The following is a 70,652-nucleotide window of genomic DNA, read 5'->3' as shown; positions in this document are numbered from 1 at the left end:
TCCCCCCCTAAAATTTGCATATCCTACTTGGCCTTTGGTTTGCATTCCTATAACTTATTTCTACATTTCAACATGTTTTTTTTTTTTAGATGTGGAGGATGCACTGAAGCGGTTGTCGATGTAAAACAGAATAAAAACAAGTTTACTTAAATTTGAAAAGAGCTTTTGAATGTTATTTAAGTACTTTTTGAAATCCGGGCAGTGTCGGCCGGCTGAGTATCGAGAGAAATCCACTTGGTTTCTGTACTGTCAAGATGAAATTGAGTTCTGTGGAAAGTTAAACAACGGGTGAAACAGCTTTCGTAGTTGTCACATAGCGTCATATCGAAGACCCTTCGGTTTAGCTGTGTGACTTGTGGCTGTGAAGTATGGATATTGCTATTTTTTGATACAGAAGTTTCAATTAAACTCCCATTTTTATGTACAGAATAAAGTCTGATGTCTCCATCATTTCCTTCCTAAAGTCCTTCATTTATTGCACCACAGTAAAAAAAGATATATGGTTATTTGTAAATGAAATCCCAACACATTGCCCTCATTAACGAAACCCCCTGCCAGCATCCGTCTCCTGTGTGACAGCAGTCCCTCGGGAGGCCTGGAGAGGCTAATGTACATCCATTGTGGCACGTGGTTCATTTACACAGCCTATAGTACTGATAACATTGTTACACGTGGCGGGGGTGTCGGCGAGGCTGAAGGGAAACATCACAGGAGCCATTAACTGGATGACAACCTGCAGTTACAAGGGGCCTGATAAGAGACAGATGTGTCTTTAGAGCGCAGGAGGAGGTGGAGGAGCGGCGGAGCAGTGATGCTGGCATGACAGAGGAAAAAGAGAGTGGGGATGTTATGCATCATCACACACTCACACACACATGCAGACTATAAAATATAATTGCTTTTCCATTTTATGCCCCCTGCTCTCCTGCCTACCTTTCAAAAACATAAGTCATTCCATTGTTAGTATGCGGGAAGGCCAAGAGTAACTGAGGCTGATGACTGTGTGTGTGTGTGTTTGAGTGGTTTCCATGAGGCAAGGGTGAGTGAGTGTTTGGGAGTGGTGTGTCTTTTCCTTGACAGGTGCTGCCCCCTGTGGTGAATCAGTGCCATCAGCTCTCACCTCTATACTGATTATTAGAGAATGGCTTAAGATTCCCTGTAAAGCTTCTATCACTAGCCCACTATAAATGACATGTTACACTGTATGTATATATATATATATATATATATATATATTAGGTATAGACAAGACAACACAACTGTTCACGAGACACACACACACACTTCTCAGACTTCCTGACTTAAACTTCGTATCCCTCCATAAAAAATAAAGTCATCTCGATGGCTCATCCAGACGCCTACAAATGTCCAATTATGCTCGACTGCCTGCTTCCATCCGGCCCGAGTGGAGACATATGGCCACTTGAAGACTTCATCAGACAGCTGCTCCTTAAATCTCCTCAGGAATCTAATCCACAATGAAGGGCTTGATTTATTTTCTTGGGGAAAGTAGTTGACTTTTTTTTGTGGGGGGGGGGGTTACTCCTTGGATGTTCATCTTGGTGTAAGGAGCAGGCAGATTCAGGAATTTAGAGCAATAATCCAATACTATTCCAATTACATTCACTGAATACAACTGGGTTTTTGAAGAGCTGGGAAATGTTTCTTTTTTGCAGAATTAGGGCTCAGTCACAAATGTATCAGTGGTGAATCTCCGTCTCCCAGTTCACTTCTAATCAGCCAATGGAAATATTTGTTCCCAGTGAATGCAAAGTGCAAAGTGCATTTCAAGTGGAGTTCAACTTTAATGACATTTCAAACGTGATATTCGCTTTGCATTCGCATATCTGTGACCTAAGACATGAGATACAACTTATCTGTACTGTTAATATTAAGTTAGCTTAGCTTAGTTTTAAACAAATTCTATAGCCGTGTCCCAATTCAAGAGTCGATGGCTGAACCCCAATGTGACGGCCTGGTCTACGGAGTATTTCATTGACTTAAAGCCTGACACTTATATTCTAATTTGCAGGATTACGTATAAACTACTGGATGGGTTATGGTGAGGGTGAGCGAGCCTGTGGCAAATAGCGCTGCACAGAGCTATACAATACAGCAGTGGAGCAAAACACCAGGTTAGAAATCTCTTATGTTATAATGAGAAGTGTAAAAAAAAAAGGTTTATTATGAAACGGTAGCAAAACAAATGAGATGGCAGGCCACCACAGTCTTGATAACACTTAATGGGTGACATTGGTTTGACATGGCGAGATAAGACATTAGCCTTGGAGGAGGTATGTGCTCTCAGAGAGCGGCCTGCTAGTTTTTTTCATGGATAAGACAAACGAGATATATTGTGTTAACTGGTGAACTTTAAAATGGCAACATAAAACTTTAACCAGAATAACACAGCCCCCTAAGGGAGCTAATGCAGCTGGAGATGCCTCTTTCAATCAATCTAAACCTTACTTACACATTCCTAACAAGCAGCCTGGTGCCACCCTCTAATAAACCACAGGGCTATAAATGGCCGCCGCTGTCACACTCAATATGTTGACATCTGCGTTTCTATACACATGCATCCCCGCTAATCCTCCATTGTCTTTGGGTCTCCAGGCTTTTGACATGCAAATGGCCGGCAACCTGTCTTCATCAGAATCCCTGCTGCTCAGACCGACGGCGATACAGCGGGGCCTCAGCCACTCTCACCGTGAAATCCTCATTAAAAGTAGCGGGGGCATATGCCACGCTCTCGTGTCCTCAAGTCTCATCCTGCAGGCTGGTTAATATCATCCGTCACTGACACTTAGTCTGGAGATCACACTGCTTATTTGGGATGTATTAACTCATCAAGTTACCTCTTCAGACAATAACTGTATAGAAATAACTAATGGCATTCAATATATCAATATATAAATTGTTCTATATGAAATAAATTATTATTATTATACTTATTATTATTGTTGTTGTTGTTGTTGTTGTTGTACATCTAGACCTACCAGAGATCAGTTCAGTAACCCATACGTCTCCTCAGTACTTTTTGTGAATGCATTTCCGTTGAGTACATTTGAGTTGGTCCCCCTCCAGTTGAAGCTGAGCTCACTCCATTCAGAGCAGTTTGTTCTGTGAACCAAAGTGCCGACACCTTGAGGCCGCCGCGTAGGTGACAACGTGACAGACACAGAGGAAGATGCCAGACAGACTCTGGGCTGCGAGGGGCCACAGATGGACGGGTGGGTGGCACCCACACACGCAGCAGGGGCCGCCGGGCCGGCACCGAGACGAGGAGGAAGAGAACGATCAGTGCAGTCCTCAGTGATACTACAGTTGACACTTCTTCTCTATGTGTGTGTCCATGCAGATGACCCTTTGAATAAGGACATGATCATTTAATGTGCATGAACCTGTTCAATACAGCTGTGTGTATGGTGGCGCCTTGCTGTTCTGGAGGCTCGTCTGGGAAAGACACACACACACTTCTCCCACTGAGTAGAGGTAACAAATATAAACCTCTGATTCATCGTCCGTGTGAAAAACTGAAGATATTTGAGGTCTTGATGCCTTTTTCAGCTCCTGTACATCAGTTTACTTCTCTAATTCCAGCCTTATTTGCTTGTTAAGTGTGATGTCGTGGGTGAAGAAATATCCATATCTGGGTCCAAATGTTCTTTTTTAATGAGCGGGAAAAACTAAATTCATTTAAGTTTCTTTTTTCCAGCCAAGCAGGACTGAAATAACCCTCATTTCTGACAATTATTGCTTCTGTGCCGCCCAGTGAACTTTGTTTCACGTCCTATTTAATCGATTTCACCATCTCAGATCCACAATTACAGCAAGGGACACAGCACAGCGGCAGCTTGAAGAATACCAGAACTTGACACATATCCCATTTCACGACTTAACACCTGAATAGATGTAATGAGACAGATCAGAACACCCACATTACAAAAAACACATTTACCACTTAAATGGTGGTTGTTTCTTGTTTTTCAACTTGACCTGGCTTCATTGATGGAAACGTCTGTTTGTCAGCGCATCACTTCGGTCCCGACTGAAATATCTCAATGGATCGCTGTGACTATGTTTACATGGACATCAATATTACGATTATTGACCTTATTCTGAGTAAGACGTTATTTTGATCATGGTGTTTACATGAGTTGCTGATAGAACATTCCATTCATAATCCTGTTTACATGTTACAGAGCAGAGTCTGATAAGGACTCAAGTCATTACATCCACTGCGCCATTACATCTGATGTTATTCCACGAGTTTTAATGCCCCAACGTGAAATAGTTTAATGTTACAATATACCATTTTGGCTTATTTCTGTCTAATTTTGTCAAAGCTGACAGATTTGTTTCCATCTTGTTTACACCTAGGACATGTGTTGTTGAGCAGTCGGGAACTGCTGCAAGTCAATGTCGCAAAATGCTGCGACATTGTTATCATGAAATTAAGACATATACGTGTTTATATAATGAGACCAGAAAACACCACTTCATATCTTATTTGATTATCGCTTTAACCGAGTATGATCTTATTTGGGTTAGAAAATGCTGTCTACAGTGTCTTGTTCAGACTTGTGGCTTTATCTGGTTCATTTTGGAACATTGGTGCCATGTAAACAGTCATTCACGGTCCCCAGAGGATGAATCCATATAACATAATCCTCTGACTTTTCCTCTTTCCACTACCATCAGGTCAAAATTTTTCAAATATTTTATTCCTTTTTGACCAAATATATAAAAATAAACCCCATCGGCCTCAGCTGTACTTTGTGTTTGGTGCTGATAACCAAGTGTTGACATGCTAAACACAACGATAACATCATACAGTAGTTGGGCGTGAGCATTGTCTCTGTTGGCATGTTAGCTGAATGCACCGTTACACAGCCTCACAGAGCTGTTGTGCACTGGGTGAACTCGTGCTGGAAGGAATGTTGTGTTACAAAGCATCATAGCTGCGATTTAACTGCATTAATAACAGTGATTTTAATCTATTGTGGTAGATTAGAAAATGACATAAAAAATGTGGTTCAAATAAATGTCATTTTCTTTTAGTGTGCAGTAAATATGAAGTAAAAGACATCAATGTTTTCTTTCAGTGTGGCGACCCTCTTATATTATAACTTTGTACTGTATGAGTGCTTTTACTTGAGCCGTGTTTATGAACTTGTTCATCTCTGTTGTGAGCCCTCAGGGTTGCCTGACTGTCTCCTCTGGAGGCCTCCTGTTTTCTGTTTCCCCGAGCAGAGCCTCCGCAGGGACTTTCCACTGGTCTGGCTCAACGTTCTTTAAAAGCGGTGCCACTGCCAGCGAGGAGTATACCTGGCTGCCCAGCTGGTGAGAACCTGCTGCCTCCGCCAACGCACACCGTGAAGGGAACTCATTGTTCTGGGTCGACAGGACACGCCGTAAACATGAGGGCAAGAGCGTGTTGTGGGAGAAGAAGCAGGGAGGCCCATGTAGAGGAGTCACTCACAGACAAACACACAAACAGGCCTCTGAGACTGAATAGAAACAGGGCTACAAAGCCTCAAGTAGGCCGATGCAATCATCCCCTAAGAATCAACAACAGCAGATCTCAGCAGGTGAATCAAGGCAACTGCAGGAGCTTGATATTCTCGGGTCAGAACAATTTGTTGTTTGTGAAAGAATAAAAGACTTTTTCAGATAAGAACTCTGGAGGAAATGGAATAGACGTCATCACTTGTTAGTCTTGGTTTAAATGCTAAACTGTTGAGGAGCTGTCGACGAACCAGCGCTTATGTTGGCAAGGTTTTCTGACTTGTTGGCATTTTCAGGACCTTTTCCCCTTACCTTGCCTTTCACATACGAAGACTGAGCAGAATTTCCGGGTCAGACACATTCACACCAATAGAAAATCACATGTTTTTGTTTACAGCACATCGACTCTGGCGTCAGCCCTTATCGCCAAAAACCCTTAAATCTCAGTCTTTCCACAATAACATCTTAATCTTCCACCTCTATGGTAACTTTTATTAATCCTGAGAAATGGCAGGAGAAGTTCTGGAAAATGTCCAGAGCAGCTGGAGTAGCCGGACATTTGCGTATTGCATCTGTAACATTTCGGGAAAATGTCCGGAGTTCAGTGCACGTTTGAAAGCTGCTTAAGAGGGAAAGCAAAAAGTGAGAGGAAGGTGAAGAGAAAGGTGTGGAGAAAGAGACAATGTGTGAATGTGTGTGTGTGTGTGTGTGTGTGTGTGTGTGTGTGTGTGTGCAGAAAAAGAGACAGGGATCTTAATCATTACAGTCTCTTCACAAGCTTGTAACATGATCAAAGCAGTCATTGACCCGGTGTTCATTTAGCCCTGTGGCTGTTATCTGTTTCTTCAGCGGGAGGAGAAAGGTCTTTTCAGCTGATGAAACACGACACTATCTGGGGAAGTTTTGGTCCAACGACAACAAAACATTGTTGTACAGGAGTGTGTTGTTGTAACAGTGACAAAAACAGTTTCAGGCCATTCTGCAGCGAAACTAGCTGATGTGTTGTGAAAATGACAAACACACAGAACATTGTGAAAGGAAAACAAGTACAAAGAATGATATGGTATCATCGTGTTATATTTAGTTTGTTTTTTTGGGTCAATTTGACATTCATGAAGAGTAACAAGAAGAATAACATAATGATAAACTGTTGCATAATTTGCCTCATATAAACTCTGTTTAATGGAAACATGGCCGGAGTAACCTTCTCGCAGGCACTGGGGCACAGATTAGCGGCTGGGGCCCTAATAACCCTCCTCTTCTACACACCTTTATGCAGTGTGTACATTGTACTACACTGTATTACAGTATTTATTTTATATTGTATTATGGCTTGTACACAAGGACTGAACTTTGTATTGTCACTGGTCTTTGTGATTTGCGCTATGCTGGAAGCTTACACATTTTCCCCATATACCTGATGGTTAAAAAAAAACACCTGACGTTACTTTACTTGAAATATGTTATAAAAATGTGTTTTCCATTGATGATAGACAACGTGTAGATGAGCACACGGCTGCAGAGTCGGATGATATTTCTGTGTGTTTGTCCAGTTACAGACATCATTTGATTTACAGCTGATGGAACAATCCATTGTTTATGGCTGGAACTTTCCATGAACAGTGACCAATGGATTAGAGAGACGACACATGGCGTCATGGACAGTTCATGAGGACGCACATTTCAAGAAGTATCTTTGTTATGACTCAGGACTCTTGTTTGAACTGATCAAGCTAAATTTATCATATCGCAGGTTCACTAACTTTCAATCTTTCTCCCCTCTGCACTACACACTCTTCTGTGACCCACTTCTGGGCCCAGACTCTGTTTAAAGAAAGACAACAAGAGAGAGATCAAGGAAAAAGAGGGTAACATAGTAGCAGTGAAAACAAATCTACTTCCCTATTATTTAGGTTGGGTAAATATCATTTCATGGTGGATGGGAACAGTTTACACAAGCCGGGATCCGATTACAAGCTGTGAGAATGGCAGGTCATGCAGCCTCCCATCCAGGACGGGTCATGAAAGCTGGCGCGTCTTCTAGATGACAATGATTAAAGGGCGCATGTTTGGCCGACGTCTCTAACAACCACTTCAGGCTGGGCTCTGCTCCCCTCAGGCTTCAAGGAATGTATGGGAGCTTCTCAGAGAGGGGAGAAAACTACCACTGTGTGGGGAAACTACTCCCTCCCTTCTGCCACTGCTCCAGGCTCCTCCACCACATGCACTAGGTGCACCATGGAGCTGCACTTTCACCGTCCGCTCGGCATGAAGAGTTATGGAATTGGAGGGACCCTGGGAAAAAGAGAGAGCGAAATTATGGGCGTTTTAGAACTAAAACGTGCTGGGAAATGAAACTGAGAGCTTGTGGTGATTCCTGTAATCACGGATTGCCGGTCTCGAGCATCATTACAGCTGGAAACGTGCTAAACTGGACAAGTTTGTAACATCAGGGAACCTTTCTCAGGATCTGTTTCCTGTATTGTGGTGCAAATGTCTGTTTACCCTGCCCGGATGTGAAAGTCACTGTTGCAGAGCTGTTAGAACCAGACCAATATGTTTTTTCCCGGTTTTCACCTTGATTTGAGGAATAATCGCAGAGCAGATTATAGATATGGCACAAGATAGTGAGGAAACACTGAAGGACACTGCAGGAAGCGCCCAGGTTGTACCTACTTTGAGGGAGGAATCGCTGCGGCAACACTCAATATGTGAAATATCCAAAATACATTTAGACGCAGGAAATATTTGTCCATCCATTATCCATATGCAGCTGGAGGCGGGGACACAGATCACCAGCATGCAGAGACACACAACCGTTCACTCTCACAATGAACCTAACCCCAATTGCAGAGAGGACGTGGACCGTGGGAGGAGAACGTGCAATCTTCACGCGGAAAGGCCCCGGCTGACCTGGGAACCTATTTGCTGCGAGGCAACAGTGCTGACCGCTGGACCACTGTGCCGCCCGGAAAATTGGTGTTTGCTTCAATATGAATGCATGACCAACCAAGCTCAGTGTGCATATCTTGTACATTGACCAGTGTATTCAGCTTGAGATGTATCAATACTCATTCTATGTATGTATTTCTCATCTCTGATACAATCGTACTGGCAACTCGATCCTCAGCACCTCCAGTGTGCATTCCGAGGCGTCCTTGGATAAGATACTGACCCTGAAATTCCCCGTAAATGGTGATTTCAAACAGTGTATGAGTAGTGCTGTGTATAGAAGTACTGTGTGAATGTGTGTGTAGATGGGTGAATGTGTACTTGTACTCTAAAGTGTTGATAAGTCTGCAGAAGCATTATAGGAATACAGTCCTTTGACCCTCCTTCTCTGTTCAAGGTGACTCAGCATCTCAAGGCATGACTCTATTGTGCTTCTGCCCTCTTATATAAAAAACAAAAAAACAAAGGTCCTTCGCGGAACATCTCTGGAACACTGTGATCCCGGTGCAGTGCCAGTGTGTTATGAATAAAACCCCCGAGGAGCTGGATCAGTGATGAGCCCTGCTGCTGCCTCTGTCTTATCCATTTACTCGCTGGCCCTCTTTCTTTAAATGTCTCCCTCAGTTATCTAAACATCGTCCAACTTAAGGTAAAAACTGTCCCTGACGTGAAAAAACAAAAACAGAGAGAAATGTTTTCTGTTGTGCTGCCCCTGTCCTGAACGTATCCCGAAGCGCTTCAAAGGAATATGAGTACGTTCTCATCCCGAGGTCATTCTATCAATACAATCACTTGTTGTTTTTGTCCTCACTGATGCCGGCAATGGTTTACATGAAAACACCCAGAACAACACATGGTTTAGGAGCCAACAGGTTGTAAGAGGAGTCATTCTTTAAGTTGTTTTTCTTGTTTGCCACAAAATGTGTTTCTGGGAATCTTTCAGCTTTTAACATTAAAACATTGGCTTAATTGTTTTCGCCATTAGGAGGCTTATTTCCTGTTCTCCTTTCTCTACCTCTCTGGTTCTTGCTCTTTACCTCTGTCTCTCCATTCCAGCTCCTTCTCCTCATCTCCTGTGACAATTCGTGGATCCATCGTCCTCTTCCTCACCTGTCCTCACGTTGCCTCATCATCCTCCTCCTCCGCCCCACCCCCTTGTTTACCTGTGGCTCCGTAGCCAAGGCGATGGCCATGTTTGTCACAGTGATCATGTTACAACTAGGACAGCAGGTTCCGAGAAAGGGGAAACAAGGGATTCCCAATAGTAAGGTGCTATTGTTCCCAAAGGGCTCGATCTCTCTCTCTCTCTCTCTCTCTCTCTCTCTCTCTCTCTCTCTCTCTCTCTCTCTCTCTCTCTCTCTCTCTCACAGTGCCACTCCACACCCACAACAAACACATACACACACACATATCCAGATACACTCCGAAAAGGACACCACATACACCCTGAAACATGAGTGCACAAATGTGAACACACAAGCAAATTGACAAACACATTACTAAGAGTAATTTCATACAATTTTACACAATCATTTGGATGCTACATGAAAATGGAAGTAATTTTTGGATAAATTTATACACATATGTTAGATAAAATTAAAATTAAAAAACTTGATTGATCCCACTCTGGGGGGAATTCACTTGTTACAGCAGCAGACAGGCAAAATGAGGTAAACAAGAGAATAGAAAAAGGTAATAAAATAATATACACCTTTCACTTCATATTATTTGTTGAAAAATGTACTTGAGTAAAGTGCAATGTCGCAGGACGTTTGCACGAGGATGTAAACTGTATTTTTGCATTAGTATAAGGAGATATTGAAATAGATGTATACATATAAATACATATATAGACTGTTATAAGTATAAGGGCAGGTATGGTACACAAAATATGTGCTATAATAACTATATAGAAATGTGGAATAATATATATATACATACAGTCGTACACATAATTTTCGTCAAAACAGCTTCTAGAGTCAAACTCTGAACACTGAGGGTCAAACATCCAAGTGAAGGGTCAGATTTTTGAGGAACACACGTTCTGAGTTGTAGATTTCCGGAACATCTAATGGTTACAACGTCTCCCACTTGGTGAAAACAATGGCTGCAATGTTCTCCAATGTTAGCTGCATAAAAACTATTCAGCCAGTTAAAAATCATTACTCTCTATAGTGATTTTACTGCACTTCCATAAAGTTGGAGGACTTTGCAGTCAGGTAACAAAAACAATGGTCAACTGTGAAACAACACAGGGAAGGAAACAAGTAGAGCTCAGGCTCCAAAACGGGGGGAAAATGCTAAATATTACAATTCCCATAATGCAACTCAATATCATCTTTCTTTGGACCCTTTTTACCTAGAAGATTCAATCTTGTGTCCAATAAGATGGTTTTAAATGTGAAGTCTCAAGTCTGAGTGGATATGACCCTGGTGACATCATCAGGTTTCTTTTCTCCTTCTGAGGCAAAGCAGCCATTAAACAGCAGTTTTACAACCTGAGTCATACTTTAACAGTGAACTGTTCTTGTGTGAAATTAATGGACTGACCCTTTAGTTTGACTTTATCTGGTGTGACCACTCGGCTGCTAATGGGGGAAACTGATTGTTCTTTTTAATCAAAACAAAGCTGCTTTCAGAAACAAGTTGACGTTTGGACATTTAACTGAAATTCAAATTGTTCCTGAAATTGGAAGGGGCTGTTTGTGAGTCAGCCGCTCTGGAACTTTTCCTTTCCTGATAAATGATCGGACATTTATCTGAGTTCATGTCGGGAAAAGGGCTACTACACAAGATGAGAAACACACTGTTGATGCATGAAGATTAGGACATTAAATGCAAATGTTTGACTCCACTGTCAGCATCAATGTCTGTGACAGGTAGGGGAGGATTTCAGTGTGTCATGTGGAGCAAAAGGGAAGAAAACAGCAGAGCTGAAGTCGGTGCTGAGCCGTGGATTTTCACTCACGCTGCTGCGTACGAAGCCACCGCTGCTCCTCTGGCTCCGCTGCAGCCGAGCACGAATTCCCACAGGCTTCTTCTTCTTCTTCTTCTTTTTTTTTTTTTTCTCTCTCTGCAACCGAGCGTGTACGTCAGGAAGCCGGGGCTGAGTAACAAACAGCTCAAGTTTTATGGGAAGCGAGCGAGTGCAATGCAGTATAACCTGCAGCGGGGAGCTCAGATGCCGGCCAAACAGAACTAGGTCACATCCAGCGTCATAACACACAACAGCAAATATGGTCAAGCAGCGAGGGCCAATGATTACGGCCTAGTTTCTGCCTCTTTTCTGCAACTTTGCTGTTTATTGAAAGTTATAAAACACACAAAAGAGGTTTGACACAGAAAATAAATGGGGTGTTACATGTCAGCTTTTGCCAAAAACCTTCTGTTTCACAAACCTTTTAACACCAGAGGCTTATATTTGAGTGTGATAGCGTGCATATCTTCGTGAAGTTGGAATTTTTAAAAGGATTATTCACTTAAATCCACTTGGTTTTTTTCAATGCACACCATGGAAACCCGCAGGGGGTCAGTGGATCAATATCGCCTACTCCAACACAGGACGCCTTCCTTCCTTCGTGTGATCTTTGTGTTCCGTTTGGATGCAGAGCGAGAGCAAATCAACTGAAAATAACTTCTCTGTGAAGCACCTTGCTCCGTCGTGCTCTGCCAAAAAACACACGCAGAGGATCGGAGCAGGCCAGAGAACCAAAAATCCCTGGAAGTCGACCAGCGAGAGACACTGACGTGGGTGTTTCCACGTTCAGGTGGACGGCAGAGGTCCCGGGAGACTTTGTTACTCATCGAACCATTGATGCTGCCAGGGCTACATGCACACTTCCAGAGCGTTTCTTTTTCATTATTATTGTTATTTCAGGTAGAAGAGGAAGCAAACTGCTTACTATCTGAGAGAGAGCGCTTTAAGCAAATGGTGTGAAGCTCACAGCCGAGGATCGTTTCCGCTTCACTGACCCTGCCACATTTCACATCTGAGGGACCAGCATCACTGATAAAAACCAACCTACTGTTAATCTACCACTGGGTTTAAAAGATTCTCCACAAATCTGCACCATGTGTGTATGTTGCTTCGTCAGTTCAGTCGTGCACATGTTTGCATTCTCTGTTTTCGCTCATAGCGTTGACACCGACACGCCTACTGTGTCAATACGAAAGGCTGTGAGCGTCAGGTATCTAATCTGCTTGTGTGTGTGGAGTCGTCTGCTTTGCATATACAGTGTAATCCGTGCGGACAGATTTACAGCTAAACTTCACATAAAGTAGAAGCAAATTTATGGTTTTATTTATGTGAAATTCAAGCCGACGCCAGGAGAGCCAGAGCTCTCTCCATGATGTCACCACCACACAGAGGCGGGAGTGACGTGCAACAACAACTATCAGTCACGGCAATAAACCCAGTAACTGGTTTTAATGATGTGAAAAATACACAGATCTACCACAGCATTAAAAGCAGTTAACTGTTATATTGTTGTGGCTGATCTGTGTAGCTACTTTATGGCTGCGACTACCACTGTAAAACTCTCCAATTCAACGTAAATGAAGAACCTCTGTATGTCATGGGCAATATTTAAAACACTGGTTTGGATTTACAAACTATTTTTGACTGTGTACAAAAAGTAATGAAATAAAATGTAATATATTGAAATAAAATAAATAATAGGACCAGGTGTCAAGATGCCATCTCAAAACAACTTTTGATCCACATGCTCCCTTTGTTTTCCTGCTCTGAGCGTGTGAGTGAGTGAATGACTGAGTGATATCATTGCTGGTCAACCGTTGGTGACTTTGCTATGCAAAGAGCCAGGTGTCAGAGCCGGAGTCACGCAATAGAACAATGATGTCATGGAGAGGCAAATTTTAAGTGTGTGTGTTTCTAAGATGTCGGCGTGTGTCAACATTTCCTATTGCATTTTCCTACATTCCCTTGTCACCCTCAAGCCAAACACACACACGCGCCTGCACTTTACAGCACCCACGCAACTTGAACATGTAGTGTAAGAGCACACACACACACACACACACACACACACACACACACACACACACACACACACACACACACACACACACACACACACACACACACACACGTACACACACTCTCTTTATCCTTCATGCATCCTTGATGTGATATTCTACATGAACTCTTAAAAGAAACCTTTCCAGCAGGATTATAAGACATGATATGACAGCGTGGATCACGTTAAAGCGAGGTATGGTCGAATGAAACAAAAGGAAAAAAAGCTGGTCAGCAACTTTATTAGACTGAGCTGGGACTTGCTCAGAAACCTATAAGCTATATATACATCTATGGGCACTGAGAGGTCCGCCAATCACAGCCGGAGAAGGATTCTTACCCAGCAGGCTTTTGGGGTTCAATGGTGGGCCAGGGTACAAATGCAGGTCACGAGGAGCTTGAGGGAAAAGTGTATCCACTCTGACCAGTCCCACATATGCATATGCATGTTCTATTTATGATGCAGACATTTTCAGCCTGTTAAGGTTTAATGTATTTCTTCACTTTAACATTGGGCACCTGAGCAGAAATTAAGCCCAGTGTTATGGTGCAGTGGTTTTTAGAGAGGATTTAAAATGTATAAAGGTTTGGGTGTGTGGGGATTTTCACTCTATACATAGAAAGTGTTAGATTTCTGGCTGATGTTGTGTTTTCACCCTGTGGTGAATTCATCTGGAAAACAACGTGCACTATTCCACACAGAGGGACAAAAATAGTGTCTGAGTTATATGTTGTTAAGGTAGACTTTTATTGTATTGTACGACGGAGTATTAGAACCATTTTCAGGGCAAGAAAATCTGAGAATAAATTCACAATATTAAAAGAATAAAGTTGCAATATTATGAGGATAAAGTTGTCATTTTTATATTTCAGAATGTAATTCTATGATGGAATCATCATTTTACAAGAATCAAGTCATAATATGCTCCTTGCTGCTTATTCCCAATAAAGGTTTTGTCTTTATTCTTGTATTAACCCTTTTTTTTGTCATTACATTACTATATTCTCAAAATCTAAGAATATCTTCTTCTTCTTTAATATGCCCCTAATACTCACTAAAGAATAAACTTCCTTAATTTCTAAATCCCAAAAAGAAGGTCTTCATTATAACTAATAGGTAATTCACATGTGTGAGTTTAAGCCTATTTTTATTATATCGTAGAAAAACCGAGGTGTGAATGAAATGAAAGTAACAGTTCAACTCTCTGGGAAATTTACTGACATTTGCTTTCTTGCCAAGACTGAGATTAGACAATCAACACCTCTGTCATCAGATATACAGCTTCACTTTACTCAAGTGTCATAAAAGACAATTTGTCGTTTCATGTGCCAAACTATTTCTTGGATGGGACTATCGTAGTTTCATGGCGTTCCATTGCCTTGGAACCAGTCCTAATAAATAGTCTTTATTGGAAGATTAAACTAACAAGATGTAGTATAGTTAATTTGGGGGCAGTGACAATAGTTCAAGTGAGACGACCAGAGAGACGAGGAAGAAATTTCCACATTGTCCCCTTTTAGAAGAGACTTGGGGACTTCGCATTTTTGTGATTTTACTTTGTCCGCAAAAAAGGGACAAACAATCGCTGTTATGTACATGATCACAATCTTCTCTACCGCCCCCATGTTTGCTAACGTCAGAAATGCTTGACTCTGCGCTGCCCTCCAGTGGATGTATTGCTTAACAACCATGCCAACATAAAGTACACAAGGTAGTACGTGGCGGTACCATCGTTTGAAACTGACGAATCTCTTTTCGTACACATAAGGCAGCATGAATGAGCCTTTGCTGGGACACTTGAAATGAACAGAGCCATCAGGAACAACATTAATAACATTATTAGTCACATTTGTTTCCTACTGTCTCAAAATAACTGTGGCGTTGAGGCTTCAATCGATGCTCCTTTATCTTTTTGGTCAGTCTGTGTCATTCACTGCGTCGCTGTTATTTAATTGTGGAATGTTTTTGTTCTAAAAAAAGTCGCCCGGGAAGATTCATGGCGTTGCCCTTGTTATGTTTGATGTCAGGCTCATTATTTGGGCCGGGAGGCACAGAGCTGCCATCATGTGACTGTATGTTTGTGGGACTGTGTGCGTAAACATGATGCAGGGCAGAGACCAAGAGTGTGTGTGGAATGAAAACAAGATCATCTTTCAATGCGCTGTTTATGCTTGAGCGCAAGCATCCATACATATTGGTTTGTCTACGTGTCTCTGCCTCTTACGTCTTTTACGAGTCATGCCTCCTAAAAATAGAGTTTCAGTTATCTGCTCAGTGAACTGCTCAGCACTGCTTAATTATTCAGGACTGGAAAAGGCTAGGGACTGCTTTTTCTCCCTCTCGCTCCCCTCTCTCTCCCTCTCCGCCTCCCTTTCTGTGTTTTGTTTCCAGGACGTGGAGTGGAAGACGGATGAGAGCCCCTGCGTCACCGAGTGCGTGTCACTGTGTCATCCACTCGCCGCTGGACGGTAACAATATCTTCTAGGCTTTTCCCCTTATCGCGGCCCCGCGCGTGCATCCGTGTTCACGCAGTTCGTGATTAACGTCTGACGTCAGAGGAGTGGGAGATGCACAGTCACATGCTCACTCCCAGACACAGCTAGTCCCTAATTTTTCCCCCCTGGTGCCAAAAATTGATTGTAACGTAGACGACTAAACACTGCTCACAAAACATTGATTTAATCATCATCATTATTTAATCATATTTTTGATCCTATCTAAAAGCCTCCAGTGGTAAAATAGACATCAAACAGATTTGCTGATATTGGTTATATAATTGGGAGGAATTTTTTCTCTCTAGAAGATGGTGGTCAGGTTTCTTGGTAGATTATTTTTCTTCTGTCGATGATATATAATTTTATATATTTATTTTATAACAATGACACCAACTTAACCATAAACCACACCTTAAGCCTGGTGGCTGGCTGTGGTGGTTTATAATCCCTGCCTCCTCCATGTTAGTGAACGGGACATGGACCCCAAAAAACATCCAGGCACATGTTAAATCGATTTTAGTGGTTCTCCTCACACTGACTAAGTTTGGTTTTAATACATTTTGTGATGCTGTAAAAACAGGATTAACGATTTGTCGAGTTTGTGTATCGACAGGACCTTACCACCACGACTCCACACCATGATCTAAACTGTACTGTGCAGACTCTGGACATTGAAAGCACAAGATGGCGGCACCCGTATCCGCGATATTTTGGCTTTGTTTCTGCGCAACAGGAGGAAGTGGAGTCATGTTGTCCATTTTTATATAAAATCTATTCACTGCAACTATTAAAAACACATAAATAAGCCGCACAGTTGCACTCAGTGACACATTCTTTCTCTACAATGAACATGGGAACTGTCACTTTCTATGGTTTGGACCTACAATACAAAACTGCACTCTCTGGTTGCTGCATATTGATGAGTGGACACACTCTGGATTCAACATCACAGACAGAGGAACTGCTTGGTAACATTAGTCTGGTGCCAAAAAAAACAGATCAACAATAATCAAAGAAATTCCAAGTTCTCATATCAATTAAAATTGAAAAGTTGAATGATTTACAACATTGAGTAACACACAAAAGTGTTTGATGTTGTTGTGTGATTGTGTGTGTTTTTATGCACTAAGAAAGTAGTAGGTACTTCTAATTGCGATGTATGCATGCTTACAATGACAATAAAGGCGATTTGTGTTGATGTACCTATTAGCTAGCCCATATTGATAATGCTAATTACAACGGCCACATACAATTTTCGGAAAATTACCTTTTATTTTCAGAACTGACAGCATTTGTGCAGCATTGTTTTTAAAGAATTGTGTTTTTCGGAAGGAACAAATTGCGATAGATAAATATACCAACAACTTAGTTCATTTGGAATATTAAGTGTCATTAGTTTTGGCCTTAGGAAAATACAGAATAACACCAGCTTTCCCCTTTGAAACCTCCATGAAGATTATATACCGTATCTCCACTGTGTTTCACAGGGTCACAGTGGCAAAAAGGAAAGTGCGTCATTGCTGAATGTACAGTTACACGAGGAGAATACTGAAGGACCCTTGAATGACGGAGCTTGATGTCACTCGCCCCGTGTGAGTTAGCTGTCTCCTCAGCTGTGGCAGGCGCCAAGGTGACAGGTCATTGTCCGAGGCGACAGTTGTGTGTGTTCGAGTCCATGTATGCTCACCTGTGCGTCACGGCCTCCACCCCCTTCTATTCCCTGGCTGTCAACTCCTGAGAGTCCAACGCTTCCTCCATCACTGCCCACCCTCTTTTTCTCGATGTCTCCGTCCTCTGCATTTTTTCATCGTCTCCTATTTCATGTGGGATCAAGCTCAGTTTGACGTCAAGCCTCTATCGTCTCATAATGACGTGCTATGCTCCTTTTCATCGTCAGAAGTATTTCTGTGTTTGAAAGGACAAGAGAAGTGCAGATAAATATAATTCTTTCAGAAAAGGATTAGCATATCAAAACCAAGGCAGATAAACACATCCTCTCCTTTAATTCAAACTCTGAAGTCCCCATAACGTGGAGGTGTTTATACCAAAGATGTTATAAGAAAGAGAAAACCCACTCACCAAATTTCTATTGGAAAGTCTGTGACATCAAAGATGGAGGTTGTATAACTGACACATTTCCCGCCTTCTCCCCGATTAGTCTGCTTCATCACGGCCGAACAAAAAGCACATCGAACCAATTGTGGTTTTACACTGACACAAGTGAGCCCTTGGGGTTTAAACCTTTATTTTTGGCCAAGTTTCCGACCTTTTGAGGCGAGTTTTATCAGATTTGATTAGTGGTTCTGTAAATGTAGTTTTTTTATAATCAGATTTGTCCGATTTGACATATCTCGAAAAACATTTTTGGACACCACCTCCTCAATTCCCCCGTAGAATAACTGGTAACAGATGCCACAATGGTCACAGAAGGGTTTGATGATCATGAAAATGATGTCAACCGTTGGGCTTCACTGCCACAAGATTGACAGCCAACTTAACCCGACTTATATTTCTGTTTTGGGGATTTGAGAGTTCCTGTTTTACTCAGATGCTTTTTTCCCCTTGTGTGTTTCTTCCGTTCTTTATTTTCTGCCTTTGTCTGATTTTCCCGCTCCTGTGATTGTCTGCATCTGCTCTAATGTGTCACACCTGAGTTCAACAATCCAGCCTCCTTATAAAGTGTCTGTGCTCCCACCTCTCTTCTGTCACCTTGTCTGTTAGCATCTCTGGGATCCCTGCATGCTTCAGTTTTGCTTGTTTCTTCACATTTTTCTGCGCGTTTCAGTTTTTGTTTCCTAGTTTGGTCTTTTGCTTTTTGGAGTTTGCCTCCCTGCCAATTTAACCACAAACCTGTTTTTTTTAATCTACCATCTTCTTTATACCTTGTTGAGTCAGCCACAGAATCAAAGTGGAAGCTCCTCTGGAGGCTTATGGTGACACCTGAGACCCTCAGTGGTGGTTTGTCCTTGAATTGGTCTCATACTGAACAATGGAAGATGCTTTCTTCAACCTCCTCCTTCATGTTGCTTCTATAGTGGGACTAGAAAACTGACGACAACAAAGTCGCCCGAGCTACACAATCGTACACACATCACAGAACGCTCTCTAACAACTGAAAAAAGAGCGGAATTCGGTCACGGAGTTCACTGAGGCCATTTGGTTGGCAGCGTCCATACGAGCACGTTTGCCCTCATCGCACGCGCGTGCACACACAAATACATGAACCCCCATGACCTCCCTGCCGTATAAACAGGCAGGCATGATAAGAATGCCCACGTGCATTTACAGACATGTTTTGTGCCACCGGTGGCATTTGTTTGGTTAATCAGTCGGAGCAGGCAGCGGGGTCTTTTGTTACGGGCCCGGGCTGCAGGGCGGGGCCTGCTGGTTGAAAGAACCTATGAGCATCAGCAACATCCTGCTTCATTCAGCAGGGGGATACACGATGCATTCCTGTAACATGGCAGTATTGTCACCGCATATAATGCCGCAGAGAGGGAGAGAGCAGCGGGAGGAGAAGGAGGAGAGAGCCCTCATCTGTCACTGTCACAGATTCTCTCCTTTCTGCAGACCTCCGTAATCCATCTGAAAGGGAAATTAGTTTGTATGGTCTGCATTCACCGTCATGGTGGAAATACAGTTTTCCAAGGGCAGGAGAGAAGAGAATAGGCATTTATGAGCAAACAGTATACAGTACACTTCCATGTTAATAATATTCACTGCTACAGTGTTGGTAGGTTGATGAAAAACTGCCAATTCAGACAACTCAATATACTTGAACATTTTGGATTTGCAGTTAGAAAACACTCATCATTGGTGCCTCCAGGTGAATGCTGACATTTAAGATTTCTTTACCGGCTGTCAAAAAGCAATGGATTGCTGGATTCCTAGATCAGACATGGATTCGTGGAAAGAGGGACGTGATGGTGTTTGGTTGTTGCTGGTCACAAGAATTTTCATCTTCTTTGTGATTTATAACAGAGATTCTATGTAAAGATGGAAAATATGTATCCACTTCTTTCCGTTTCGAGTCTGGCGGTTTGAGGTGTTTTGGCTTCACTCTGGGGGAGCTGTCGTGTGGTCCATCTTTATGTACTTCCTAAAATCAACTCATGCACAGATCACATGGCAGACCTTACAAGTTCTCCCCTAACTCTTCACCTGCATCTCGTCTTTCGGGATGAGCACACGGGTCAAACACAATTGGACTTGCAGTTTAGCTCTTAACGTGTTCCGTCCCTTTGCCCAGAGGCCTCCTCCGCTGACAGGAAATGCAAGGCGTGTCAACCTCTGTGGGTCATCGATGCTCTGAGGTCACATGAGAGTCATGTGGGTCACATGTGGATCGTTAAGTGTGCGTGATGCTGCACATGAGATTCATCAGGGATGAAAAAGACAAAGTCCAGTTGACTTTGGTCACTTGTCTCTTGAGGGATAATGACTTTTACCTACATTGACTTTATTAGGGCTCCACGTGAGCAGATGCAGCTCCAAACAATGACGTCCATTCATAAAGCAACACATGCAAAGGCCTGCATTGTCCTGAACTAACCCTTCAGTTTCCCACAGGCAGGATGCATTTAATTTAGTCCAGATACGCTAAATGTAACCACCATGATCTGCATTCAGGGGTCTGGGCTCTTTCCATCCAACTCTGAGCTGCAGAGAATGAATGGCTTTTATATGAAGGAGCGATTGTTCCGATTTGCGGTTTGCATCGAGTTGATTTGTAAAAGACACAGACGTGGGGGGGGGGGATATGACAACACAAACCTTGTATTTATGCGCCAACACAACAAGACTATTGTGCTGCAGCCTGTGTGATGTGGCCAGGTGGGGTGGGCTCGGAAGACGAGGAGGGAAAATCCATTTAAAACAACACTTGGCGGTGTTGTGTTTTTTGACAACAGGCCCATTGTTTGACCTGCAGACAGGTGTGTGTGTGTGTGTGTGTGTGTGTGTGTGTGTGTGTGTGTGTGTGTGTGTGTGTGAGCGAGCGACGGTGTGTTACGCTGCAAAGGACAGACAGAGAGGCGTATACGCTGAGAATGAAATGGCATTCGACTCACTCTCGTTTTCTTTTTCCCACATACTTGCTCCCTCTGCCCGTGTCTCCCAGGTCGTGGCGGGGCTGCTGGGTGCGAGCAGAATCACGTCCCCCCCCCCACCCCACCCCTTCGCCCTCTCCTGCACGCCCAAGACAGAGTGGCCTGTGTCCGGCCGAGGAGCAAGGTGACGCCAGCGGGCCACACTGAGCCTGTTGTTAAAACCTGCACAGGAGGGCGGGGTTGGGGGCAAGAAGAGGGGTCGGGGTGGGGGGGAGACGTTGTGGTGTTTTGAGGGAGAAATGTAAGGGAGCTGGGGAATAAACGAGAAAAAAAAAAAAGGAAAAGGAGGGAGGGAGATATTGAAAGCCTGGTCTGAGGGGCGCACGAGCACGGGAAAGATAGGCAGAGCTAGATTAAGACGTGTGTGTGTGTGTGTACGTGGCAGCAGAAGTTACATCTGTTCTCAGTTACCCCCGCTCACCTCCATGTGTCCCTCTCCCCAGCTTGTAAATGGTAGCATTCTGCCAGACATGTGGGGCTGTAAGGGGTCTCGCAGCTTGGCGGGAGATGAGGCGCGATGGCCCTACATTAACAGTCCAATCTTGTTCTCTCACAACCTCGAGTTGTGTAACCACCTCCTTGACAGGGTGAAGGTTGAAAACCAAGCAGAGCCTATTCATTGCATAAAGACGGCTGAGTGAGACTTCTCTGTATCATGGATGCACTTTATGCCTTTATCAGGAAGTCATATATTAGTTTTATTTATATGTATATTAGTCGGTTGTACTAGTTGTATGATAATTGCTGTTATCAAAATCCCATTTAGTGCTTATATTACTGGTGAAAGAATCATTTTAGTCTTTATAAACTTGTTGTTTTTATGTTTTTGTAAAAAATAACATTGCACTCACAAGCCAATTGCTGCAAAGAGGATGACAACGTTGATGAAATCAAACCTAGCAAGAAACCTGAGTAGTCAGATTGTCATATGGCTTCAAACACATCGCCCAGTTAGCTAAACTTGAACCCAAACTGTGTTTCTCCAGCCCCAGATGTGTGAACTCTTCAAAGACTCCTCATTCGTCGAAACTCACCTCCTCACACTAGAACTCTAACAAGCTAAATATCTAGACAAATAATTCACCCTTATCGTGTAACTTGTGTGTTTTCGCGATGTTACTAGTCAGGGGTTTCTCCTGGTGAAAGATTTTCGACTACACGACTTTGAAAGTCGTGTAGTCGAAAACCTGGGGTTGTTGAGCTAACTTTAGTCGACTAACAACTTGCTTGTGTATGTGGCGCCACAAGAAGATATTTATTGAAGAAATGTGCAACATATTTTCTTCTCATTACTCTTGAGAAAGCTACACATAGCTTTGTAATCAACCCTCTGAAATGTATCTATTGTGACATTTTTCTATAAAAACTCACAGAACGACATTAAGCCCAGTCAGTTTAGCCCGTCCGCTTTTAACTCAATCAATCAAATTAAATTCATTTCATAATTTCATTTTGTAATTTCCGTTTTGTTATCCATTTTTATCCGAGCGTTCCTGTGTAAAGTATGCGAGTGTATTTGTGCATGTGCGTGTGGGGGCAGCAGCAGGCTGGTGAGTAGGCGGCTCACTGCCTTCATTCTCTCTGGAGTCAGACACACTTCCACGGCGTTTGGCACCAGAGCCGTTCACAGCCATCACGTGGAGTCCCAGAAGGAGGAAGTAGGATGTAAAAGCCGCGAACACGTTTATTCATCACTTCCTTCTGAAACAAGTCTAGAGTTGTATTTTATTATGAATAAAACTCACAAAATGACAACCTTAGACGTCAGTGTGGTCTGCAAAACAAGACAATCAAAGATAAGCTTGCCCAGTCACTTGAGATAGACAGTCTCATCCTAGTTTATCTTTAACCGTCTCTTTCCATGCAATTAGGGATTATTGAAAAAAAAATTGTTCAACCTCCATAACATTGTATAGATACAGTAGCTAAACCTAGCTAGTTATCTTGCTTTTAGCCTGTCTAGAATAAAGATGGACGACATGACAGCGCATCCAAAAGTGAAGCCAAAGCATCTCGATTGCCACCTTGTGGCCGGCTGCAGAATAGGTCATAAATCTCACCTCCTCCATGTTAGCGGAGTAGATAGCTCTCACCACACTGATGTGTGGTGAGAGTGTTATTCTTTTAATTTACATTTTATTTCACTTTTTTGATGCTATAAAAATGGGGTGAAACATGATTGACAGCTGAGACTGGACAGTGGGACCTCCATACCGAGGCTACACACCACGATCCCTGCTGCACAGACCCCGGGCTCCAAATGGAATCAGCAATGAAGATGGCAATGTTTACATCCTGGATATTTTGGCTTCATTTCTGGATAGTGGGGGGAAGTGGAGACACGTTGTCCATCTTTGTATATAGTCTAAGGTCTAGGTCACTAATTGCAATTATCCAATAACATCAACCTCAGTTTTAAAGCGTGATAACAGTGGTGATCCTTTTTACAGCCACAGTGAGGACTGTCAAAAGATGGGAGATGTGTCTCGCTGTTTGAGTTTAAAGTTTGTAGTTTGAAACAGGCCTTTGTTACATAATCCCTGCTTTGGTACGAGTCCATCTGGGAGTACTCTACTGGCACGTACAAACATGTGTGAGAGTGTCAGTGTGTGGGCGAGAGCAAGATGGAAAGAGTTGTGTGTGTGTGTGTGTGTGTATCTGTGTGGGTGTGTGTCTATCAGCCGTATCTGCTTTTAACGCAATCCCTCAAATCTAATTCATATTTTATGATTTCATTTTGCACATGTCAATTTTTACCACATGATGATATGATGGCGGTACTGTGAAGCCATCCTCCTAATTCGACCAATCCTGTGTACAGTAGGCAAGCGTGTTTGCGTGCACGTGTGTGCGGGGGCCGCAGCAGGCTGGCGAGTGGGCGGCTCACTGCCTTCATTCTCTCCGCAGTCGGAGACACTTCCATGGCGTTTTTCTACCAGAGCCATTCACAGCCATCGCTAAAGAGTCCCAGAAGTGAAGGCAGGATGCAGGCCAAACTGGAGCAGCTAGTGGTTGGCTACGGGAAACCGACTCGGTTCCAGCATTATGTAAATCTGCCAAATCTTGCAGTCATTTGGTCACAAGCTGGATTTACATGTTCAGCAATGGGATTGAATGCTGGACTCTTCACTCTTCTCTTCTCTGCATACCTGGAAAAACCCTGTGCGCAGGTCTAACACAGAGGGCGCCTTGATGTCCCCATTATTCAACCTCAGGAGGAGCAGCGGTTGTAAAGCTGTGGTCATGGCATCATGTAATAACAGCATGCAAGAATACAATCAGGGTACACATAAAAAAACCTGAATCAGGATCCAACTCCATATAAACAAGCAACACTCTTAGTGAGAAGTATCACCTGAGGCTATGTACTACCAGAAGAGAACATAATGTGAAGTCATGCTGTTAGTTACTTAACAACAGTGAGGATCAATGTCTTTTAGCGGCCCGTCGTAAACTCAAAGTCGGGTCCTGAGGCGAAAAACGCTCATGCAGGCACCAACCCAGACCAGCACAACAAACACAGGCCGCCTGGAGGAAAACGCTCTGCTGGATGATTCCTGTCTACAGCTGTGTCGAGCCTTTGAATTGTTCCTGTGTCCAGATGTTTCTGGCTATTAACTCTGTGCATGTGCAGGCCACTGGTGGACAGCTGCCAGGCTGCCACTCACGCCAAGGTCGCCTCCCTGTGGTCAGTGCTGCATGTTCACCACCGACAACCCAAGTGCATATTTAGTTTTTCTATACCCAGTGTAAAGTATGGAGTCATAGGAGTGCCATGAAAAGATGAACAGATATGTAAAAGAATAAGAAAATAAATGTGGAAATTAAGAAGGGATGAATGACATATTGCATTAGTAAATAAACAGGGTGACTAAAAAGATAAAGAAACAAATATAAAAGTATAATAATTAGCATTTTCATATATTTGGCACTCGGCAGAGCGCATGCTGAGGCCCAACTTCAAATTCAATCAATCTGCACCAGATCTGAAAAATACTCATCACACAGGGTTAAAGTGAAAAAACAATTCCTGGATCCGCATCAAAATGTAATGGGTGGTTCCCGGACTCATTCTGCCTTCTTCCACCAGGTTTCGTGGTGATGCGTCCAGTAGTTTTTGTCTAACGCTGCTAACTGACTGAGAAACAAACATATACTCCTTGGCGGAGGTACTTGACTATTCAGCTTGAGCAGGAAGATACACCCAAAGCCATTCATATAAATGACTACATGAATGTGGAAATCAATGAAGATGGTCATCCCACAGGTGTAGAGTGGACAGCTCTGACCATTACATGTTTTTTTTATTGGCTGATGACAAGCTTTATGATTGGATCTTTAAGTGTTTAAAAAATGTAAATGAATTTTCACCACTGAGAATATAAAGGGAAAACAGTGGGGTAGCTTCATTCCAGTTTTCTCCGGCAGCCCTTCACCTCTGGTTAAACCTAAAATAATTCATCCTGGTTCTTGTATAATTGGACATTTATGAGTATTTTGAGTGTGAAAAGTCAGAGGCGGGGGCATAGGAAGCGCGGGGCTTCAGCAGAGCGGGCTGCGGGGGGGGAGTGAGTGGCATGTCACCGGCCCTGCAGCTCCACATGGCAGATACATGTCCAAAAGTGCTGAGCCGGCAGAGAGGTGACAGGCAAGGCTTAGCTGACCCAGCACTGCTGCTCTCTCTGACTGCAGACTCATCAGCACAGCCTTCAATACAAAACCCCACTCTCTTTCCTGGGAACCCGACTGTCAGATTTACACTTTGCAGCACGAAAAGAATGATGGATAGATTAGATGGATGGATCCTTTATTGATCCCAAGGGGAAATTTAGTGTTTTAATTGACGCTAATGTCGACCAAACCTTCAAATTGAAGCATGTGTCATTACGCAGGCTGCCATCTTGAAGAAGAAGGGTTTTGTTTTCCCCCTGAGTTTGCTGAGCTGAACGCAAATCACCCCTGGCTCTGACCGGAGGTAGCACTGTCAGTTGCATAACGGGCCGTCAGTGGGGGTGGTCAGCGCGGCTGAGCTGCTGAGCCCCCCCTGTGATCGTGGCTCTCTCTCTTTTCTAGGGTTCCCGTCCAGAAAAAACAAAAGCCATATGAACCGATACCAGCCAGGAAATGAGTTCCACGGAGAAATGGCGCAGGAGCCGGGGCCTGTTTCATATCCACTCGGTTATAATGAGGAGAAAACTGGAATTGATGCCTGCTGCTGTTGTTGTGGCGATCGGCCGGCCCTCGCTTTCATGTGGCCGCACGCGGCTTTGAAGGTTCATAAGAGACTCATGTCCTCTTTTATTACGCTGCAAGGAAACACATCCCCTAAACCACCCAATAAAACGGGGATCAGACGGAGTCACGTTTAGGAACTGGAAGGAGACGTGAGAATGTTTTGATGACCCAACAGTAGTGGCCTGTGAGAAGCTGGGGTTGAAAAACAGGAGCGTGACTGCCATTGAAAGTAAATTGAGCATATTTACAATAAAACACTCACACAATCGCCACAAATTAGAACGTGAGAGCGAAGTCGTACATGCAAGTGGAGCTGTTTGCGACCCACTCGTCACCCGAGAGCCAGTCTTTCACTTGTGGCCTCAGAACAGCCTGTGAGTCTGTCACAGTCTCCAGCAGGAGGACGTGCAGGGCTGCGTACATCTGTCCTCTTTTAACGCCTTCAAAGAATGAACTGTTCTTTTTGCACAGCACCTTCGATTCTCGGCAGCCTCCGTACTGAGCAATCAAAATAAAATTACAATTTCCGTCTTCCCTAATTAACCAAAATTATCCTGCGTCATCCAGATCCTGATGATGCATGGGCTTAACCAATCTCAGCTGTCAATAATGAGGTTTCACCCTGTTTATATAGCATCAAATAACAAATTAAAACCCAACGTACCTGAAAACTAAACACTTTAGCAAACATCAGTATGTTAAGAAATTAATAAAAATGTATTTGACAGATCTTTTGACTTTTTAATTTGGTCTACGTCCCATCTGTTAACACGGATGAGGTGTGGTTTATTTCCTGCACAGCAGCCAGCCAGCAGGGGGCGATTGAGACATTTTGGCCTCACTTTTGGGGAGCTGTCATGTCGTCCATCTTTAGACACAGTCTATGCTCCGAGTGTGTAAACAGGAAACAGTTTGCCATCGTATTAGCCAACAACTGTTTATGATTTTATGTTAATAATATTGTGTGCAAAAAACTATAACAAAAAGACCTAATTTCTAAATAAGTTGTGTTTATTTGTCATTTATTTGTCACTTTAGTTGAGTCCATTAGGAAAAATTGCACCAGACAACAATAAGTCTGTTTCCCAACAGAGCATTTCTCACAGCTAAGTTACACACAGTATCAAACCTGTGACCTCCCACTCTCCCCAAACACTAATCCACTGTAGTCTGTCTGAGCCTGTGTGTGTGTGTGTGAGACGCCCTCTCTCCCCTGCACTCCTCCACCTTGCTCCCTCTCCTCCGAGTGTGTTTACATCCTCCAGTGTCAACACCGCCTGGGCGCCATGGCAACGCACACCGCGGCGGGTAGAAGCGAACGCGGGGCCTCTGCTTCCATCGGGGGTTTTACAACTGGTTTTTAGAGAAAAGGTTTCGGAAAAGGTGCTTTGAAGCTGTGTCCAACGCTGACAGAGAAATGTGTGTTTGATGTGGGGAGGCCGCTCGTGGTTTATGCTGCTGCAGGTGCTGAAATAGGTTAACAATGCAAAACACAAACAATACATAGAAAAACGTCCACTTACAACTGGTGTGAAATAGGTCACATTATCGCCCACACAATCTCTGAAACTCTACCTTTCTAAGGTTTGGTTTGACCTTGTTATTTACACCTGAAAAACAGGAATAACACTATGAAAAACAGTTTGCTGTCTGTTCAATGCTCCTCCAATATGCGGCTGACACAACCTTTTAAAAATGACGCCATTGCGATGCATTCTCTCATCCAAATACTAGATAACAGGTTGTCCTTTGATGAAATTCAACCTCACCACCGTCTCATCATTGTGACTTCTGGTGTCCTTACGAGGCTCAGGTCTGTGGTTTACGTGACATTTAAGTAACTGGTTACTTAAGAAAGCCGAATGTAACCTGGTTACTTACTGTAAGTGCATGTAAACACAGCGGTCTAAAAGCATTTGCTATTTCATGTCAGTGGAAAAAAGACAGTAAAGCCTCTACTTGTTGGGGGAAATGGATTAGAGTGTCAATTAAGAGCCTTTAATGTAAGTGTGTGGTATAAATCAGGGTAATAAATAAAGACTAAAATGCACAGCACTGAGGTGATTTATGTGCGCTCTTTTTTGACTTGGAGTCTTTAAAAACAAAGATTTTAGGAAAGAGGACGGCAACAACGAAATCTCCGGGAGATCAAAGTCGCCCTCTGTGTCTCCTCTCATTCCTGATGGGTGGAACAGATCAGAGGCCAGACAGTACAGTCACACTGTAGAGCCGCACGCAGACGGACACACACAAGCCAAATCTTATCGCACTCTTACGCAAGCACACACACACACACAGACACACACAGATGACTGCATGTGCAGACAGACACGCGCAGACATTGGGCTCTGCCTGTCAGATCAAACAGAGGTGAGTGCAACATCAATCCATCCTACCTGTCTGCAACATCTCTGTGCAGCAGCAGCCAGTGAGCGCCGCGCCACTCCCTGTCTCCTTCTCCCTCCTCTTCCTCCTCCTCCTCTTCCTCCCGCTCCCCTGAGAAATACTGAGAGGCTGTTTAGCCCCTGTATTTTTCTATGGGAGGCTGATGTGCAAGTGACACAAACTGAAACCAGCATTAATAATTCTCTAATAACAGAATACAGGAGAGAAATGTAGAAGGCTCTTTTATTATATATATCACATGTATATACCATGTACGCGGCTGTGTGTGCACATAGTACTCACACTGATCAGCATTAAAGGAGACATATCATGCTGATATACAGGTTCATAATTATAATTTGGGTTATTACTTGAAAATGTTCATATGCTTTAGTGTTAATAGAACTCATCACTCTCCTCACACTGTCCATTGCTGCAGCTCCTCTTTTCAGCCTCTGTTTGAAACCTCTGGTTTTGGCTCCTGTCTCTTAAAGGCCACCTCCCCAAAAAGCCCATACTGCTCTCTGATTGGCCGGTACAAAATAAATGTTGAGTCCCTTGACTGATGGTTCAGAATAAACTCTTTCTAAACAGGTCACAGATATATGCTGATGTGCCACAACAGTAGAACCAGTCACTGTGGCTGATGTCTGTATATTTCTAGTAAAGTACATTAGCTTTCAAGGCAACATCTGCACATGAGGTATAAAGAACATGGAGTTACATTGAAATAGACAAAAAAATTATTATTTTCTCTCTAACTTTTCATTTCAAGCACAATCAACCTGCAGGGCCACATAACATGCTGAATAATTAAAAGTGTTTGGATGGGTTTTACACTCTTATTGAACAGAACAGTCCCAGGTAATATATATATATATATATATATATATTTTTTACCCATGAGTGGAAAACACTGGTGTCACTGGTGTTTTTAGCTAATGTATTATTTCTGTGCTGCTCCAGGCGACTTGTTGTGAAGAAAAAAGCTATTTCATGATGTAAATAATTCAGATTTACATTACTGCTTCCTCCCATCAGAAAGTCAGCCCAGACCCTAAACACACACTGTAAACTCTGCACGATCGGAGCTGCGTGATTCACACAGTGCTAATCTTCTTTTTTTATACTGATTCACTTTTATCCCTGAATACTTGTGCTTAAATCGGTTTTAGAGAAAAAAACGGTCAACCTTCGACAAAAGTAAAATTACTTATCAACACGCTCCTCACAAATGAACACTGATGATTTTAAGCAGGAGAGAAATTAAAGGGACGCACCAAAATCAATTAAAATTTTAATTAATTTCAATTCAACTTAAAGCTAGTCAAGGTTATTATATCAAGAAAACATCCGATGAATAAGGCCACATATTTCTATTCACACATATGTGGGCATCATGGCTTCCACACGTAGGCTGAGTCTGTTTTGTGTGTTGATTGTGCACATCCTGAATGCTAATGTTGCTAAGAATCAAAGGTACATATATGTGTAGTTTATGTTTGTCAGTTGTGGGCATTGCTTTTCTTTTAAAATGTCTTTTTGAATCCTGTTTTTCTTGTTAGAATCGTTTTTTGTATTGCACTGCTTTATTTATTTCATGGTTCCCTTTGCGGACAACAAAGAATATCTATATTTAAATCAGCTCTATTGGTAATATCGATGTTGTGTTTGCAGGTTATTCTCTGTCCTCCTGCAGGCTTTGCTCAGATAGAAGTGTGTAGTCTTGCTTGTAAAGTCTGATACAACCGGATAAATAAAGAATGTTTCTGGAGTCCCACAAGTCAAAGTGTTGTATCTCTGTTGTACAAAACACAAATCTTCAAATTCCTCCTTCCTGACCCCAGAGAAGCGGCTTCACTTGCTGCCCCAGCTCCATCCGATGCTTTTACTTGGCGCCAAAGTCTGTTTCACAAAGCGACTTGTTGGTGTCAGTGTGTTCACTGAGGCTGATTCCCAAACAGCACCTTGAGAAGTTCTATATTTGAGTTGCTTCTGCCTGGCACAGTTTCCAATTTGTCCGGCTTAATTGTTGGCGGTGGAGCTTTCCAGCTGGGTGAAGGGAAGGCAGACCCGACCGCATCAGAGGGGACAGCGAGTTTAAGGAGTGCCCGACATCAGAGGCGGTGCAGACCACTGACAGCCGGACAGGAGCACATGGTGCCACATCTGGCTTCTGGTTTAGTGCGCAGTTCCCCTCAGTGCATCTCAGCACTGTGATTATCCCTGTCACCGCTGCCTTACAATGGAACAAAGGGGATTGTTGTCTAAGGATAGCTTTGGGAAAGAGCAGCTCTGAGATTTAACTGATGAATGAGGATGAAGAGGAGAATGGAAGGCAGGGTGTCCTGGCCTGTAAGAATAAAAAGCACTGAGGAGGTTGCAAAAGTTTCTTGCTCTGCATGCTCCTGGGTTTCCTCAGGAACCCTGTCAGTGTCCTCATGGTCACCCCGCTACAGCTGGACCATGTGCGCCACAGCTGAGGTTTACTGGCAGAAGAAAACCACCACAAAGTGCAGAGAGAAGAGCAGGGTACCCCTCCAACCACAGAGCCTTTGTGCACATGCTGCTGCAGTCAGTGTAAACACACTCACGGGCAGATCTGTGCATGTGCATAAGCACGAACGCCAACATCAATGTCTTGATGCACGTTAAGAGGAATCCAAACGGGGACTCGCCGCGCCGCAGGGAAGGGGCGGGGCAACATGTGGAGTAAATAATATTCTAGAGGAAGTGTCTTAATGATGAACTTCCCAAAAGTGAAGCCAAACGCCACCTGTTGGCTGACTGCAGTATAGGCCATAAAACCCACCCCCACAACGTTAGTGGATGGGACAAGGGCCAAAGTAAAAAGTCAAAGTAAAAATCCAAAGACTGGGACTTCAATATTGTGACTCCATGTCTCAGTAGTTCCAACTGTGCAAGTCTGGGAGATTATGGCTTCATTTCTGGATAATGGGAGGAAGTGGAGACGTATCGCACATCATACAATCTATGGCTGGGACTATTTGCTCTGCTCAGAGTCAAATGTAAAGTCTTGTTGCATTTTTAAAATGACATAGTAGCAATTTTAAGGTACGATGAATAAATGCTAACTGTACACCTGCGGATAAAGCCCGGAGAATTGGGTCCGGACTTTGCCTTTAACACATGCACAACGCAGCGGCAGGTTTTCTGGGTTAGGGGTTCGGGTTGACAACAAATCCTTCGCATTATTCAAGCGAGAGGTGGAGCAGCCGGGAGGAGCAGACAGAGGCAGGAAGTAACTAATTAATAATTAATCCCGCTGCGGAGATCACGTGATTTTGTTGACAGCCCATCAACGCCGTCGTCAGCTCTTATCACCACAAACTCTCCTGACCTCTTCGTCGGTGTCTTCTGCTTGTATGGCTCCGCTTTCTCATGCAGAGATTATTTTTTATTTTGGCGACTGTTGCATGTTAGAAGCATCATCAACCCCCCCCATTCACCCACATCGGATTCTACAGACCTTTTGCCGACTTTATACCAGGGGGCCTGGTGGGGAAGGACCGCAGCTTATCCGGAGGCTCTCACTCAGACATTTACGTTCACACATGGACCTCCTCCAGAGAAGGTGCATGGCTGGAAGCAGCTTATATATCTTTTCAGGAGGTGATCGGTACAAATTTCGAAGCAGAGAAAGGTCACAGATCGTGAGCTTGAATCCCTGCTGCTTCACTTTGCAGCAAGTTAGTCGAGCCGTGGTGAGTCAGAGGAGCCAGGTGAATCTATAATGATTATTACTCATGGTGCACGGTGACTCCATCAGCTTGCTGCGACACGATCGCAAAGTTTCCTGGTAGAGCGCTCACCACCGAGACCAGATGTGGAACTCAAATATCTCATCTGCTCTGATAAAGGTTCAATTCACCGAGGAGGGTATTGTAGCATCAATAGGAGATACGCTGACTCATGTGTTAGTCTGAAGCACTGACTCATGCAAACGATCTCTGTTGCTTTCTCTGCTTATTGTGTTCTCATCTTTCCTGACCTCTCCCATTAAGACAGACTTAAGCCCTTCACCTACTTATGATACATGTATTTCACAGGTTGCCTAGAAGCGAGCTTTGTTTACCTTTGCTGCTCTTTTCCCGTGTCCCACTTCAGGGGCTGCATCCTTTGAGAGACTCTACTTGCTGTTCACGGCGTGCCCCATGTGGACTGAGCAGTCTGCTGAGGCTGAGACTAAATGAAACGGGCTGGTCTACGTAGGTCACCAGCTCGTCTTGCTGTTACCGGTATATTTTTGTAGTGGCTACCACATTGGCTTCGTCACTGGCACGCGTTTGTTGGCCAAATTCGGTCCCTGAAGTAGGACACAGCTTTAATATATGTGATAAAGAAAGATTTCGTACAAGATGAGGATTGATACCAGTCGCATCATTAGAAGTTAGCTCAGCTTCGCAAAATGACTGGAAAACTGCCTGCGGACAAAGCTAGCTGGCAAATAAGTCCATTATATAGTGTTGTCTTTCATTTTCCAATGTAATTAATACAGTTTTCTAAATCTCAGAGAGTGTCATTGCTATCCTGTTGTGTTGTCTGCAGTATAATGACATTAAAGAAACGCGATGTGTGTTTGCGTCTCTGTTCAGTCATTTTAGAAACATCTTCTCTGTGTGATTTCATGTATATCAATTATATAGATCCTAGTTTTTTGGGGTGTGAACCATTTCCCAGCCTCCCTGATAAAACCTTCCCATACAGTGGAGTTAACATCCAGGGGTGAAAAGTGGAGGCTCGGGTGTTTCAACGTGTGTGTGTGTGTGAGGAGGTGTGCAGGGGTGGGGGGTAGGCCTGTGGCATGATTGCATCTCTGCTGCCTGACATCCAGCTCAGACAGGTCTCAACTGGATGTTCCTTCCACCTTCAGCGGGCTTGTCAAGTCAAAACAGCTGACATCATCCAGCAGGAAGCTGGGAAGACTTATTCCAAGGTGAGACGCGGGGCAGGAAAATATGCTTTGATCCAAGCGGGGCCGCGGGAAGGTCTGGCCAAAACGCTTCGCAGCATCTGAGTGGTTACAGTGCTGCGTATTTGCAGAAGAGCAAAAGAAGAAGTCTGTGATAAAGACAGTTGAAGAAGTCCCGGTCAAAGGCAAAAAGGTTATTTGTGGTGTGAAAACTTGTATTCTGTATAAATATTATACTTCAATCCCTGTAGTAAAACACATTCAAGTAAATCCCAGCATCAAAGACAGTTACATGAAGGAAGCTTGAGTAAAAACATTGAGATGCTCTATTTTGTCCTATTTGGATTAACTCAATTCCACGTGACTAGACTGCCATCCTGTGGCCGTTTATGAGGACTGCAACTGCACAGATTTTACTTCCACCTGCTACATTTGTTCTCCTAGAATAAATAACAGAATAAACACACTTTATTGACACGAGTTTACCTTAAATTCAAAATGATTCACCTTTATTGAAACGCCTTCAAATTTTAAAACCTTACAACAGATAAAGACAACAAGTGGTCATTTGCACAAACCAGAGAAAAGCAACAACAACCAGCGGTACTAAGAGCATCAAATGTCTCTGTTCTTCTGCCCTGTAATCCCTGGTCCACAGCTGGAAAACACTGTTGGAGCAGCTTCCGTTGGGCCGAAGTGCAGCTGGTACTTTAAGTGCTCATCGTTGACGATTCTAAGATCGGCTTCTTACGGACTTTCCTCTAATGGTCCCAGACATCAAAGGTCTGTACGAGGAGTTGTGCTCGTCTCCTCTGCTTCTGTCTCCTCCGCTTCTTCTAAAACAAATAATATGATAAATAGATGTAGAAGTATATACAATTTTAGTATTGATAAAATCTTTCGTGCACAATATTCAATGTGTTATCAATTGGTTTCCTGTGCTGTTTGTATAAAAACCTTGTAACAGACGATACAAACTTTATTTGAAGAAATAACTGACAGAATATTCAACACTGACTCACCTGGCTGTGGCGGTTGCAAACACTCGCCGTCCTCCTCCTCGTAGCCGACCGCACAGATGCACACGTAGCTGCCTTTAGTGTTGATGCACTTCTGGTGCTGCTTCGTACACACCGGCTCTGACTGGGAGCACTCATCCATGTCTTAGGAAACAAAAAACATAATAAGGATAAGTGAACCCAGACTAGAATAAGATTACACCTAACATGTAAGTGTGACAAAATATCAATACTATTAGAATGCAGGAATTCCTATTTTAATAAGTATCATATTGTGATGCTGCAGCTGCCGGCCCTGTCTTTCTACTTTGAGCTTCACAATGTGGTTTTGTTTACCCTCGTTTAGGGGAAGGAAGGAAGAAATAGAGTGAAACACTGCCCCCTTCTGTTGATGTTTTCACATCTCTTATATATAAATATTCTACAGATGCAGACTTTTGATGGTTTGAAGTCAACATGAGCCTCAACAGATAATTTTTACTGTTTAAGGTTCGTTACTCCCTGTTGGTAATAGTAAATGTTTATTTATAGCCTAATGTTGGTATGCCCTCTAGTGGACAGAATATGTAACAATCACATGATGACAGTGGCACTAGCAAAGCATAAGCCTGTATTTACATAATGGGCAAAACTATTTTACAAACGTCTTTAATATTCAAACATAATACCAAACATGACAAGTGAAATATGATGGGATTATAGAGGAATATAGAGGACTGACAGTATAAATCCGTAATATTTGCTAAAAACCACTACTACTACTACTACTACTACTACTACTTACAATTTTTCTTTTTATATTTAAACTATACAATTATGATCTGTTTTTTATATTCTCATGCTCAGTAGAAATCAATGGGCTTGGGGCTGGAAGGAGTCGAGTACTTATAGATAACGGACATAATGTTCACTATGTGTTAATGGCTTTAAAATTGTAGCTTCTGTTTGTATCCATTTTTGAACTAACTCAGAATTTTTTCTAGAAGTGACACAGAGCATATAGAAATGTTACCCTTCGAACAGTCTATGATTTACACCACACCTGTGCAGGTGCCCTCTGTGTCCTCGTAGCCGCCGGCACAAGCCTGGCACTTATCAGAGCCTTCTCCAGTGCAGCCGGAGCAAACTTTATCACAAGCTGCAAAGGACAAACAGAAACACTCTCTCTGTTAAACACACGTCACAGAAATATCTTTAAGTGAAGTGGAATAAAATAAATGAAATGTTCATCGGCCCTGTGGTCATGAGAATCTCTCAGTAGACAAAGCACAGATTGCTTTTTAAAATGAAACGGTTTATTATAAGTGGTCTTACGCTTGCAGGAGTAGGAGCCTTCTGTGTTGAGACAGTACTGATCTTCTTCACACGGAGAAGCGTCTTCGGAGCACTCGTTCACGTCTGCAGTTTAAAAGATTACAGCCACATGAACAGATTGTATTCTACATTACATTCTTCATGTCTTTAATCCAATCAGCATGAAAACTATTTTATCATCAAAGATCTACATATTTTAACACAGCTCTGGTTTAAACCACTTAAATAATCTTATCTTACCGACACAAGTTTCCAGGTCGTCCTCCTCCCAGCCGTCCTTACACTCATCGCAGTCCTGACTGGTTCCTCCGGTGCAGGTCTTGCAAGAAGAGTCGCATTCTGCAGGAGGAAGTGAAGCCCAAACAGGTTAACTCATCACTTCCCAAACACGTTTTTAGATGAAGGCTGGGGACATGTCAGAGATCCTGTACCAGTGCAAAGGGAGAAGGTGTCGTTCCTCACTTCGTTGAAGTAGCCTTCGATGCAGTCGAGGCAGAGCTCCCCCTCGTAACCGTGGTTACAGCTGCACTTTCCGTTCCCTCCACGAGTCCCATCGCCGTCGCACATTCCGTTTCGGTGGCATGGTGTCTCAGAGCCCCCGACACAGGCTTACAGGGAGAATCACAAACACACACATTGCATTTTAACATTGGTGCTACTTCCTCAGGTTGACAGGGTCATTTTGTATCTCTATCGTATTCAAACAGCAGCAGTGTAAGCTTGTGTCCTCACCGTTGCAGTCTGGTCCATACGTTCCCTTGGGACAGCACACTTTGATGGTTTCAACACAGAACCACTTATGCAGATCAGGATGTTTTGTTTTCCTGCAACAGGAAACACAACAGGAAGAGATAAGGGTTACCACATTTTACTGAGCGAAACTAAAATTAACCACAAACAACTCGGCAGGTGTTTATCTCTGTCAAAATGGCCTCAATCTGTCCATCTTTGATTTTGACACCCCAGAGTTAAGAAGTGTTTCTATCCAGCTTCCTTGTTCATCATACATCTCAATGAACCAACTCTCACCTCTTGAACCACCAGGTCTCAAACTGCTCTTCGTGCTCTTCCACCATGCGGTTGCACTCGAAGCTGCTGCTGTCACACAGGCCCTCCACAATCTCCATCAGACGAATCTCACTGCGAAAAGACGGACGGGGCGGAAACTGTATCAAAAACTGTCTGAGATAGTGTCTGAGATAGTGTGTGTGTGTGTGTGTAAATGCATGATGCAGGGATGAGCGAAATGGCCAAAATTACATGCCCCACAAGGAGCTTCATCATTTACATATACTCGAGGTTTCTGTGTACGTTTTTAGAATGGATTTCCTTTCAATTACTTATAAGGCACTTAATAGTCTGACTCCTCAGTACATTGTAGCTTATATCCCCCACACAACCTCGGGTGAAGGGGGACAGAGCTTTTGAAATCAGGGCCCCGAGGCTCTGGAACACTCTGCCTGAGGAAGTACCGCAGCTGAGTCAGTAGCTTCCTTTGAATCAAAGCTTAATAACTTGCATTTATCGGGATTTACCCCCAAAAAAACAGTTAACAATTCTGCATTCAAAGTTCCAGAGCCTGATGACAAAGGCCTGGTTTAACCCTCGGTTACCGTCTCGACTACCAAGATCTCAGAATACGACATGACTGGCTCTGTTACAGGCCACTTGTCGGTTAAAGATTCAGATCTTTGATAAGCTCCATGTGTGCTCAGTGCAACGCTCTGCAGCTCCGGTGTAAACTGAGCAAACACGGCTCAGGTGACACTGGGGCAGGTTAATGTGACCCATAACCAGGTTAGTTCTCTAGAGCTTTTTTTAACCCCTGAAGTAGTGGAAAACTATTTCAATTCAAATGTCTAAGTATCAGATTAGGTGTTGACATTGTTCATGTTTGAGCCAGATGACACAACAGTATGGTCTTTCTTGTGAAGGTGTTGCTCTCTGTCGTTACTTCATGTAAACTGACTTTAATGTGTTTTTCATTCTGTTTTCGTCTGTCAGGATGAAACTGACGCAGCACTGACTTCCCCTGAGCTCCTTCAACATCTAATATAACTTGCAGGTCTCTCTCTCATGTCTCTCTCTCATGTCCCTCTCTGTTCTCTAGCAGCTCTGATGAGATTCCTCCTGCTCTCTGTGAATGGGACTGTGTGCTGAAGTGGGACAGGACAGGAGGCTCCGTCTCACCTCGTCTCGTACTTGGACAGTTTCCTCTCCTCCCAGGCGGTGTTGCCTCCTCCAAAGTTCTGCTTGGCTGTTCGGTCAAAGCCCTGCAACACAAACACACACAGACATGGTGGGACAGAGACAAACCAGGAAGACACACGAGTCATTTGAAGACATTTAGCACAAGGGGTTAACCCCACATTTGGTTGGACCCTTCAGTGACATGACAGACAGCACAGTACAGACGTGTGGTCGCGTTCACTGACCTTGCTGAAGTCGTCAGTGATTTGCCGACATGTGCTACAGGCGCTTTTAAAGTCCCTCTTGGCGCTGCTGCCTCTGAGGAGCAGAAGCAGAGTAACACAGGACAGAAGCTGCAGCAGCCGCAGCTGTGGACCTGTGGACAGCATCGCTACCGTTCACTGCAGACACCACTTTCACATCGGGACACAGTTCGATTCCCTCTCATCGGAACGAGGTGGCGTTAACATTAAACATCAGTCAACGCTGTCTATGCAAAGCGCAGTTCGGTTGTATTTACATGCCGGTAAGAGTGGTTGGAGTTTCCGCGTCAGCTCCTTGCTACGATTGTGGCTTGCGCTCATTGGCTGTCTGCCCCTGTCAGTCAAATGTTTAACGAATCACAAGCCGCCACGCGCGGGACAAGTAGATCCTTCCGCACGTGGAAATGACAGGAAACCTGGTTGTTTCGTTAAAACGATTTTTATTTGTTATTCTAATTTAATTATTTAATTGAATTCATAATCACAACCCTGATGCCGCGACTAGAAAAATAATGTAAGTGTTTTAGCGACATGACAGCATGTCGTGTAGCGCGACTTCCGGTCAGGACCGGAAGTGACAGCAGGCTCTCAGCTGTCATGGCTGAAAAGAGGAAAGTTTTGGGGCTTCCACTGCTCGTTTTGTTGATTTCTGTGTCTCTCCTGCATTTATTCATCTGCCCGTTCACCAAGGTCGAGGAGAGCTTCAACCTACAAGCAGCGCACGACATTCTATATCACAGACTTGACTTTGACAAGGTAAGGAGCTGTTTTAGATGGATTTAGTGGATGTGCTAACAAGCTAACTGTACACAACACCAGTCCATCACATCATATTTATGTAAACATTAGTGAATATCTAACACAGACCACACTTACATTAACACAGTTATTATATATTAAAGAAATACACCGTTTTTATACTATTATCAGTCGTAGACAAAGATATTGTTTGAATATTTAAAGCCATAATATATATAGAGATATTTAAAGCTATAATTGTGCAATTTGAAGTTATTTTTTTATATTTAGTGCAAAAAATAGATGACAACGAGGAAGCTTGTACTGTTTGAGGAATAAAAAAGTCATCTGTTCAAATCTATACAAAGTAATCTTACTGCTTTAAAAATATAACCTGTTCATATGATATAATATCATATAGCATAATATATGTGTGCTTTATTATTAACATTAGCAAAAAATAGATACAAATACTTTTTTTATAAACTCTAATCATACATTTTCAGCGTTTTACAGAACCGGTAATAGTTGAAATCTCATCAGTCCGTTTCGTAGCTGTGTCGGAGCTTTCATCTAAATCACATGACACAGTCTTCATCAGCAGGCGGAATTTATCTGTGTATCTGGGTGAAAATGGAAATCTGAACATCAGCATCTCCATAACAACTGGGTGATCTTCCGTCTCTTGCTCAAGACCATGTGATGAAAGCCACAGATCAGCTACTAAATGGGCGGTTGTTTCCGTGTGAAGAGCAAATTAAAAAAACTGAAGTGATAACCCATTTCCTGTGTGAAGTTGTGGCTGCATTTGTGATATATTTTCTGTGTTTCAGTATGACCACCATGAGTTCCCTGGTGTGGTGCCACGGACTTTCCTTGGCCCCCTTTTCCTCTCCGTGCTCTCCTCCCCCGTTGTGTTTGTGTCCTCGCTGCTGGATGCACCCAAATTCTACACACAGCTGATCGGTAAATCACTAACATCTCACTACTCACCACTCAAATAACTGTCACTTTAAACCATTTAAACATGTGTTGTTTTGATGTGTTTTGTGCAGTCCGAGCTTCCCTGGGAGTCTGCGTTATCGGTGCACTGTGGCACATGCAGAAAGAGGTGAGGAGGCAGTTTGGCTCCACAGTTGCAGGGCTCTTCTGTTTGACATGTGCGTCACAGTTTCACCTGATGTTCTACAGCACCAGGACACTCCCTAATGTATTTGCACTTCCAATAGGTAAGACGAACCAGTATTAATCATCCAGAATTTTTTTGGGTTAATCTACAAATGATGACAGTAGGTTTCTCTTCCCAGTTCTTGTAGCGTTCACATCTTGGATGGCTCAGAAATATGGCCGCTTCATCAGCCTCTCTGCTTTAGTCATCATCGTGTTCCGGTCGGAGCTCAGCATCTTCATGGGTCTCATGTTGTTGATATCACTGCTGAGCAGGAAGCTGGGGCTGCTACAGCTGCTTTACTACGCGGTTCCTGCCGGGATCTTGTCCCTGGGTGAGTGGTGAATGTACATTGTATAAATATAGTTTTGCTTAAACTGAGCATGTGCACAAAGATCGTTTTGATTCCTTTTGTTTCTGCAGCTCTGACAGTGGCTGTTGACTCCTTCTTTTGGGGGAAGCTCCTGTGGCCTGAAGGTCAAGTTTTGTGGTTCAACGCTATTCTCAACAAAAGTTCCAACTGGGGAATATCCTTTCATTTACACCTGTACATTCCCATGAACAAACTGATCACCTGTACATTTACTTCATGCTTTAAATAAAAACCATCAAGGTTGATCTCAACCCCCCCCCGCCCCGAGTTCTCCTTGACTCCTCTCCCCAGTAAACCTCCCCCTTTCTCTGGTACTTCTACTCTGCTGTGCCCCGGGCCCTGGGCTGCACGCTGCTCTTCGTCCCCCTCGGCCTTCTCGACAGGCGGATGAGGCTGCTGATGTTTCCTACCGTCGGCTTCATCCTCATCTACTCGCTGCTGCCCCACAAGGAGCTGCGCTTCATCATATACATTTTCCCAGTGCTCAGTTTGGTGGCGGCCCGAGGCTGCTCTTTCATGCAAGTCAAAGCATTGAAACCCCCCCAATGTTTACAGTGAAAACATTAACATCATTATCACTTAATCAGACAAAGCTGATGTTTGGGATACAAAAGAAACAGTTGAGGAGGAGAAACCTGCTGTTCTCTTAGATGAAGGCTTCTGCTCATGTTCCTCATTTGTTTTTTCGTTTTTCCTGTTTACTTTAGTTTGTGCAACTACCAGAAATCCTGGATGTACAAACTGGGCTCTGTGGTTGTGGTTGGCCAGCTGTTGACCAACGCAGCGTACTCTAGCATCTGTCTCTATGTTTCCCATCACAACTACCCAGGGGGCCGCGGGATGCAGGAACTCCACAAGCTGTTGCCAGCAACTGCAGGTGCGAGTCACTCTCAGCTTATTTGTATTTGCCGGATCAGCCATATTACCAATAACATGTATGAAATGTTCAAGAAATAAAATGGGCACAGTGTGAAATCCTTGTGGTACATCTTGGATTACTTTTTCTGTTTTTGTGTTATTTTTAAGCTTTTTAATTGTGACAAATCATTAGTTGTGTAGGGGACAATCAAGAATATTTTCCTTTATATTTGTTTTTAGTAATTGTACAAAATCCTGTATAATCATCGTTGTTTAAAAAATTCATTTATGTTTAATTCTTCTAGACGTGTTTGTTCATATTGACACCTACGCTGCTGAAACTGGAGTGTCACGGTTCTTGGAGCAAAACAGAAACTGGAGGTCAGTGTTTATTATCTCACGTCTGTCAGTAAATCTAATGTGAACAATACTAACATTTAAAGCTTAATAATAATAATGACTTACTCTTTTTAAACAGATATGACAAACGTGAGGACATGAATCCATCAAACCCTGAAATCAAGATGTACTCTCATCTGCTAATGGAGGCTGATGTTACCAAAATACATCAACTCCAGGACACTCACCAGCCTCTGGCCTTCATGGAAGGTTACAGCAACACCGCCTTCAACGTGTTTCACTTCCCTCCAGTCAGTGTGCGACTGGAGAGAAAAACTGTGCTGATGAAGAGGAAGACTGAAGCCTGGCCTCAAAGAGAGTGACTTTTACAGGAGTGCTGTGTTGGATTCAGACGTTTATCTTGGTGACCAAATGTGACAGTTGTGGACCAGTGTTTTCACAGGTTATAATAGTATAGACTGGAATGTAAAGGGTATTTTTCCAGATTCGTTTCTATTCCACTATAGATTAACTGCTAAAATGTGCTCCACCACTGGGTGAACATGTTGAACTGGAATAACACCGTCATGCATCTTTGCTGGTGTTTCAAATATTCAACCAGTTCAAATGGTTCTCTATGCTAATGCTAAGACTGGTATTGGAGTGGTCATACACATGGATTGCAAGAAAAAAAATGCTTTCATATGAAACAATTTTATAATCTGAAGTTTATATATTATTTACCTCAGATTGTCATTTGTATATTGTGTATTATAGCTGAATAAAGCTGAATGTGAAGACGGCAACATTTTGATTTTTAAATCGGTACTATGCAACTTTTTTAAACCTTAAAATAGCAGCTTTAAAATCAGTCCCACTCCTCACTCTGAATGATTGTTCTTGCTTCATGTTACTCTGGTGGGTGGATACAATCTCCTGTGAGAAGTGAGGAGTGTGAAGCTGACAGTTGCAGCTTCAATTGTCAGAATCAGGCCCAACAAGTTCAGGAGTAACACTGAACTTTAGATCAGTTAAAAAGACTTAGTTTTTAGAAAAAAGTGTTTATTTCTGATATTCAGTAAGAAAACTTTTTAAAATATCCAGAATCCTCAACATAGTGGTGTGTTTGTTACATAACATTTGTTGCAGCGGTTGTTTTGGTTCAGGAAGCTGGCGAAGTTCAGGAAGTGGGTAATATCCACCGTTCAGTTGGGTTTCAGTTCAGTGAGGGGGGCTATGCAGCCCACGAGTAACACGAGTTACGAGTAACAACCCAGAAATCCCTATTTGTACAATTAATCCTAATTGATATTAAACAAAAACAAACGGCAATTTTGCATAAGGAAAACCTTTATTTACAAATGACCACAAAATTTGCATGGTTCCAGTCTCAATGCTCAAACATTTATCAAATTAGGTTCAGAAGTAATTTCATATAAAAATGTACAGTACATTGTTTTACTCAATAATAAACCCATAATTTAATCCCCTGGACATAAACTTAAATTGTGCTTAAGAGACAAATTGTATATTCCAAACAAACTCCTTATTCTGAAAATACAGCAATATTATACATGATCTTATTAAAAACATTTCACAAGTAAAAAAATGATCTATTTCTAAATGACAGTACCATGAGCCACGAATTCACAATGAAAATTAAATAACATTAACTTAAAACATCTTTCAGTCACAGCATTTATTTTTGGACCATGTTTTCACTTGGAAAACAACTCTGCATCTATCTTTTATCCATAAAAATTAAAAAGCAACCTGACGTGATCCGCGCAATTTAACAAAAAGTATTTACAGCATTTTTGACCTGAAGTAGTTTTGGATAAGGCACAAGGAGAGAGTAGACACAGAACAGAAACGTCGATTTACAAGCAAACACATCATCATCAACCCCTACAGCTAGAAAAACCCTCCCTCCCTGATACACTTCTGACTGAGACTATTCATCACAACAGCTCCAAAGTGTTTCAACAGTAGTACACAGAATACAATAAAACCTCATCTGGCCTTTGCATTGAGACTCGATCAGTGTATAAATTGATATTTTACATTTTGCCCGACAGTAAAAAAAAAACACCCCACCCATTTCACAGCTAAGCAACTTGGTCCTTGATAAAGGGTTTTCAAGTTAATGCTCAATATTAATCAGTACTGAAAATAGATCAGAGGGAGGTTGACCTTGAGGAACAGCAGGCCCTCCATGTTCTCCAGTAAATGTCTGGGCTGGTTTAGAGCATAGTTGACGCTCGCTGTGCTGAACAGTGTCTCTGCTGGGATGATGCTGGGAGGGCAGCCAACATAACGGGCGGCTACTTTGGCGAGATCGGACCACAGGAACTTTTTCATGTTCCAATAATCGAGGGGGTCACAGCTTTGATCGAGTATGTCTTCCTCGAGGTACTCCAGCACCGCCAGCTCTGAAGACTTTGGCTTCTCCTCGTGTTTTATCTTTTGCCGAATGTCGGCCATCAGGGACCAGAGGTTGTCCCTGTTTGGGTGGGGGGCGTCGGAAGAAACGGGTTCCTCGTTGCAGCCGTTGGGCAGCGAAGGTTTCGCTGCAACTGAGGTAGACGAGGAGTCCAGCTCGCTGATCAGATCCTGCTTAAATCGCTCAGCCTCTTCCTCCGTGAACAATGACGTCTTGTATCGTGGGTCCAGCATGGTCGCCCAGATGTATCGTGGGTCTTGCAGAGTTGTTGACATTCTGCTCACCATGGCTTCCTTTAGAGACTTGAGCATGTTGTCTATGCCCACAGTCTCGTCGAACAGCAGGTCTATCTTTCTGTTGAGGATGTGGATCAGTGGTATGACTTGTCCCAGAGTGGCGGTGTGGCTGTTCATCTCCCTGCAGGCGACTTCAAACGGCTTCAGTGCATTGCAGACCGACAGCATCACCTCCCACTGATCGCAGCTGATAATTTCCCTGAAATTGCACTCGACCGACATCTCGTCGATCGCTTTCTTCTGCTCCACCAGCCGCTCCAGCATGAAAAAGGACGTCCTCCACTTCGACGGGACATCCTGTATCAGCTGGTTCTCCGGCAGCTGGTGGACCCTCTGCAGCTCAGCCAGTTTCTCCTTGGCCTTTGCCGAGCGGTGCACACGTTCACAGATCTTCCGTGCAATACTCAGAAGGTTCTGAACCATTCTCTGGCTCTTTATGGCTTCGCTAACAATGAGGTCTATGGTGTGTCCGAAACACTGCATGGCGACATGGCCATGGTCCTCCAACGTGTTTCTGATGGTGCTGTTGTCAGTTACAGTGAACCCCTTTTTCAGCCCTGATGAGGTGATCCAAGAATCCCACAGATACTCTAGCTGCTTTGGGATGTCATGCATATCGTTATCACAGTCTATTTGAGAGACATTTAGAAGAGCGGAGCAGTGGAAGTCCTGACCTTGGGGTCTGACACTTGACTCGTACGTCGCCCAGTGGGCGGTAAGGGTCAGGTATTCCCTTGTCTGGCTACTGACCCAAATACTAGTTGTGAAGTGGACGACACCCCCCTCAGCCTCTTTCAGGTGGGTCAGCACGACATCCTTCACTCTTTCGTACATGTCTGGTATGGCAGTGCTGGTAAAGTAAGAAGAAGGTGGTAGAGAATACTGAGGCTGGAGGTACTCGAGCAGTCGGTTCAGTCCAGCATTCTCCACCATAGCTGATGGCTGAAGATCCAGTGCGAGCATTTCTGCGATAAGTTTGGTGATTTTTTTGGCAACCGGGTGGTGTTCATCAAACCTTTCACGGTTCTGTTCCGTTTCGTAAACTGTCGTGTCCATGAGCTCTTGTTTAACGTGAATTTCAGCAGACTGCACATCACCTGAGATAGCATTGTTACTTTCAAGAACGTGTCCATGAAACCTCTGCATGTGTCTAAAGAGGCAGCTTGTGCCGAGGTTTGTAGTCTTTTTGCCTCTGCTAATTGTGCGGCTACAGTGCAAACAAACCACCTTTGTGGGGTCAGTGGGTGAAATGGAGAAATGGTTCCACAGTTTTGACGTCTTTTTGCTGAAAGCAGGCAGGGTGTGTGGCTTCTTCTCACTGGACGGGCTGTCAGTTTCTTTGGTTGAAACTCCGTCCGCTCCACTGAGACTTGTGTAGGGATGAGGGGAGGAAGATTCCCTCTCATCTGTGCTTTTTTGGTTTTTGAGGACGTCTGGGTGGCGTCTCATGAGATGCCTCATCAGACAACTTGTACCAAAGTCGCCCCGTTTCCCGCGGCTGATGACGCATGGACAGTAACGGCACAGTGCTTTTAACTGGTCTACTGGAGACACTATGAAATGGTGCCACACTTCGGATTTCACCCGTTTCATTATCTTCTTGTTTTGCTGGAAAACTGAATGATCCTGATCGAGGCTGGGGCCCTCCGAGGGGGGACATGGGGAGGAAGTCAGGGGGGTATCTTCTTCTTGAATTTTGAAGGAGAGGTTGAGAGAGGACTCCTGCCCTGAGAGTTGCATCGCCTCATCAGATTCCTCTTTTATATGCACACTTTCCTCCATGCTTTGGGGCAGCTCATTTGATATGGTTTCCGGTGAGGATGGAAGAAGGGGGGATTCTTTTTTCACCTCCAGTGAATCCTGCAGTTGTGTGCGAGACAAAAGTGAGGGCGGGTTTGTATAGGGCGGGGGAATGTGATTTCCCTGTCCGTTTTCCTCGATGACAACCTCTTTGTGGGCCCTCCACATATGACGAATGAGACAGCTCGTCCCTAGATCTTTACCATTTTTCCCCCTACTGAATTCATTCATGCAATGGATACATACTGCTTTTGAATTGTCCACAGGCGACAGGTAGAAATGTTTCCATACAGCTGATCTCCGACGAGAACTGGAGCTCTTTGGGGTGCCGGGAAGACGCTCGGGCCCTCCGTCTGACATGTCCTCGAGGTTGTTGTCATTGGAATGTGAGGATGAGAGCGTGCTGCCAACGGTGTCTGTGTCGACGTACGGTTCGAGTTTTGGTTCTACTTTGGGTAACACTTCTTTGGATGACAGGTCTGAGTTCTCAGCTGAGGAGGTGGACGGTGAAGTGTTCTTTGAGGCAGAAGTAGTGACGCTATTAGTCAAGTCTCCGTTTTTTGGTGAGTTTGGGGAGGCAGGTGTGAAAGAGGAGGCGAGGGAGCTAGTCAGACTATTTGAGGATGCGTCTGCTCCTTCTTGTAATAGCACAGTGGGGTGAGCCCTTCGCACGTGCCTCATCAAACAACTTGTACTGAGGTCTTTCTCGTTCTTTCCCCGACTGAACTCTTTCATGCAGTATAAACAGATTGCTTTGGTACCGTCTCGTGGCGATATGCAGAAATGATTCCAGGCAGGAGATTTCTTCCTCGGGTTGGAATGACTCCTCATGGATGACAAAAGGCTCTGAGTGACAGCGTCCATAGCAACATCATAAAGGCTCGAGTATCCGCTTAGTAAAGTACTGTAGTCGTCACCATCTCTTGATACAAAAGGGCCAATTGAGCTACCAAACGCTAGCCTTTCGTCATCCTGTGTCTCCTCCTCCATTTCATTTGCATCCCCGATGTCCTCCTTGATATGTTCGCTTGCTTCATTAAGGTTTTCAAACTGTTCGTTCTCTGCGTTTTCCTCAGTTTCAGTGTTTAGGCATTTGTTTGAAAAAGTGGGAGAACCTGGATCAGTCTCTTTTGCTTCATCGGACTCCACCTGTTTGTCACCCTGAGAAGATAGACTGGGAGAAGGGGGAGAGTCTTTATCCAGTGTTATGGAGGAGCAACCAGGGGACGTTGCATCAGCAGTGTCACAAGGTTTAATGCTGTAGGATTTGAACACGTAGCCATCCTGGCCCTCAATTTTCAGGCAGGTCCCTTTGGCCTCTCTTCGTTTAGTTTCTATGGCGCCATTGGGTTCACTGACCATATCCATATCCTCGCTCATGTGTGACACCTCTTCCTCCCCGTCCATGGCTGCAGCCCAATGGTTTCTGTAGAATAGTCAGGTCTGCGTTGTCAAACGTAATCACCTACTTCAGGTGCAGTCATCGATACAGCAGCTCTCAAGCAGGCATTCTAATATGCGTAGGGCTCTCCAGGACACAGGGTGCCTGCTTGTCACTCTCCATTTATGACTGAAGTTGTTCCACCTCACCGCACACGACCTGGAGAGAGGGAGAGAGAAAAAGCTGATTGTTTTAAAAGGAACAAGACTCCAAAAACAGGTAATACAGGTACAGTGTTAGAACAAAAGTCCTGAACAGGCCATTTAACTTTCATTCTTAATATCGCAAAACTAACCAGACTTTTATATAACACTGGTGTGTAACATTACAACTCCTACTGTAAAATTATATCATGAAACTTTATATGTGATACTGGCCACTTTGATTTGCTTTGCAGCGATAGACATGGAAATGTCTGAATTTGCAAGCAGGTGAGCACCGCCCGGACCGAGTGTTACCTTTGGTCTCTGTGAGGCTCATTTACAGGTGCCTTGACATTCTGTCCAGTCACTCTGGGAGCAATTTGAATCACAATGTCCTGTGCTCGTCCCACAAGCACCGCCCTCTAAAGCTGTATGCAAATCAATTCACTGGAAAAACTATGTTTAAAGATATTACTGTTTACTTTTGGGACCGTGTGTGTGTATGCTCTTTAACACCAGTAACTTTTCCCATAATACAATTGATTATTTGGAACAGTTGTACTTTACATATATATGATATATCTCTAATATACTAAACGTACTAAATTTTGATACAATACACTTTAGCAGCTGATGTTATGAATCATTGAAATACGCTGAGGTTGGTGTTAGAATAAAATTGAGAAATATGTTTTTCAGTGACTCACGTTATTACACACTGCTTCTGCTAGCATTGGTTTTAGAGAAGTGATTTAAACACTAACCTCACTTACATCAAAACTAGATATACGAGAAAAATGAGAAATATCAAATAAAACAGAGTACAATTCAACCGCACCACAAGCTACAGCCTACACATTGAAAAAAAGACACCATGATCGTCTAAATGACAGAGGGATTTATTGCAGGCTGTTAAGACTGCATTAGTGTTCGTTAGGTACACATAATAAACCGGTGCTTGGTTGAATATTATGTGTATTTTGTGCCTCGATGGCCGGTCAACCACAGGCTGAGGGATCGGGTCAAATGTGGTAATAACAATTCTTAAAATAAAAAATAAAAAATCAATATCCAGCAGAGAAATATTAATATCGTCCAAACACTTGTTTTCAAGGCAATAACAGTATATGGTGGCATTGCACAACATATTGCATGTGCACATACAAGCCATATCACCTCTGAGATCAATAGCCCGAGTAAACAAGTGTCCCGAACCACACCAACTTGTAGTAATCCATAACAAATAACCGTCTATTAGGCGAAATGTGAGCTCGTTGATGTGGTTACAGGACCGATGGTGTTCTCGATCTCGATAAATTGGGATCCACGAAAACAAGCAGCCGTTTCCTACGTGGTCGGTGACAGCCGGTTTTCCGGGTTTGGCTGAAGTGCTAAAGACAGGAAGATGCGAGAGGACAGCAGAAAATAGCCACCGCTGGCTAGCTTACATGTTCATGCTAACACCCAGGGTTGTAAAATGTGTGGCTTCACACCGGGCTTCTTCTTCTTACTCTCACTGAACCACACGAACCGCTCAAACTTCAGAGACCCGCCTCACAATATCAAAAACAACGTTAGAATGAAACACAGCAGCCTGATACGCGTCCTCGCCAGTAAACACCACGGTGGCTACCCTGATGCTAAGTGGGCTAGCCGCGAGGCTAATAGACACATTAAAAACAACGCACAGGTACAGTAGTGGTGCCACATGGATCCACAGCAGGGATATTACAGCTAAATGGAACTTCTTCAACTGTCCCGCTGACGTCGCGCTGACCCGAGTAACCGCGTTTAGCACGTTTCGGACCGCACCACGACAGCTAGCTGGTTAGCTGCCAGCTAGGCCACACACAGGACAGACGAGCTAACCTGGCGAGGCAGAACCAGCCGTGGCGACACGAACCACACGGGATCAGAATCAGACCAGCGCTCAGCACGACGGCCCGGCCGAACCGGGCCCGCCCGGGACGCCAACGAGAGCCCGGTGGACTTACCGTGGTGTGTGGCGGTGTGATGGCCGGGTTTGTGGCCCCGAAACGGTTAAATCTGACACATTTGATTGATCCGGAGCGGGGTTCACTTTGTTGCTTTTGTCTCCTGGTCTGCGAGCAGCGGTTCACGTTCGGCCGGAGCAGCTCCACACAGCGTCGGACGGAAGGAACATGTTTTAGTGATGTCACCGGGAGCTCCAGTGTCAGACACACTTACACCAACTATTAACTTTAAATTAAACTGTCACATTGCACCACGATCTACTTATGATCTTTAACTTTCTATTTTTAACATGACAGCCCGAAATATGAATGAATATATAACAAGCCACGTGATTTCACATAAACAACAACAGATCACAATAAAATAATAAAATAATAATAATAATAATAATAATAATAATACATAATTTTGGCTGGGGCATTATTTTGTATTTAGCTTATATTTTAAATATTTTCCAGCCGAATTGCATTTATTTAAAAGTGAAGTAAAATAGAACCAACGAGGCTAGAGTATCACTCTGTTTCCGCAGAGTATTATATTATCACTTATTTTGGTTATTTTAAAAATGTTAATTATATGATACTATTTGGGGTTGGGGTATTATTCTGTTTCTGCTAACTATTAACTAGCTTATTTCTTTAAGATTTGCTATATTACAGTCGTGGTTTTAGTTTTCATTTTAGGCGAAATACATTGATTTAAAAAATAAATGAAAATATAATAATGGAGGCGGACGTATTTATTCTGTATCTGTCTGTTTTAGTTTATTTCTTCACAATTATACCGGTGGCTTTACTTTGCATTTGAACCAGATTGAATAAATAATAAATAAATAAAATAGAATAATCAAGTAGCCCAGGGACCGAATGAACACAGATACAAAAAATAATAGAATAAAAACAGAACCGAACAAAACAATTAAATACTGAAAAATATTAAGAGTAAATAAATGACTGCTTCTGTGTGTTGCGTTCAAGGTCATTCCGGGGAAACGGTATTTCCCGTATTTATAAATCTCAACAAACAATGCATTATGATTGTATCACGAACATGTTGCTGCTGTGAACCGACGGTGTCTGTTGACCTGAAGGACACAGCGAGGCTGAACCCTGGGTGGGGCTGGCCACTCGTCGGCCTGCTGCGTGCACGTGAAACACAACTAAAAGCACAGAAACACACGCACAGCGCCGTTGAAACCCAGATCCGATGGTTGTGTGTTATAAAGCAGCCCGGCGCACAGAGAGCTAACACACAGAGACACGCAGTCCCCGCAGTGATCTGAGCCCCGTGTGTGTCTGTGTGAGTGTGAGGATCGACATATACTCAATGCATCGATCGTGTGACAGATGGGCCATTGTGTGAGAGCTACGACTCGACACTAAACATGACCTCCAGCGTCACACGTAGAGAGCGGAGCGTGCGGGTGGGAGTTGTCTGCTGGAAACGCATTGTTGTGTTGGGGGATGAACCGTCCGTAGAGCCGCTGCTGCTGCTGCTATCCGGTCGACCGCGGCTAGCGAGTGGCTGTAGCCCCTGAATGGTCCGCGAAGCAGCCCGCCGTGCAGTCACTCTCAGCGGGAACCCACAGGCACCACAAAGGCCCATTTCTCTGTTTGCTAGCAGCGGTGAAGTCCCCCAGCTCCACCCGTTGGATGAGAACACTGTGTGCGGGTACAGAGCCACTTAGCAGGCCCTCTCCCCTCTGCTTTGTACGGCTGCTGGCTAGCTCCCCTCCTCCTCGGCTAGCAAAACTGTTCGTGCACCCGAGGTACGTGCGTTTGGTTCATTTGGCCTTTTTTTTTTACTTCATTGTTCAAACAAATGCTTCCACAAGTGATATATTTAATTCCACACACTGGGTTCCACTTTACTAACGGACGCACAGGGAGAACTCTTATTTTTTCTTTGACGCCATTTGCTCCGTTTGCGAAGGGGGAAGCTAGCTCCACTCGCGAGTCAGCAGGCTAGCTAATGTTTTTGTTAGCAATGTGGCCACTTCGGACTGCGAGGCGGTCGTGGGGAGCAAAACATGGGGGGCGATTGCACCTCTGCACCAAACGGGCAAGTGCTAACTCCTGCACGGTCTGATCCAGATAGCACGGGGTGGCCGCCTCCCACCGCGGTTAAATGCCCCAGACACCAGTGTGCGTCCAGGAGCTGGCTAACAACACCACAGCTCATCACATAGTTATTCACTGTGGTTAGGAGGCATCAATGGAAGTTGCACCTTCGCTTTTCCTCTCTTTGTCAGCTGAGTTTTAAAGTATAATGCACTCAGATCCCGCAGGGTTTCACTTGTTGTCAGTGGTTTTCTATTGTTTTATAGTAGAATCAGTTTCTGTCTCGTGTAAAGCTGATGTGTTATCACAGCAAAGGTACATTAAGCATGATGCAATATGTTGTAGAGTATTTGTTGCCTTACTGAAAGGTTATGCATTGTATTTATAGTCTTTATTCATGATTGTGAGCCATGTTGTGCACACATTGATCAGCTCTTATGATATTTTGCGCTGTGCAAAGTGGAAGTCTATGTCAGTCCCAAATTGCCACCACACGAGACTGTACCTCTGTGTCTTTTGAGTTTCTTGACCCTCAAAAAGCAGCTACTCTTGTTTTATCTGGAGACCTTTTCAGACATTAACCTCAGAAAACAGGGTCCAGACAACCTCTGGACTTTCTCACTTATGAAGAACGCAGCAGGAGCATGTCCAGGACAGATGCATTCACAACGATAGGAACAAGTTCTTAGCATTCAGGGCGAGGAGTGGTTTCTTGGTAGAGGATGCAGGAGGCAGGACATGATTTATAAATTGCACTGTAGTAAGCTTAATGTTGTGGTTTCCAGCTGGCGTCAGCCCTCTTCACTCTCCAATGTCCTTGTCTTTTCAAGTGGAGGCATCTTTGTCAGTGTCTTCTACGTGGATCACACCCCTTTTTAATCCAGAGATATTTGTTTTCTTCCAGTTTTGTGTGTCTGTCACATGTTAAACTAAATTCACTGATACTGACCACAATTTACAAGACAATGTGAAATGGCTACTTGTAAAAATATGATCTAGGAAAAAAAACGGATTTGAACACTAATGCTTGCAGTGTGAATTTAGTGTTTGAAATTACGTCAGCACGCCCAGTTCTTAGGAGATTTTCCTGCTGTATTGACACATGGTCTTACTCAGATATTTCATATTTCATTAGGGGGCTGGCAGGAAAAGTTCTGGAGAATATCGAGAGCAACTGACTCAGACATTTGTGTCCTCACATACAGCCCCTCTGGATAACTTCAGGGAAATGTCTGGAGCTCAGTGCATGTCAATACTTGACCCGGATAAAATACATGTATGCAGATTTCTAACTGTGCCCCTCCCCACTCTGTCTCCACAGCAACACGGAGCGTCAAGATGAAGAAGAAAGCTCGGCAGCACCGGGTTGCGGTGCCGCAGAGGCCATCGTCTCCCATCATGCCTTCCCCCAACAAGCAGATCCTGACTTACGCCCAGGCGCAACGCATAGTGGAGTTTGACATTGATGGCCGTCTCCATCGCCTCAGCATCTATGACAGGCTTGACGTGATCTCGGATGAGGACCCCATGGCGCAGGAAATGATGGAGTGCACCAGTAATAAAGAGAATGCTGAGAAACCACAGCAAGTCCTCCTGAGGTCAGTTAGATTAAAAAACAACCAGGAGAAGAGAAACGCTGCACTGGGCATCACTAGTCATGGAGAAGGGGCTGGGCAACAGGCCAGCGCTAATGCTGGCCCAAAGCTTCCCGAGCCGAAGTTCCGTACAGTGGAATATAACCTTCCAGCAGTTCCTAAGCGTCAAGCCACGTTTTATAAATACATAGAGAAAACCGAGGAAGAGTTAGATGAGGAAACAGAGTATGACATGGATGAGGAAGATTACGCGTGGCTAGAGTTGGTGAATGATAAACGGCGAAGCGAGGGAGTCAGTCAGGTCTCCCACAATGTCTTTGAGTTCCTTGTTGACCGCTTTGAGAAAGAACTGCACCTGGAGAGCCTGGATCAAGGCAGTGAAAAGCAAGCCGCCATCGACGAGGACGCTGTCTGCTGCATCTGCATGGACGGCGAGTGTCACAACAGCAACGCTATTTTATTTTGTGATATGTGCAACGTTGCTGTGCACCAGGAATGTTATGGCGTGCCCTACATTCCCGAGGGCCAGTGGCTGTGCAGACACTGCCTCCAGTCACCCACTCGGGCGGCAGACTGCATCCTTTGCCCCAACCAGGGTGGAGCGGTGAAGAAGACGGACGACGACCGCTGGGGCCACGTGGTGTGCGCCCTCTGGGTCCCAGAGGTCGGCTTCTCCAACACCACCTTCATCGAGCCCATCGACGGTGTCAGCCACATTCCTCCGGCCCGCTGGAAGCTCACCTGCTACCTCTGCAAGGAGAGAGGTGTCGGGGCATGCATCCAGTGCCACAAGGCCAACTGTTACACTGCCTTCCATGTCAGCTGTGCCCAAAAGGCTGGCCTCTTTATGAAGATGGAACCCATCAAAGAGGTGACAGAAACAGGGGAGCCTACGTTCTCTGTGAAGAAAACAGCCTACTGTGGCGCTCACACACCTAGTGGGTGTGTGAGGAGGCCGCTTACAATCTATGATGATGCCAAACCCAAAAATGGACTATGTAGGAAAATGGACAAAGGGAGAGCCGCTGGTAAAAGGCATTCAAAAGGAAAGAAAAAGAGTAAGAGTAAAAAGCCTGAGCCTGAAGTTGAAAGTGAAGCTGCAATGCCTGCTACTGTGCCTACTTTTCCTGCTCACAGGTACACAAAGAATTTAACTTGTTAATAATGTGTTGTGTGTGTTGTATGTCCTATACTCCGTTTAACCCATAGTTTTGGCAGCTGTCTTTCTGAACGATATTTAGATGTTGTACAAACACTAGTTGTATTAGGCTTTGATCACATGACACTGGCTAATATTTGCTTTCCCCAGTGATCTCTTCATAAGCATTTACTCTGTGTCAAGTGCTGCCTAAACTGTGTGTGTAGCTGTTAAGTTTGATAATGCATACAATCAGCCACAGATTCCCTGGTCCACTTCACTGATAAAACTCTGCAAGCAGCTAATAACTTGGAGTGTTTGAGATTAGATGTGTGGCTCTCTCTCCCCAGTTCTGTCCCTCTAATACCCGTCTTCTTTACTCCTCCAGGTTACAAACAATTCTGAACCAGGTGTCAGTCCAGAAGAAGAAAGCTTTTGTGGAGCTGGTCCTAAATTACTGGACACTGAAGAGGCAATCTAGGAATGGGCTTCCTCTCCTGAGACGCCTTCAGACAAGCCTGCAGTCCCAGAAGAATGCACAACCGGTTTGTTCATCTGTCAGTCAACCCCAGAAGACTTTCAGTCTTCATTTTGCTTTTTTTTTTTACCAAAGTACCAGTAGTTTGTAGAACTTGAAGCAAGTTTTTTGATCATCCATTACTTTCACACATTTTGTCAAGCCTATGCAGTAGATGTTTGATAAAGTGGGCCATAAAGTATTATACGAGCTTGCTCTGTGGAAAAATGGGTTTGCCCTGAAACATGTATCTATTATGCAAGTAGTTGCGTGTTCTGTTCCATTCCTGAATGTATGTTTTTATTTTATTTTTTTTAATTACTTCTCCAGAAGCAGAATGAGGAGGAGAGCAGGACATTAAAAGACCAGCTGAAGGAATGGCATCGTCTCAGACACGACCTGGAGAGGGCCCGGCTGCTGCTGGAGTTAATCCGCAAGCGGGAGAAGCTCAAGAGGGAAGAGGTAGAAGTGGATGCATGGATAGAGTTGACGGACTATTTTACTACTTGTCGGAGAAAATCCGCTAATTTTCCTTTTTGTGCTGTGTTGTAGATGAAGCTGCAGGAGACTCTCCTGGAGATGCAGCTCACTCCCTTCAGTATTTTGCTCAGAGCTCTGTTGGACCAGCTTCAAGCTAAAGACCAGGCCAAGATCTTCGCCCAGCCAGTGGATCTTACTGAGGTGAACTTAACCACAGATTTCTTTTTCCTTTGTATTCCACATATTGACATATATTTGCCACATATTTGTTTCACTCGTTTTTCTGCCTGATTACGAGAAAACTGCTTCAGAAATGTTGAAATCATAACATAATTTATGTTGTGCATTTCTATATCGGTCATAGACATTTTTTTTATGTTTTACTGAAGCAAATTGTACATCGGTATTGAGGGGCAGACAACACAGTGTCCTCCTGTTCAATATCAAACCGTTGAGCTTCTGGACGGACATAGCAGACTTCAAAAGTTTTCCAATTCCTAAAGGAACTTTGTCCTTCTCTGTATCTATTAAAAGTTACACCCGCATCACAGAGCTGCACCCAAACACATCACAAAGGTTATCACTGCCTGCTCCATGCCAGAAGATCTGATCATAGTGACCCAGGACATCCACCCCCGCTCCTTGTGTAGTCAGTTGTCGCAATGGAATGTGTAACATGAGACCAAGGTCTTACTGCAGAGGATGTCGTCTGTAAAACCTGACGGATGTGTGGCGAGACAAGCCCGGCTAGCTCAGTCGGTAGAGCATGAGACTCTTAATCTCAGGGTCGTGGGTTCGAGCCCCACGTTGGGCGCTGTTTTTGTCTCTGAATTGCATCACGTCACTCATCATCATTTTATTTGTTAGCTTTGCATCTGTAGAAATATCTGTTGGTAATGATCCTCGTGAAATTCAAAACTTTTAATATTTTGCTAAAATATGGAATCGTATTGTTCTTATTGAATCTCTTAAGATGCAATTGTACAAGCTGTAAAGGATTCATGCACAGACATGAAGGAATTTATATGCTTTATTGCAATGTTTCCCAAAGTGTCGGCCGTGGCCCATTGGTGGGCACTGGAGGTATTGCAGGTGGTTCTCCGCCTGGGCTATAAAAACTCTTCTTTCAGCAAATTCATCAAAATGTGCATTGTTTCTTTAAAAATATATTAGAATATATATATCAGTAGGATTTCTAATTATTTTATTTGATTATTTCAATCGTTATTGATATCATGATTATTTATAATGATTATTTATAGGTTTTAAGGATAAAATCATTTTACTTCCTCATGTCTTCCGTCCCCTTAGGTGCCCGACTACCTCGACCACATCAAGCACCCAATGGACTTCTCCAACATACGGCAGCGCATTGACGCCCAGGCCTACAACAACTTCCAGCAGTTCGAAAGCGACTTCAATCTCATAATTGAAAACTGCATGAAGTATAACTCAAAGGACACCTATTTCTATCGGGCCGCTGTTCGTCTCCGAGATCTGGGCGGGGCCCTGCTCAGAAAGGCGCGTCGTGATGTGGAGAAAATCGGCTTTGACGCGGAGAGCGGCATGCATCTAGCAGATGCTCCGGAAATTAAAACATCGACATCCTTTTCATGGGAGGACGGTAAGGGCAGCAATAAAGATGCATATCTCTGTGATACTTTCAGGGCAAGGAATATTCATGAAATGTGTTTTATTCTTTCGTTAGTGGACCGCCTACTTGTACCAGCCAATCGGGAGCATCTGCCTCTGGACAAGCAGCTGCAGCAGCTACTGGAGAAGTTTGACCTGACCTGTGGCATGAAGTCCAGCCCCTCCCGCAGCAAGCGAGTCAAGCTCCTCAAGAAGACCATCAACGACGTTCGCAACGAAATGAGCCTAAAAAGAGTCCTACCCTCCCACCGCCACCACTGCTCTTCCTCAACAACTCCCTCCACATCCACATCATCTTCATCGGCTCCCTCCCACCCAGAGAAGGGGAAACATAAAGAAGAGAGACCGAAGTCCAATGGACATTTTCCAGACGATGACAGTAGGTTTCAATTCATTTTGTGGTTGACTCTGCTCGTCATCCAGCCTCCTTCTCTTTTAAAGAGAATCACATGCCCTCAATATCCTGAAACGCATGTCAGAGATTAGCCCCCTACCCCAGACATGACCTCGTAAGAGCCAAACGGTCACATAACATAATCATTTCCAAGTGTGTATGAAACATGAGAGTGTAGTCGTCTTTGTTGCTTTCAGCGCTCTAACATTAGACTGGTTCCAGCCTCTGATTTGCTGCCCATATCTTTGACTTGTTTAGGGATTTGAAGAGAATGAAATGGGGATTAAATCAGATTATCAGGCTACTACATAGTATATTTATTATAAATCCTTGCCCTTTTGTACGGAGGTGAGCATCTGCTTGTTGGGTAAAACTGCTAAAGCAAACAGTGCTGTTCTTGTTATTTATTCATTTATTCCCTAAAACCAGAAACGAGAGCATCAAATCCATTTTAAACATGTTATAACCTAATTAACCCCATTGAATATAATGGGATTATTAGTGCTAATATGATGTGTAATAGTCTAGATGAAGATTTTTCAGTGACGTTAGCACACAGCTAAGATTAGATTTAATTAAATTAATTGGAGCAAAATGCAAACATAAATCATAAAATCACCATAAAATCTGCAGGTTTTGTTTCCCTTCTTACGCTGTAGATTCAAGTCTTACTCACTGGGATGTAACCCTAAGATAGAAGAAAATACAGTCAAAATATGAATAACAAAGGTGGGTTTTAGCTTCAAGTATACATTTATAGTTTTAGAGTGAAAAAACAAAACTAAATGAGTCGACTCTGCATAGATCAATGACATGCATCCATATAGTGGATAATTACAACTTAAAAACCTCCATCAACAGCAGCATAAATAGCTTTTGTTCCAAATGATTGATCCAGTTATAGCTTCCAGTTTACATAAAGATGATGTTTGTGGAGAACAGGTGTTACTGTTGAATCCCCAAAACATCCCTGTGCGTCCTTGTGGAACCCTGTAAAAATCCAACAAACTATCTCATCCACACAAAAAAACTCCTGCTTACATTTGTAAACAAGGTCATAAGAAAGTGATTGTTCAGCTTCACACGCTGCGTCAATGCAGACGCTTCCTCAAGCCTCGACTCGCAGCACTCGCTGAGTTGCATTAAGTCGGCTGAAGACGGCATTAGAATAAGCTAGTGGAGGGAAAAGAAAGAAGAAAGTCATTTTGCTCTCATTTTTTATTCATTAAAGTGCCTCAGTGTTATGCTAAACAGGCCCTAGTTTTACTTACATGACAAACCCGAAAGCCAAATGATGTAATGCAGTGTCAGCATTTCTGCAAACACAAGGACAAGGTGGATGTTACAGCACAACACTGTGGGTCATTCTTTGGGTTTTGTCACAGACTTTTGTCACAGACTTTTGTTGTACTTTCTACTGTTCTTCCAAAATACTTCAGTAGTTTTTCTATACGGTCAATCCTTTACCAAGAAACATCTGTCTGTAGAACATAAAACAACTTTGCAGCCCTTCTCCTAAACTAAACTAATACTAAGTTGAGTAGGTACCTCTGCCGAGGCCCCAGAGTCCCCTAATGAAACCACATTTTATTGATGTCTCTTCTCCTCCCTCACAGGTGACAAGTGTCTTCCTCCCAAACTGGAGCCCTCAGACTCCATACCCCCCCATATCCACTCAGACACAGACCCTGAGCCCCCCACCCTCAAACCAATCGACGACGGCCCAGATTTCGATGACAAGACTCTCTCCAAGCGAGTCAAGTTTGACGCAGAGATCCCGGACCTACTCTCCTCCACTCCACGCCTCAACGGCCACTCGCACGATGGCCTCCAAAACTCTTTGCTGGACGGAGACGTGAGCGTGGTGGCCACGTCGACTCTCGCCGAGCCCACAGGCACAGTGAGCCGCCGGACAGCCGTGCTCTTCCGCAAGTCGAAGGCCGCCAGTTCCCACAAGCCCCAGCGGAGCAGAGACGTGGGGGGTGACGGCGTCGACAGAAAAGAAGGCCAGGAGGAGGAGGGGGAAGACGAAGACGGCGCGCAGCTGGGTTCCCAATCCTTCCTGTCAGTGGTCATACCCAGGCTGGAGACGCTGCTGCACGGAAAGAAGAGGAAGCGAAGCGGCAGCGGAGACAGCGAGGAGGAGGAGGAGGGGGGAGAAGAGGGGGAGCATGAAGAGGAGGGGGAGTCTCCCATGAAACGGCTCGACACTGGTAAGAATTGAACAGAGAAAAATATGCTGCAAGAAGTTCGGTCTGGCCTTTCAACACACGGGTTTCCAAGCGTTTAAAAGAATTTTCCATTCTCACACAGTGGAACTAAAAAAATTGTAAAACACCTGTTTAATTAGTACGTCAGTAGTTCTGCTTTATTGCCAACTGCTCAAACCGGATGTACAAATGTTGCAAAGAGCTGTCACTCTGCTTTTACAAATCGCCACAGACAAATTCCAAACAGCAGTAAATAACAACTGACACCTGTTTATTCTTCCACATCTGTTCTGAGTTTGACTGATCATCCTGTTGGTCACACACACATATCAACGTGTGGCTCAGGCTCATTGTTATATTTCTATCATTTGTTAGGAATTTACATAATATGCTGCTAGTGATTATTTATTGTTAATTTACAGGATATACTGTATGTCACTGAATAATGCATTTTTTTAATGTGCATGTATTTCCTTTTACATCATTCATTTCTATACTCGTACATTTCTGTATTTCCCTCTAATATTTCGACACCGTTTCATAAATCTTAAGGACTCCTATTGTAATTTAGTTGTGTCTGCAGCAGTACAGTGACGACCGAGACTCCTAGTTTTCTCCCCTGTGCGCTCTCAGGTCTGTCGAGTGGTTTCCTGGAGGTGGAGGAGGAGAAGGAGCTAGAAGAACCCAGTCGAACCAGCAGACCTGTGGAGCCACGAAGACGCTGTGCCTCTGAGTCCTCCATCTCCTCGTGTAGCAGCTTGCCAGGAAGCACCAGGTAATCCATCAGATAAAGAAACAACTCATGTCATCGCTGAGGAATTGGCAGCAAAACATAAAGGAAGAAGCTGTGAATAGTTTCACACTGGCCTGGTCGATGCAGGTTGTTCACACATACAGATTCAAACATTCACTTGCATTAGAGCTGGCTTTGCAGCACCGCGCCTCCTGCTGAGCTCGACAGAAGAGGTGAATATCCTAGGACGCTGTGCAAGTGAAAACCAGACTCAAGTAAAAATCATCTAGATTCCAATGGAGATGGATACACAGTTGTTTAATACTGCACTCCACTGCGTGAACTTTAAATGTTATGTAAAACTTCAAATGAAATGAGGAAAAGTTGATTGCTGCAGGTCTCCATGTCTTTAAGTAGTTAGCGAGACTTAAAGAAGAAGAACAATGTGGAAACAAATCTCCAGCAGTGTTGGTCTCTGTGGTAACATACACAACACAACACACCCGGAGAAATACAGATTCACAAGAGGCCAGATACTGTCAGCCGCTTTAAAGCTGTTTGTATGACGGCAGTATCCATCCCACGTTCAAGCCTTCAGTCATGGCACCTGATGTTTTCTTTCTAAACTTGACTTCTGTTCTGTGTGTTCGTCTTCCGTCTCGTTCCCAGCACCATTCTCAGTCTTCCAAAATGTGGGAAGGGAAAACCTGCCTTGGTCCGGAGAAACACTGTGGACGATAAGAGCGAATTAATCGCCTGCATCGAAACCGGGAACTTTGCAAAGGCAGCACGAATCGCTGCTGGTAAGTTGTGTGAAAACAAACTGCATGTATAGGGAGTGAGGGTTAACATTTTAGATACAGATCTATTTTATTAAATGAAGTAAATATTATTATAATATGCTCAATAAAGTGTTTTCTTGTCAAATATTTCCATTTAATTGATGATGGAATTCTCTTCTTCATTGCTACACACCGACAATTCAGTTATTGACTTTCTGTCAACAAAAACTAATGATTCAGCAACTGAAAGATAGCAGGTGTCGATAGTCAATAGTAAAGTGAAGGTTTTTACATTCAATAAACATGTTTTTCAAAGGGCCCTCACATGTTGTTATTAAGATATTTACTTCCTGCAGTTTCTTATTGCATTTCAGCCAAAATACACACAATGTGATAATGATAATAATGATTAGTCAGTTATTGGATCAATAGAAAATTATTCTGCAACTGTTCTGACAATCGATTGTTTTATAAAATAACTCTTTGCCAACTTTTTTCATTTCAACCTTCTCAGTAATGACAATTTGATGTTAATTAGAAGAGGAATTTTATAAATAAAAAGTCAAAACAGGCATTAGAGTGAATGGGAAAAGAAGACAAGACAGAGACAATCTTCTATTCAACCAGATACTTGATTACAGTCCATCTCTGCACAAAAATGTTATTTTTTCATTTGCAATTGTGCTGTTGTTTCTCCCCAAACCCAACCTTTATATTAGACTGTTGACAAGTTGACTGTAAAAGAGTCAGCCCAGTAAGGGGCTGTTTATATTTCCAGATGTCAGCAGGTTCTGTAAATGTTAAAATGCCTCAAATATCAAGCAAACAACTGGAGAATTGGCTTTTTATTTCATTCTGGCTTCAATATAATTTTCCTCTTGAAAACTCTTATTCGAATGAACTTGCGGACATCTGGTGTTCACACATGAACAAAAAGCAGGGCTGGAGATTCAACGCAGCCATCAGCCAAATTCTGTTGACTTTTTTGGCAGTGACCGGCGAGTCTCTGCACTCTGCCCGCCACCTCGGCACGTAACCAGTCAGCATCTGGAGAGGCTCCCCTCATCTAAAGTCCACATTTGGCTGATTAAACGACACAAATGGCTGATAAATTTCAATATCTGTCGGTCACCGCCGGTCGTACCGTGTGCTCGTGCACTTTACAAGCATGGCTTTTGTAAATGTGTTTTTCTGTGCATGTGTTTGAACCCACACATAACTTTGTCTGGTGTTGTTCCCGCTTCCATAGAGGTTGGCAACAGCAATATCTGGATGCCCGCTAGCGCTGCAACCGTTGCATTGGAACCCTTAAAGCTAGTTTGGGCCAAATGTAGTGGATACCCTTCCTACCCAGCCTTGGTGAGTGTTTGTGGTCCTTTCACTCCGATGTTCTGTCGTCATCGCTTCTCTTTGTGAGATGTTGAAGCCTGACTCTAGCTACGTTTACATGGACACTAATATTCAGACTGTTGACCTTATTCAGAATAAGACATACTTTCCATTATGATGGTTACATGAGTTTCTAATAGAATATTCTATTCATATTCCTGTTTTCGGGTTGTCACTTTTTCCAAAAATCGAGTTTAAGCGAATTTTACGTGACACATAATTATTTAGAGTATTGAGAGCACACAGTCAGACAAGGTTGAACACTTGGCGTTGCTCTGCTCGTCTGTGGTGCCTCCTCGGCTGCTGCTAACAGGTGAACCCACAGATTTGTTGCATGGGACAAAGACGACAAACAGCATCATCTTCAATTGTTACTTTGTCGTCTACGGTGAAGAACCCAAAACACTTCCACAACAGAACATCACTGGCTTACTCCACTGAAAGGTCAAAAGGTCAAGCTGATAGTGAGCACCCTCTGCTGGATCAGTAGACAAACTACTTTGCACAGCCTGACGGCTTCAAGACCCTATATATTCAATTCAAACAGTTCATTAAATACGACATTTTCCCCCAACGTTGGAATAAGTGTTACAATTTCAAATAAAAGGCGACAGCCCTGTCTGGTTTAAATGCTACCGAGCATATTCTAAATATGAATCCCATCATTACGTCCAACTTTATTTATCAACGTATTCCTCCAGTTTTAAAACTCAAACCTGAAAGTTTTATAGACGATGCTATATTTTTTTTTGTACACCATTTTGGCGTTTTCTTTCTTATTTTTCTAATATTGCAAAAAGCTTTAACTCCTTTTTTATTTTTCAATTTTGTTCAAAACCAGGTCATGCGTCGTCGAGCAGTTGGTAAACTGTTGATGTCGTTGCCATGAAAACTCCAATAGGTTATACTGCAATCAACACGTATACATGTTTACGTAATTTGACTAATGTCCAAATATGTCTTGATTTGATATTATTTATCCTGCGTACGACCTTATTCATGTTAAGTTAATCAGAAAATGCTGTTTATATCAGAATGGTGGTGTCCATGTAAACATAGTTAGACTCACAGGATGAAGAAGCAGCTTTTCTTTCAGGCCACTGAAAATGTTCTCTTTTTTCCTCTAGGTGGCAGCGTTACATTGTTAACCAGTTTAATTTGACCTTAGTATGAAAGGAAAATTGAGTAAAGAATGTTACTGCCACAAGCTGGTTGCATGCATGCATATGTGTGTGTGTGTGTGTATTAAGTCGTCTTTATTTAATACTAGAGTGATTCTGTGTGTTTGCATTCACGAGGATGTGTCTTACCCCCCCTCTCGCCTCCCCCTGCTGTGTGTAGATCATCGACCCCCACATGCCGCGAGTGGGCTGCCAGCACAACGGGGTGTCCATCCCCATGCCCCCCATGGACGTGCTCCGCATCGGCGAGCAGATGCAGTACAAAGCCGAAGAGAAACTCTACCTCGTCCTCTTCTTCGACAACAAGCGCAGCTGGTGAGTGTCGCTCTCTCCCTCTCTCTCAGAAGAGGACAAACCTATCAACCTGCCTGTCATCCGATCATTATTCTCCCGTGCCTGCGTGACATCGAGTTGTCAGGAGGCGACAAATGGCTCACGCTTCAAGAGGCTCTTAAAGAAAAGTTACCTGGGCTTTCATCACCAGGAAACTGGTTTTCAGTCTTTTACAATGGAGCTTCTTTGTTAGAGGGGATGTCTTTAAATTTGGTACAAAAGATGAACTGGTTAGATTTTGGTGCTTGGAGGTGAAAGGTCAAAGTCACAGTGACCTCATGTTACTGTGAAAGTGATAAATTCAGTGTGGCAGAAAGTTCTTGAACAAAGCAGTTTAAATTCTGTTTGAGAAATCTCTACAGGTAGTTCAACCTCAGCAGCTTAATCACGTTCCTATTCTTGTATTCCTGGTATTTTACAAACCACTGTAATTATTCTCTATATCCTTTCTTTCTATTTCCTGCCCTCAGTTAATCTCTGCCATTAAACCCCATGCTACTCTCATATTCACTGTGGGTCTCTGCAGATGATTCAAGTGCAGCATTCACAGGCACAAGAGTAAAGCCATGGTAACATTTAAGGTCGCTATTACCTTTGCTGCTCCTTCGACTATTATAGTTGAGTACCAGGAATTGCTTTTGCGTACCAGGTATTCTCATCTACGCAGCATCCCTGCAATAACCAGATTTTGGTGCATACTTATAATGATTTGTGTTCACGTAAGCTGCTTTCAGACATACTCTGGAGTCTGTGTGTGTGAGAACTCAAATGTCTGAGTCAGTTGTTCTGGTAACTTTTCCTCCCTTGTAAAATGTCCGAGTGAGCCCATGTGAAAAACAAATTTCAAATACTTGCTGCATAATTAAAAGCAGTTTGAAAAGCTGCAATTCAGATATTACAGTAAAAAGTTTGTTTTTTTTGTTTGAGTTACAGCTGAGGCTTAAAAGGTAGATCCCCTGTGTGACAACATATATGTAGATTATGCATAAACAAGGCAAAATCAGTTTATCTTCATTTTGTAGGCATTTTAATTAAAGTAAAATCCAAATGACAACAAAATGTGAAAAGTAGAACATATGAATGAACCACATTGGTGAAAAATAAAAACAAAATGCCAGATTCATTATAAAAAAGCCCTCTTGTGAAAGTAGGGTTTGAGGAGTGATTTAAAACATGACATGGACTTTGTTTAGTTATATTCTAAAGTGAATGTTTGACATTTGAAATATACAACAACACAATCTAATGAATCTGGATGAAAATAATAAAATGGAATCATATAACTTTGTATCTGCAGTTCTGTGTAGTGATTCCTCTAAATTGATGAGGAACACATTCGACCTTAGCTGCTGCCCAGGTGATGAAAAGTCGATGCTTGTTTCCCCTCCCTCAGGCAGTGGCTTCCCAGATCCAAGATGGTTCCTCTGGGGATGGACAAGACCATCGACAAGATCAAAATGATGGAGGGACGCACGTCCAGCATCCGCAAGGCGGTCCAGATCGCCTACAGCCGCGCCATGAACCACCTGAGCATCGTGCAGGACGAGCCAGTCAGCGACCTCAGCGACGTGGACTGATGACGCTAGCTTGGCCTGCCTCACCCCTCACACACACACATGCAAACTTGTACCTCTCCTCTACCAAATACCCTCCCCTCCCCTCCACCCCTCTCTCTCTCTCTGTCTCTGCAGGAGACTCAAATGTTTACTGGGCACCTGCTTTAACAGGTGGTGTCTGCTCCTCCATTCCTACTCGTACACACTCCCCCTACCATGTGCCGATGGGATACGGCTGCTGCTGAAATGAATGTGTCTATCTGTCCTCTCCACCTCCAGGCTTGTAACTGTGCTCAGAGACTGCGCCTTTTTTTTATTTTTTATTTTGTCACTCCCACCTTCACTCCACCAATCATGTCACTGTCATTTTCATTTATCACTTCGGGACATAAAAACACCGTAGTGATTGATTCCGTACATTTCTGATGTGTCCAGGGTATCATGACCTGCTAGTGAGACAAAAAGTAAACCACCGGTTGTGGTATTTTTGGCTGCTGCTGATTAATTTTTCAACTTGGGCGACATCCACACTTCTACGCTATTGTTTGAAAACGCCATCTCTGCCACGCCCGGGGTCCACACTGCTGGTAGAAGTTTGGAAACGCTGTTGAACCCGTTTTTGTTTCCTGACGGTGGAAACACAGATGTGTGGAAACGATGGTGTAAACACTTAGCCGCTCACTGATTGGGTCTTTTCGGTCAGGATGTATTCGTCGCTGATTCGTCGGGCTCCTATCACGTGACCCCCTTCCTGCATAAAACAACCAGCATCAGCCTCGGCTACCAGTGCAGAACGCAAGATGGATAATCACGTACAAGCATTGATGACCCTGTCGTCTTTGCTAACAGCTGTTTTACATGAAAAGCATACACCTGCTTACATGTGGAGGAGAAGAGCTGTTATTTGACCTGTGTTCACTTCACAGGCGGGAATCAAAACTGATACGGAGCCAAAACGCGCGTGGACAGAGATCGTTTTAGTTCGAATACGCTGCTTTCAAAGGAAAACGTAGCAGAGTGGTTGTAGCCTCGGTCCGTTATTTCGTTGTTTTCGTTACAAGTTTCATAAAAAAAACGAAGCATCTAGTAGCTGATAAAGCAGCTAAAGTGGATTCAAAACAAATCATGTACATTTCCTGCCTTCACGGAGGCTCCGCAGTTGTGTTAAATCATCTGTATCCAAAGCTTATGTTTGTGTGTTTCACATTTACGTACTGACGTCATCTCCATTTACAAAATCTCTTCCTTTTGTATTTAAACTGTAAATAACATGTACAGTTGCCTGATACTAACTTATTTTGTAGTTTTGACATAAATGGGTACTGTACAGGAGTTTTTCTTAGTATTTATACTTGATTCATTCTCGGTGACGAGGGCTGTTTTTGCCAACGCTGTGCGATCCAGACGAATAAAAAGCCTTGGTATTAGGGAGATTAGGGCTAAAATGTCATGCTCCTGAAACGTATGAAAGAATTCCCTTCATTTTTTTAACTTATTGAAGTTTATAAGCATAAGCTTCCATTTGGCATTAATCCTCTTTTTGTATAAAAATAGTTTTAGTACATCTTTGTTCATATATATATATTTATATCATTTTTGAATACATGGTAAAAAACAGTATGTGAAGCTCATACAGGCAGTCTGATGTGGACACAGAACGTATAATGTTCTCAAGAAACCAAAAATGTTGCTACCCAGATGTTTTTGTTTTGCCAATTCTTTTCCTGTGTGACGTGTGAAGTTGTTGCCAAAAAAAAGTGTATTTTTTACGTGATGATACATTTGACTGTTACTTGGTTTTTGCTGTAGTCGTAGGGGAGATGCTGCCTGCGTTAACTTATTGTAAAGTACTTGCATTACTTTATATTCCGAGGAAAGACGTGAAGACTTGATTGTGGTAAAGTGGCACATTTTCTGGTGGCTACTTGCCTTCTTTTTAAGTAACCCCCTGTTTTTTCTAACCTTTTTTTTGTAGTTGTAGACTGAAAGACTTTTTTCATTTTATACTATTGCCTATTTCTTTTTCTGGGTAGCATTTGGGTAGTTTTGGTATATTTCATTTTGTACTTAAACTGTAGTCGTTTTTTTTAATCAGGTCATACTGAAATATCGCTGGGACTGTTTTTTTTGTAGCAAAGCAAAAAATAAACATACAAATAAGAACATGTACCCTCTTCTCTTCCTCTCTTTCTTTTCCTGCATCGTGAATTATTCATGTTCCTCTTTGTTGTTCACATAAATGTTTCAGGAATCCGCAAACTCACGACACAATCAAATAACTAAAAAAAAACTAATTTCAAAAAAAGCCAAATTTGAATTTATTATTAAATCTATTGTTCTTGAGTCTTATCTGGTGAACGAGAGAGAGAGACTTAGAAGGACTGTTTGTCCTTCATGCTTGGCAGAGGACGGACACTAATTCAACCCACCACTTGCCATATGGCACAGGACCATGCTCATCTACTCCGCTGATGATTGTCCACTTACATTGCAAATGGTGTCCTACAGGCTGCCAGCTACATAATGTGGAGGGTTAGTTGATGAACTGTGACGGAACACATACAAAACATGATCTTTACAGGCTGCAGTTCACTTTGCATGTACGCAGACCACTAGGGGGCACAATTACACAACTACAACTATAATAAAAACACAATAAGAAGTTATTGTTTTAAATCATTCCCATGTGTGTAATTCTCTGAAATGACAAATCAAGTCTACCAGTTGAATTCCCATGATTACTAGTGAACACATAGGGAGGATGATACATTATTGGAGCTTATAGCTTCAGGAGATGTTGAAATTACATCATTAGTTTCCTTCCTTCATTTCCCACGTTTGCTTTAAGTGCTTTTCAGGAGATAATCCAGCACTGACATGGTAACTGTAAAGTGTTCGCTTCACTAAAAAGGCTTTAACAAACAATACAACAATATTTGTATAGCACATTTCAACAACAAGGCATCATGACAAAGTGGAAAAGCGACATAAAACGATACAAAAAAGAAGCATTTAAAAAGAGTTAAAGGATAAAAATAAAAAGATAAAATATGACATCAAAATAGTTAAAATAACAGAAATAATAGAAATTTGTAATTATTAAAGGCCGCGGAAAACATAAATATATTTTGGCTCTAAATGATTGAAATGAGCAGATTGCATTGGAAATAAAATGCATCAAACCGTTAGTTGAGTAAAAGTACATCTGTTAAATATGAGTGAAATTCACTTAAAGTACTATGCAAAAACTGCCTGGTGAGTGATTATTGTATCCAATACATCACTGTGCAAACAGTATTTTACTGTGGTAACAATAATCATCATCATTTACTCAACAATTTTCTTAACAAAAGTGCTCAAGAAAGAAGTTGTAGCTGGTTGAGTTGTAGCTTTACACTAGATTTGTTTTCTATATGTTAAATACGTGGTAGTTTTACATCTATGAAATGTAATGCAACTAAATGAGGTGTTTAAAGGGAAAATGTTGAGTGAAACTAAAAAAGTTTTACTTTGTATATACTGGCAGTTTGAGTACCTCAGAATGTACTTCTATAGCCTCTCCTGTTGTTATCCAAATTGTTTGTGTACTTTAATTATTATTTTTCATCACTTTATTCATATTGGTAGAAGTACCTCAGAACCCACTTATAATAGAAACCTTTTTTTTAAATGTTTTATCTGAGTTGTTTGCTTATTTTAATTACTTATTTTGTATCTATACAGGCACTGATAGAGATACCTAAATACATTTTTCTACCAGAAAGCCTTTTCTGATTTTATCTGGAACTCTTTATATTTTATCTTTATCATTTATTTTTAGTCTTTGATTTTTGCTATTAATTATTATTATTATTATTATAAGTAGTAATAATAGTAGTACTAGTAGTAGTAGTAGTAATAGTAGTACTAGTGGTAGTAGAATTAAGCTACAAGTTTGGTATCAGCTTGTCACATGGAGGTGGCCATTTTGGGTCCGTCCACAGGGGGGCGCTGTGGTTCCACATAAAGCTTTTCTCCGTGTATTCAGGAAGTGATGCAGAGACCGAGCTCACCTGACGCCACGCGCTCTGGTGCTCTCAGGTAAACATCAGTATTCAGCTTCCATCGCTGTGGATGCACCCAATGTCAATTAATGCTAAATCAAACATGGCCGCCTCTTGGCTCCTCTCTCCTGCAGCTCAGCTCAAAGTGTCCTCGTGTCAATCACTGACCCTTTGTCTCTGTCTGTCCCTCCGCCATGTTCTTCTGTGTCCCTCACACTCTGAGAGAGAGAGAATTCAACTCTCCAGCTGTTTGTTTCTTTGCTGATGGCTCAGTTTACAATATTTACAGGACAAGAATGGGAGCAAGGAAACAGCAATGAACAAAATCCAGTGCACAATGGTGACAGCGAATCAGGGCAACTTGGAGAGAAAAGAATTCTAGAATATTTTGAGAAATAACTCATATTTTAACTCATAATATATATTTATCATTTTCTATGAGGAGAAAGACATAAGAAATAAGAGTAAAACGTTTTAATATGAAGAGGAACAAATTCATATTACAAGAATAAACTCATCATTTAAAAAGTTATGAGTTTATTATGAGTATAAA

At 43.1% G+C, this 70,652-nt stretch overlaps 5 protein-coding genes and 1 non-coding gene across 10 annotated transcripts in view; 4 read left to right on the top strand and 2 right to left on the bottom strand.

Moving 5' to 3' along the window:
* Positions 1–450, top strand: part of LOC118101664 (serine/threonine-protein kinase pim-3) — a 4,762-nt gene extending 4,312 nt beyond the window's left edge. Inside the window, exon 6 of the mRNA XM_035147592.2 lies at positions 1–450. This exon is cut by the window's left edge and continues 1,411 nt beyond it. The gene's annotated coding sequence lies outside the window, so the exon portion shown is untranslated.
* Positions 451–34,136: 33,686 nt separating this feature from the next.
* creld2 (cysteine-rich with EGF-like domains 2) lies at positions 34,137–38,762 on the bottom strand. 2 transcript variants are annotated; one of them, XM_035147130.2, is made up of 10 exons: positions 38,424–38,762; positions 38,179–38,261; positions 37,018–37,128; positions 36,721–36,812; positions 36,420–36,596; positions 36,229–36,327; positions 35,989–36,072; positions 35,717–35,812; positions 34,678–34,818; positions 34,137–34,488 (listed from the first exon to the last, which is right to left on the bottom strand). In XM_035147130.2, exons 1-10 carry the CDS (start codon positions 38,565–38,567, stop codon positions 34,433–34,435), a joined length of 1,083 nt encoding a protein of 360 aa, XP_035003021.2. In that variant the 5' UTR covers positions 38,568–38,762; the 3' UTR covers positions 34,137–34,432. The 2 variants fall into 2 exon arrangements, with proteins under 2 accessions (XP_035003021.2, XP_035003020.2); XM_035147129.2 differs by having other exon boundaries at positions 34,137–34,491; positions 38,424–38,761.
* Positions 38,763–38,957: 195 nt separating this feature from the next.
* Positions 38,958–42,723, top strand: alg12 (ALG12 alpha-1,6-mannosyltransferase). Its single transcript, XM_035147128.2, has 9 exons — positions 38,958–39,197; positions 40,013–40,145; positions 40,235–40,408; positions 40,487–40,681; positions 40,771–40,874; positions 41,015–41,238; positions 41,428–41,597; positions 41,884–41,959; positions 42,057–42,723. Exons 1-9 carry the CDS (start codon positions 38,973–38,975, stop codon positions 42,298–42,300), a joined length of 1,545 nt encoding a protein of 514 aa, XP_035003019.2. The 5' UTR covers positions 38,958–38,972; the 3' UTR covers positions 42,301–42,723.
* A 526-nt stretch (positions 42,724–43,249) lies between these two features.
* Positions 43,250–50,372, bottom strand: zbed4 (zinc finger, BED-type containing 4). The gene is made up of 2 exons (XM_035147125.2): positions 50,035–50,372; positions 43,250–48,056 (listed from the first exon to the last, which is right to left on the bottom strand). Exon 2 carries the CDS (start codon positions 47,861–47,863, stop codon positions 44,078–44,080), a length of 3,786 nt encoding a protein of 1,261 aa, XP_035003016.1. The 5' UTR covers positions 47,864–48,056; positions 50,035–50,372; the 3' UTR covers positions 43,250–44,077.
* A 708-nt stretch (positions 50,373–51,080) lies between these two features.
* brd1a (bromodomain containing 1a) lies at positions 51,081–66,357 on the top strand. 4 transcript variants are annotated; one of them, XM_047338494.1, is made up of 13 exons: positions 51,082–51,803; positions 53,417–54,827; positions 55,217–55,385; positions 55,676–55,807; positions 55,898–56,026; positions 57,137–57,449; positions 57,534–57,857; positions 59,489–60,085; positions 60,716–60,857; positions 61,485–61,618; positions 62,847–62,956; positions 64,328–64,482; positions 65,894–66,210. In XM_047338494.1, exons 2-13 carry the CDS (start codon positions 53,434–53,436, stop codon positions 66,075–66,077), a joined length of 3,783 nt encoding a protein of 1,260 aa, XP_047194450.1. In that variant the 5' UTR covers positions 51,082–51,803; positions 53,417–53,433; the 3' UTR covers positions 66,078–66,210. The 4 variants fall into 4 exon arrangements, with proteins under 4 accessions (XP_047194448.1, XP_047194450.1, XP_047194449.1 ...); XM_047338492.1 differs by lacking the exon at positions 62,847–62,956 and having other exon boundaries at positions 51,081–51,803; positions 65,894–66,357; XM_047338493.1 differs by lacking the exon at positions 62,847–62,956 and having other exon boundaries at positions 55,217–55,373; positions 65,894–66,357.
* Positions 56,567–56,639, top strand: trnak-cuu. The gene has a single exon. It is a non-coding gene; the product is annotated as a tRNA-Lys (tRNA).
* Positions 66,358–70,652: the final 4,295 nt, after the last annotated feature.

The sequence above is a fragment of the Hippoglossus stenolepis genome, chromosome 22 (assembly GCF_022539355.2).
Source record: "Hippoglossus stenolepis isolate QCI-W04-F060 chromosome 22, HSTE1.2, whole genome shotgun sequence".
In the NCBI taxonomy this organism is placed as follows: domain Eukaryota; kingdom Metazoa; phylum Chordata; class Actinopteri; order Pleuronectiformes; family Pleuronectidae; genus Hippoglossus; species Hippoglossus stenolepis.
This window is presented reverse-complemented; position numbering and strand designations above follow the sequence as displayed.

Excerpts from the sequence above, each read along its gene's own strand:
- creld2 (XM_035147129.2), bottom strand. The coding sequence starts at position 38,567 with ATGCTGTCCACAGGTCCACAGCTGCGGCTGCTGCAGCTTCTGTCCTGT. Across the intron at positions 38,262-38,423 it reads TCACTGACGACTTCAGCAAG|GGCTTTGACCGAACAGCCAA; the intron begins GTCAGTGAACGC and ends TTTGTGTTGCAG. Across the intron at positions 36,073-36,228 it reads CGACCTGGAAACTTGTGTCG|ACGTGAACGAGTGCTCCGAA; the intron begins GTAAGATAAGAT and ends TTTAAACTGCAG.
- alg12 (XM_035147128.2), top strand. The coding sequence starts at position 38,973 with ATGACAGCATGTCGTGTAGCGCGACTTCCGGTCAGGACCGGAAGTGAC. Across the intron at positions 39,198-40,012 it reads ACAGACTTGACTTTGACAAG|TATGACCACCATGAGTTCCC; the intron begins GTAAGGAGCTGT and ends TCTGTGTTTCAG. Across the intron at positions 41,960-42,056 it reads GAGCAAAACAGAAACTGGAG|ATATGACAAACGTGAGGACA; the intron begins GTCAGTGTTTAT and ends CTTTTTAAACAG.
- zbed4 (XM_035147125.2), bottom strand. The coding sequence starts at position 47,863 with ATGGACGGGGAGGAAGAGGTGTCACACATGAGCGAGGATATGGATATG.
- brd1a (XM_047338492.1), top strand. The coding sequence starts at position 53,434 with ATGAAGAAGAAAGCTCGGCAGCACCGGGTTGCGGTGCCGCAGAGGCCA. Across the intron at positions 57,450-57,533 it reads ATCCTTTTCATGGGAGGACG|TGGACCGCCTACTTGTACCA; the intron begins GTAAGGGCAGCA and ends TTCTTTCGTTAG. Across the intron at positions 64,483-65,893 it reads TTCGACAACAAGCGCAGCTG|GCAGTGGCTTCCCAGATCCA; the intron begins GTGAGTGTCGCT and ends CCCCTCCCTCAG.